This window comes from Phyllobates terribilis, unplaced genomic scaffold (genome assembly GCF_046119375.1).
Source record: "Phyllobates terribilis strain yellow unplaced genomic scaffold, ASM4611937v1 Scaffold_86__1_contigs__length_6382490, whole genome shotgun sequence".
Classification (NCBI taxonomy): Eukaryota; Metazoa; Chordata; class Amphibia; order Anura; family Dendrobatidae; genus Phyllobates; species Phyllobates terribilis.
Genome location: NW_027362846.1, coordinates 6,029,791 through 6,095,286, shown reverse-complemented (window position 1 = coordinate 6,095,286; position 65,496 = coordinate 6,029,791). Strand labels below are relative to the sequence as shown.

The 65,496-nt window shown below is 47.4% G+C and overlaps 4 protein-coding genes across 4 annotated transcripts; all 4 read right to left on the bottom strand.

Moving 5' to 3' along the window:
* Positions 1-20,156: 20,156 nt before the first annotated feature.
* LOC141197723 (uncharacterized) lies at positions 20,157-52,574 on the bottom strand. Its single transcript, XM_073662807.1, has 3 exons — positions 52,571-52,574; positions 51,104-52,118; positions 20,157-23,620 (listed from the first exon to the last, which is right to left on the bottom strand). Exons 1-3 carry the CDS (start codon positions 52,572-52,574, stop codon positions 22,252-22,254), a joined length of 2,388 nt encoding a protein of 795 aa, XP_073518908.1. The 3' UTR covers positions 20,157-22,251.
* LOC141197771 (oocyte zinc finger protein XlCOF29-like) lies at positions 35,093-35,668 on the bottom strand. The gene is made up of 2 exons (XM_073662861.1): positions 35,506-35,668; positions 35,093-35,376 (listed from the first exon to the last, which is right to left on the bottom strand). Exons 1-2 carry the CDS (start codon positions 35,581-35,583, stop codon positions 35,104-35,106), a joined length of 351 nt encoding a protein of 116 aa, XP_073518962.1. The 5' UTR covers positions 35,584-35,668; the 3' UTR covers positions 35,093-35,103.
* An 18-nt stretch (positions 52,575-52,592) lies between the features above and the next one.
* LOC141197770 (fucolectin-1-like) lies at positions 52,593-53,042 on the bottom strand. Its single transcript, XM_073662860.1, has one exon. The coding sequence runs from the start codon at positions 53,040-53,042 to the stop codon at positions 52,593-52,595; it is 450 nt and encodes a 149-aa protein (XP_073518961.1).
* A 94-nt stretch (positions 53,043-53,136) lies between these two features.
* On the bottom strand, positions 53,137-55,775 carry LOC141197722 (oocyte zinc finger protein XlCOF8.4-like). Its single transcript, XM_073662806.1, has 5 exons — positions 55,690-55,775; positions 55,491-55,626; positions 55,182-55,361; positions 54,976-55,099; positions 53,137-53,231 (listed from the first exon to the last, which is right to left on the bottom strand). Exons 1-5 carry the CDS (start codon positions 55,773-55,775, stop codon positions 53,137-53,139), a joined length of 621 nt encoding a protein of 206 aa, XP_073518907.1.
* Between the last annotated feature and the right edge of the window lie 9,721 nt (positions 55,776-65,496).

Below are 65,496 nucleotides of genomic sequence, written 5' to 3'. Positions count from 1 at the left end.
CTTGAGTCTGAATAAATGTTAACACGTTGTCCTTCTGCTAGCTGGCATGCTTTTGTGAGTGCAATTAGTTCTGCTCCTTGTGCTGAGTGTGGTGTTCCTAATGCTTCAGCATGGACCACATGGTGGTCATCCACTACTGCAAACCCAGAATTCAATTCTCCTGTGTCTGTTTTTGCCTGTGGCAACTTCCATCAACGTAAAACACCACATCTGGGTTTTGCAGCGGTTCTTCTTGTAAATCTGCCCTAGGCAGTGTCAATGTTTGCGTGTGAAGTACACAATCATGTTCATCTGGGCATGCCATTCTGTCAAACTCACTGTCTGTGTCAAATTCACCAGTCTCGCCATTCACTCCCTCTCTCTGAGACAAGAGTGTCTCATATGGTAGTAAAGTTCAACTGGGAACATCTGCGTAAAGTGATGTTACTTGGCCTGGGTGACATGCTTGGTCCTCTGGCAGTTGAGCAGTGCATACACAGAGTTGGGGGACCCATACAATCAAGGAGTCTAGTCCAACTCTGTTTATCTTCTTCCTGCTTTTGTTGTTTCTTTGGTTTCTTGCAATACCTGGCAATGTGACCCTTCCCATTGCAATTGAAACACCTAAAATCCCTTCTTTTCGAGTTGTCATCCTTGTTAGCAGTGCCTGTGGTTTTCAGAGTCCTCTCTGCAGCAGATATTTGTAACTGCATTAATCTTTCTTTTGTGCCCCCTCTAGATTTTTCTCGTGATGATATAAATCCGCTAACACACTATCCATAGTTAAAAGTTTTCCAATGAGTGGTTAATCTGCTTTTTAACACCTTAGTTAACCCATCAACAAATGTTTGGATAAGAATTATAGCTACTTCAGGAACTTCAAATAGACTTTTTTTCACCAACTGACTGAATCTGTGTGAATACTCTCTTACTGATTCAGTTGACCCTTGCTGTATATTGCTTATAGTATTCCAATCAGGGGTTTGCTTAAACATTTCCTTATAATTGTGACGAATTTTATCCCACTGATTTTGTACCTCATCAATTTTGAACTCTGGATTAGGTCCAGTATATTGAGTATTCTTAAGTAATTCTACAACCTCTGCAGGTGTAAATACAGTATGCAAGATTTGTAGACTATCTTGACCATATAGTTGATGTGTATGAAAGATCTTATCTAACATTTCCCAAGATCTTCTGGGATTTTTCCTATATTCACCCACTTGCTTATTTATCTCAAACAAATCAGTGCAAGTGTAAGGTTTTCTCATCTTCCATGACTGGTTACCTGGGCCTGTGATTTCTTGCATGGGGTACATTTGAGCAGGGGGGATTGTTTTGTAGGCGCCTTCTACCTTCAGTTATAATGTTATCTGTGCTTACATTGGTATAATTTTTATCTATTATTGGTGTTTTGTCAGAATATTCTTCCAATTCCCTATTTGGGTATAATTCTTCTCATACTACAGTGGTCCTAGCAAGTGTTCCTTCCTGCACCTTCTCATCTATACTAGCACCAGATGATGATGATGGGCTCGTTTTTATAAAACCAGTATCTGTGATCATGGATAAAGGTGCATCGGGACCTATCGGGGCAGAAGCTTGCAATGGGGAAGGTGTGGTTACGGATGCATAAGGCTGAGCTGCTTGTGCAACTCTGGCAGCCCGGGCTTGGTCTATCAGGCTCTGGGCCACGCAGGCTATCATTTGTTCATCATCACAATCCATCATATTTAATAATTTTGGTTTACTAGAATAATATGATGGTGGGGCACGAGGCATAAGAGGAGTCACGGATACTGGATTAGTGGTAGATGCAGCTACTTCTAACCAAGAACAGTACATTTTCTGTTCTTCCTCACTGATACAGCAAGGTGATATAGTCTTTAATAGAGTAACATCTAATGTGCCTTCGATTGGTAGATCAGGCAAAACAGATCTCCATCTAGTCCATATATTGAATGCTGGTTGCCCATATGTATCAATCATATAAATCATCGGAACTCCCTTCTGAGTATTGTACACATTTAATTTCCTTCTGTGGGGTTTTGCCGGGTTTAGCACAATTGCTATGGACATTCCCCATTTCCTCTTTGGAGTTATTTTATTACAGGAAATAAATGTGGGTCTCGTCAGACCAACTTATGAGTTAACAATATTCAGTGTAACTGTATATATATGAATGATGCTAAGTTTCTTATCACTTTTCAAACTTATTTTTCTAAACTAAGTTATTAGTTCAAACAATTAATGACAATAACCGTATTTTTATCTGGTTATTCCAATATGTTTGCTCAGAGTGCTGTGCAATATTAATACCACTGTCACCTGCAGCGCGCTTTTGTAGTAGTGATCCACCTGTCCAGCCAGCATACAGCTTGCAATTCTCCCGTCCAAAGTAGCGGCGTGAGGTCCCGGTTTTCGGCACCAACTGCTGGTATAAATAGGGTATGTACATAACACTACATGAACTGTTCGCCAGCCAGTACGTATACATTACAGACTATTAAGTGCATGGATGGTATGAACATGAATTTGAAGAAAATTTTAATATGGGCTAAACTAGGACAGTTAGATAAGTATATTGAGGTGATAGGCCAGTCTAAAGAAATGGGTTTTTAGGGCACGCTTAAAACTGTGGGTATTGGGAATTAATCGAATTGTCCTGGGTAGTGCATTCCAAAGAATTGGTGCAGCACATGAGAAATCTTGGAGACGAGAGTGGGAAGTTCGGATTATGGAGGATTTTAGTTTAAAGTCATTGGCAGAATTGAGGGCCCAGGTAGGGTGGTAGACTGCGACGAGGGAGGAGATGTAGGACGATGCTGAAGCATGGAACGCTTTGTGAGTAAGCGTGATAAGTTTATATTGAACTCTGTAGTGGATGGGTAACCAGTGCAATGACTGGCATAGGGAAGAGGCATCGGTGTAGCGGTTGGCGAGGAATATGATCCTGGCTGCTGCATTCAGGAAGGATTGGAGAGGGGAAAGTTTAGTAAAAGGGAGACCGATTAGTAATGAGTTGCAGTAGTCCAGACGAGAATGAATAAGAACTACAGTAAGAGTTTTTGCCGAGTCAAAGGTAAGAAAAGTCCTGATTCTAGAGATGTTTTTGAGGTGTAGATGACATGAACGAGCGAGCAAGTGATTTGATATGAGGAGTGAAAGAAAGATCTGAATCAAGGATGACCCCAAGACAGCGGGCTTGTTGCTAGAAAGTAATGGTGGAGCCACAAACGGAAATAGCAATATCTGGCACAGGTAGGTTAGTGGAGGGAGAAAATAGGAGTAGTTTAGTTTTTAACAGATTCAGTTTTAGATAGAGGGAGGACATAATGTTAGAGACAGCGGAATGACAATCACTGGTATTTTGTAATAATGCAGAGGTGATGTCTGGAGCAGAGGTGTATAATTGGGTGTCATCAGCATAGAGATGGTACTGAAACCCAAATCTGCTGATTGTTTGTCCAACAGGAGCAGTGTATAAGGAGAAAAGAAGGGCCTCTAGGACTGATCCTTGAGGAACCCCGACAGTAAGGGGAAGGAGAGAGGAGGAGGAGCAGGCAAAAGATACAGAGAAGGAGCGGTCAGAGAGATAGGAGGAGAACCAGGAGAGAACAGTGTCCTTGAGGTCAATAGTGCGGAGCATAGTGAGGAGGAACTGGTGATCCACAGTGTCGAATGCTGCAGAGAGATCCAGGAGAATCAGCAGGGAGTAGTGACCATTAGATTTAGCTGTTAGTAGATCATTAGAGACTTTAGTGAGTGCAGTTTCAGTAGAATGTAAAGAGCGGAAACCAGATTGTAAAGGTTCTAGAAAAGAGTTATCTGAGAGATAGCGGATTAGATGGGAGAGGACCAGGCATTCCAGGAGTTTAAAGATAAAGGGAAGATTGGAAACACGTCTGTAGATAGTAGCGCTGTTCTGGTCAAGGAATAGTATTTTTAACTAATGGATGTATGCTGGCATGTTTAAAAGAGGAGGGAAAAATACCAGATGACAGGGAGAGGTTGAATATTTTAGTTAGGTGAGTGGTGACAGCTGGAGAAAGGGACTGAAGGAGATGTGAGGGAATAGGGTCACTGGTGCAGGTGGTAGGGTGAGAAGATGCAAGAAGCCTGGTCACTTTTTCTTCCGTGACTGGTTTGAAGTCAGAAAGTGCGCAAGATGCACTGTGGGAGGGAGCAGCATGCATAACATTTGGGGATTGGGAGAAAATTTCCTATCGGATATGATCAAATTTTTCATTGAAATAATTGACCAGATCGTTAGCGCTGAGGTCGGTGGTCGGGCCTGTGCTGTTTGAGTAAGGAGAGAGTGAAAAGTGTCAAAGAGGCGTTTAGGATTATTGGACCATGAGATGATGAGGTTGTTAAAGTAGGTTTGTTTGGAGAGGTGAAGCGCAGAGTTATATGTTTTAAGCATAAATTTATACTAGATGAAATCTTCGGCCAGATTAGATATTCTTCACAGCTGTTCGGCACACCTGGAGCACCGCTGGAGAAAACGTGTTTGCGGTGTGTGCCAGGGTTGTCCTCATCTGCGCCGAGTTGTTCTATATGTAGGAGGTGCGGCTCCATTCAGGGCGCATTGCAATATTTCCTTATAATGCTTCAATGCAGAGTCAGGACATGAGAGGAAGGAGATTGTGGCCAATGATGATTGCAACGTTTTCATAAATCTCTGGCGCCAAGCAAATGTGGTACCAATATTCAAAAAGGGGTCTAAAAGTGACCCTGGGAACTATAGACCAGTCAGCTTAACGTCTGTTGTGGGTAAATTGTTTGAAGGATTTCTTAGAGATGTTATTGTAGAATATCTTAATGATAATAACTGTCTAACTCCATATCAACATGGATTCATGAGGGATCGCTCCTGATGGCCTTCTACGAGGAGGTGAGCTCACAGCTGGACCGGGGAGAGTCAGTGGATGTTGTAGACCTGGACTTCTCCAAAGAGTTTGATACCGTGCCACACAAAAGGTTGGTATATAAAATGAGAATGCTTGGTCTGGGGGATAATGTGTGCAAGTGGGTAAATAGCTGGCTGAGTGATAGAAAGCAGAGGGTGGTTATCAATGGAGTAAGCTCAGGGTGTGTCAGGGTTACTAGCGGGGTGCCTCAAGGGTCTGTCTTGGGCGCTATATTATTTAATATATTTATTAATGATCTAGTGGAAGGGTTGCATAGTAAAATAGCAATATTTGCAGATGATACTAAACTTTGTAAAGTAGTTAATACAGATGAGGATAGGGCACAGCTACAGGAGGATTTAGATAAATTGGGGAGTTGGGCCAAAAATGGCAAATGGGGTTCAATGCTGATAAATGTAAGGTCATGCACATGGGAAAGAAAAACAGCAGTCACCCATACATATTAAATGGGAAACAATTGGGGAAATCTGACATGGAGAAGGACCTGGGCGTCTTGGTTAACAGCAAATTAAATTGGAGTGCCCAGTGTCAGGCAGCAGCTGCGAAGGCAAATAGAGTCATGGCATGCATCAGAAGAGGAATAGGGGCATATGATGAGAACATTGTTCTTCCTCTGTATAAAGCGCTGGTAAGGCCGCACTTAGAATATTGTGCACAGTTCTGGGAGCCGGTGCTCAGGAAAGACATATTGGAGCTAGAGAGGGTACAAAGGAGGGCGACTAAGGTAATAAAGGGAATGGAGGGACTAGAATACCCAGAGAGGTTGTCAAATTTAGGCCTATTTACGTTGGAAAAGAGAAGGCTTAGGGGAGACCTCATAAACATGTATAAATACATCAGGGGGCAGTACAGAGATCTCTCCCATGACCTGTTTATACCAAGGATGGTGACAAAGACGAGGGGGCACACTATGCGTCTGGAGGAAAGGAGGTTCCTGCACCAGCATAGAAGGGGATTCTTTACGGTCAGAGCCGTGAGACTCTGGAACTCTCTGGGAGGGGAAGTGGTGATGTTCTCAAGAGAGGCCTGGACGCTTTTCTTGAGAACAATAAAATTACATCTTATGCTTAGTGACAGTTAATTAATCCAGGGATTTAATCTGACTGCCAGATTGGATTCGGGAAGTGAATTTTTCCTCAATGATGTAAATTGGCCTATACCGCATGGTTTTTTTTTGCCTTCCCCTGGATCAACGCTGCGGAAATGCTGCAGTGCACAAGAAATAGGCTGAACTGGATGGACGCTTGTCTTTTTTCGGCCTTATAAACTATGTAACTATGTTAATGGCACGTATATTTCTATAAGTGTGGAAAGTGGGGGTGTCATGAGTAGGGTTACAATTCTTGACAGAGAACGAAAGAAGGTTGTGGTCAGAGGGCGGAAGAGGAGAGTTAGTAAAGTCATGTACTGAGCAGAGGCGGGAGAAGATCAGGTCCAGTGTGTTCCCGTCTACATGTGTAGGAGTATTAGTAAGTTGTGAAAGGCCGAAGGAGGAGGTTAGTGATAAAAGGTGAGCGGCAGATGGGGAAAGGGGATCGCCAGTTGGGATGTTAAAGTCCCCCATAATGAGAGTGGGGATGTTGCAAGATCGGTAGAGTCGAACTGGCAGCACAGGGACTGATCATTGTAGATATTGACAAACATGAGAGTCACCCAAAAATAACTCTAGGAACTAATGTAATTGAAAATTGTCTTGCAGAGGTGATTTTCCTTTTACAGCAGGTTGCCAAGAACGCCAGCTCCGGCGAGCAGCGGGTGCTCCAGAAAGAGATCCGGGCACTGATGCGACGGCAACAGGTGGAACTCTCCGGCGGTGAGATTGGTAGCGTAAGAATGTGTGACCCTTTTCCTATTGCCATGCCCCCAAAAAGTGAAATGATGATTTGGTGCCGGGCAGCTATTGGTCTGAGAGGTAGAGATTACCAGGCAATGGTAGAACCAGTTTACTCAGACAGTAGGCCCACCATCTTGACAGCACGGGGGGTGGTTAATGTACGCCATGGGAGGGTGCCCGTTCGCATAATCAATATCGGGAAGAGGGAAGTGTACCTGCCCCGGTATGCCACGCTAGCCAAATTATATACCATTAACCAAAATGCTATACAATCTGTGGAACCCTTGCCTCCATCTCACCCGGAGGAAGGTAACGGCTCTAAGAAAACAATGGAGGACTGGTGTCAGCAACTACATTTGGGTACTGACTCCACTCCCTCACATCAGAAACAGGGAGTCTATCGGGTGGTTCAAGAGTACGAGAGAGTGTTTAGTAAACACCCGTTAGACTTCGGGCGAGTCAAGGGGGTAGAACACCACATCCCCACGGGAGACCATCCTCCCATAAAAGAGAGGTATCGACCCGTACCCCCTGCACACTACCAACACGCCAAGGGGATGCTTAGAGACATGAAGGAGGCTGGGGTGATCAGGGATAGCTGTAGCCCCTGGGCAGCTCCACTAGTCTTAGTCAGAAAAAAAGACAACACCATGAGGATGTGTGTAGATTACCGGAAAATCAACCGTATCACACACAAGGATGCGTACCCCTTACCAAGGATAGAGTCATTGGCTGCTTTAAGATCTGCTAACTTCTTCTCTACCTTGGATCTCACTAGCGGGTACTGGCAGGTTCCTGTAGCAGAGGCGGACCGGGAGAAGACCGCATTCACCACCCCGATGGGACTTAGCGAGTTCACCTGCATGCCGTTCGGACTCTGCAACGCACCAGGAACCTTCCAACGACTAAGGGAGTGTTGTCTGGGCCACAGAAACTTCGAGACGGTCCTGTTGTACCTGGACGATGTCATCGTATATTCCAAGACGTATGAGGACCACCTGAAACACCTGGCGGAAGTGTTCGAAGCTCTGGCGAGTTACGGCCTAAAGGTGAAACCCTCCAAGTGTCACCTCCTGAAACCAAAGGTGCAGTACCTGGGACACGTGGTGAGCGCTGACGGAGTGGCTCCCGACCCTGATAAGATCACCGCAATTAAGGAATGGCCAAGCCCCTCCAGCGTAAAAGAAGTGCGGCAGTTCCTCGGGTTGGTAGGCTACTACCGAAGGTTTATTCCCGGTTTCACCAAAAAGGCAGCACCTATGCAGGACCTCCTGATAGGCCAGTCCCGGAAGGCCAAGAACCAGAAGCCGCCCTTCAAATGGGAGGAGCTGGAAGAAGAGTCCTTCCGCCAGCTGAAGATGGCCCTCACGGGGGACGAAATCCTGGCGTACCCGGATTATAGCCAGCCCTTTATCCTCTACACCGACGCCAGTAACATCGGGCTAGGAGCCGTACTGTCCCAGATCCAGCAGGGGAAGGAACGAGTAATCGCCTACGCCAGCCGAAAGCTGCGACCCACCGAAAGGAACCCCGAGAATTACAGCTCATTTAAGCTAGAGTTCCTGGCCGTAGTATGGGCAGTCACCGAGCGCTTTAAGCATTACCTCGCTTCTTCCCGGTTCACCGTGTACACGGATAACAACCCGTTGACACACCTGGACACGGCAAGACTCGGTGCCCTGGAGCAGAGGTGGATGGCCCGTCTGTCCAACTACGAGTTCACAATCAAATACCGGGCCGGACGCTCCAATACCAACGCGGACGCCCTGTCCAGGATGCCCAACCTGCCGGACGAAGGAGAAGATCCGGAGGGACTGGAAGAAGTTGAACTCCCTGCGTTCCACCGTCATGGGACTATCCAGTACTCCCACCGGGTAAGGAGTAAGCAGGCTGCTACGTTGAACCCCTTACCTCACTACAACTGGGCGGAAACGCAAGACAGCGACCCTGCCGTCCGACTGGTGAAGGAGATGCTGACTCGCCCGGAGGCTTGCCTTGAACCAGACGCTCCGGAGGAAGCCAAACAACTATGGGCAGAGAGGAGTCGACTGTTCCTTTACAAGGGGAAGTTGTGCCGCAGAATGGTTAACTCCCGGACGCATGAACTACTCTGGCAAGTAGTGGTGCCACGAAGAGACGCAGCCATGGTGATGGAGGCATACCACGACGGAGCTGGACACTTCGGGTGGAAGAAGCTGGAGTTCCTGCTGCGCGAGCGATTCCACTGGGTAGGCATGAGGGGAACCATTGAGAAGTGGTGCAGAGACTGTGGCCCGTGCAACCTAAGAAGGAAGGACCGTGCCAGCCAGAAGACTCCCCTGCAGTCCATCGTCACCCGGCAGCCGTTGGAACTGGTAGCCTTGGATCATGTAAAACTGACCCCAAGCAGAAGTGGCTACGTCTACGCACTAACCATCGTGGATCACTACTCCCGGTTCTTGGTTGTCGTCCCCGTCAAGGACTTAACAGCTCGAACAGCAGCGAGAGCCTTCCAGCAGCATTTCTGCCGTCCACACGGGTACCCGGACCAAGTGTTGACAGACCAGGGACCTGCCTTTGAAGCGGAGGTCTTCCAAGAATTCTGCACTCTGTATGGCTGCCGGAAGATAAGGACGACACCCTATCATCCGCAAACTAATGGACTTTGTGAGAAAATGAACCAGGTGGTAATGGATCTTCTGAAAACGTTGCCCCTGGAAGAACGCAGTCTGTGGCCTGAGAAGCTGCCCGATCTGGTGGACCTATACAACCACATCCCGGTAGGTTCCACCAACTGTACCCCGGCTTACCTAATGAGGGCAAGACCTGGTAAGTTACCTGTTGACCTGGAAATGGGAGTCCTGACACCCGAGGACACTTCACCAGAAGCAGACTGGGACACAGAGAGGCAGCAGCAGTACCGGAGAGTACAGGAGAGCGTGGAGCGAAGTCTCTGTCAGGCTAGGGAAAGACAAGAGAAAACTTACAACCAGTATGCTCCCGCTGTTCCCCTGGTACCCGGAGAGCAGGTCTTGAAGAGGAAGAGACGGCTCCACAAGTTGGACGACCAGTGGGAGAAGGACCCGTACACCGTACTGCCCTCAAGCCACGAGAACCCGAAGGTTTGTACCATCAGTAAAGACGGAGGGGAAACTACAGCCATTGTATCCCGGGACCACCTGAAGAAGTGTCCCGAACAACTGAGGAACCCTGAAGAGGAACAAGAAGACCATCGACCCGTAGAGGAAAGGGAAGATATGGTTAGTACTGTGCTCGGGGACTTCCCTCGGTCTTGGACTCAAGTCGATGGTGCAGTTGTGGTACCCGTACTCACCTTCCTCCAACCAGCATCCCAAGCACCTACGGAGCAACAGGTAGAGCTGGAAGAACAGCCGGTCCAGGAGGCAGAAGACCCCACACCCGCAGACCAGGAGGATCAACCCTCTGCTTGCAGTGAGCCTGCCATATCCCTAGTGAGCCAAAGAGCCGGTAGACAGCTGCCCAGTTTACCCTTGACAGTAGTTCAGGGCTAGACAGTCAGCTCCGTAGGTCCACTAGGGCCACTAGAGGCCAGTTACCCGCACGCTGGAGGATTTAAAGTGTATAAATTGTTTTATTTATGTTTACCTGTGTATTGTTGCTTGTGTATAATTTTGTGTTTCTAGTTATTTTTAGGAATCCTTGGTGGATCTACCGGGAATCCTTGTACAATTAGTTGGAGCGTAACCCAGGATGGACTAGAGACTGTTAAGGACTCGGGGTAGGACAGACCCCTACCTGGTTACGTCTCCCTGTTTTGGTGAAATGGACACCTTTGTTTCTTCAAAGACTGCACCCGGTTACGGACATGCCGTGACCACCTTTATGTGTTTCTTTATTGTATTGTTATTGTTATATCTTGTTATGTTTTTCTAAAATATGTTTAGTCCCGGAGTACTAAATTTCACTAGGGGGGAATGTGGCACCCCAGGGGTCTGGTTTCCACAGTAACAAGCAATGTTATGTCTGAGAGCAGGTGGGAGGTCTCTTGGCCAGGGATCCTGTGCATGCCACACCTCCTGCCCAGTCTTGGGAGGGGAAGACCTTCCCCTATATAAACCCGGGGCTGAAGCAGGGTTAGTGAGTCAAGGAGAGTAGAGACAAGAAACAGTCACAGGAAGAAACAGCAGAAGCTCAGTGGGAGCAATACTACTACAAGTCAGGGGCTGGCAGCTGCAGAGCTCGCCCTGACTGAGAAGCTTTCTTACCGGACCCGGCGTCCGAGGCTGTGGGGACTAACTCTTACCCAGCAGCAGAAGCCGACCGGCAGGGGATTTCAGGTCCTCAGGCCCAGAAACCCGAAGGCACGGTCACACGCGTGGGACCAGCGCCGCCATCGTGGAGCGGAAGCCATTAGAAGGCCGCGAGTCACCGGCCATACGGGTGAGCACCACACGGTACACTCAGGGACGTGGGCTACTTATATCCGCTTCTAGCAAGGTAGCCAGAAGAGTACAGTCAGTTTGGGAGGCCAACAACTCCGCCTGGCCAGGGGAGATCCCATCTGCTCAAGGACTGACCAGGCCCCGTTCGCTAGCAAGTACTCCGGGAGGGTCTATCGTTGTTACCAGTAAAGACCCTGAATTACACCGCACCGTCTCTGAGTGGTTCCTGCTACCCTCATCTTCCACGTTGGCTGCCCTGAGGCCATACCCCTCCCGTTGGGGGTTATACCATCATGCTGCACAATTCTACACCGGCCTCAGCGGTCTGCCCTGCAGCGGCAGCTCCATAGCTGCAAATCAACGGGTGGCGTAGTCGACACTCAAATAACATCTATCAAGACTGCCACACACTGAGTTGACTCCCTGGGCACGGACCGAGTCCCCGCCACTCGGAGACTACAACCCACATCTGATCCGGTTCCGGGTAAGCCCCCGTGCGCGAGACGCTGCGCGACACAGCAGGCCCAGGGGCGCGTCAGCTGCACCTCGTGACAGGACAAAGTGACTTGTGGTTGCTGTAGATGTACACTCTGGGCAATGTCTTTTAGTTGTTTTTGCAAGCGTAAGACGTAGTCCACATTCAAGGTATTCTGAGCAGCCTGGGCAGTTTCTGGGGGTGAAAGTGGGTGATTAGGTATCTTGCCATACAGAATCTCAAAAGGTGATAACTGTAAAAGACCTCGTGGTGTTATTCTGATATCCATTAATACCAAAGGTAGGGCATCTGGCCACTTCATACCTGTTTCTTTACAACATTTTGCTAGTTTCTCTTTTATGGTTCGGTTATACCTTTCCACTTTCCCACTAGCTTGTGGGTGATAAGGAGTATGCAATTGTTGTTTTACTCCTATCATTGAACATACTTTTTGGAACACTTTACCTGTAAATGCAGGACCTTGATCACTAGATATTATCTGTGGAATACCATATCTACACACAAATTCCTTACATATCTTTGAAGCAGTTACTTCTGCTGTCTGTGAGGCTGTTGGATAAGCCTCCACCCACCCTGAGAATTGATCAACACATACCAAGACATATTGCAATCTACCGACTTTAGGTAGTTGAATGTAATCAATCTGCAGAATTTGGAAAGGACCCGTGGTGGATGGGAGGTGAGAAGGTGGGGCTTTCACAGCTCCTCCAGCATTTTGCTGGAGACATGTTTGACAAGACAAACATTTTCTTTTTGCAATAACTGTGAAACCTGGTGCACACCAGTACGTATATACCAAATTTCGCATCGCGGTTTTACCTCCATGGGTTAAACCATGTGCAGCATCTGCTAACGCTGTCAGCAGAGATTTTGGGGCCACTGGTTTACCTTCACCGTTTCTCCAGAGGCCTTCTGAATCCTGGGTGCATCCTATTTTCCTTCCATCGGGCCTTTTCCTGAGGAGAACAATTATTTTGCATTGTTTGCAGTTTTTCCCAATTTGGGATTTCAATCAGATTCATCATATGGGTGTTTAAAGTTTTGCTTGCTGCCGTTTTTGCAGCTGCATCAGCTCGGTTGTTTCCTTTTGCTACTGGATCTTGTCCAGTGGTATGAGCTTGACACTTGATGACAGCAATCTCCTTTGGGAGATTCACTGCATCAAGTAACTGAGCAATTTCTCCTGAGTGGCTTATTGGAGAACCACTAGTAGTGAGAAAATTTCTCATTTTCCATATAGTACCAAAATCATGTATTACACCAAATGCGTACCTTGGGTCTGAATAAATGTTAACACGTTGTCCTTCTGCTAGCTGGCATGCTTTTGTGAGTGCAATTAGTTCTGCTCCTTGTGCTGAGTGTGGTGTTCCTAATGCTTCAGCATGGACCACATTGTGGTCATCCACTACTGCAAACCCAGAATTCAATTCTCCTGTGTCTGTTTTTGCCTGTGGCAACTTCCATCAACGTAAAACACCAGATCTGGGTTTTGCAGCGGTTCTTCTTGTAAATCTGCCCTAGGCAGTGTCAATGTTTGCGTGTGAAGTACACAATCATGTTCATCCGGGCATGCCATCTTGTCAAACTCACTGTCTGTGTCAAATTCACCAGTCTCGCCATTCACTCCCTCTCTCTGAGACAAGAGTGTCTCATATGGTAGTAAAGTAGCAGGGTTCAACTGGGAACATCTGCGTAAAGTGATGGGACTTGGCTGTAAGAGTGTCACTTCCCATCTGGTAAGTCTGGCCTGGGTGACATGCTTGGTCCTCTGGCAGTTGAGCAGTGCATACACAGAGTTGGGGGACCCATACAATCAAGGAGTCTAGTCCAACTCTGTTTATCTTCTTCCTGCTTTTGTTGTTTCTTTGGTTTCTTGCAATACCTGGCAATGTGACCCTTCCCATTGCAATTGAAACACCTAAAAATCCCTTCCTTTCGAGTTGTCATCCTTGTTAGCAGTGCCTGTGGTTTTCAGAGTCCTCTTTCTTCCTTTTTCTTTTGTGCCCCCTCTAGATTTTTCTCGTGATGATATAAATCCGCTAACACACTATCCATAGTTAAAAGTTTTCCAATGAGTGGTTAATCTGCTTTTTAACACCTTAGTTAACCCATCAACAAATGTTTGGATAAGAATTATAGCTACTTCAGGAACTTCAAATAGACTTTTTTTCACCAACTGACTGAATCTGTGTGAATACTCTCTTACTGATTCAGTTGACCCTTGCTGTATATTGCTTATAGTATTCCAATCAGGGGTTTGCTTAAACATTTCCTTATAATTGTGACGAATTTTATCCCACTGATTTTGTACCTCATCAATTTTGAACTCTGGATTAGGTCCAGTATATTGAGTATTCTTAAGTAATTCTACAACCTCTGCAGGTGTAAATACAGTATGCAAGATTTGTAGACTATCTTGACCATATAGTTGATGTGTATGAAAGATCTTATCGAACATTTCCCAAGATCTTCTGGGATTTTTCCTATATTCACCCACTTGCTTATTTATCTCAAACAAATCAGTGCAAGTGTAAGGTTTTCTCATCTTCCATGACTGGTTACCTGGGCCTGTGATTTCTTGCATGGGGTACATTTGAGCAGGGGGGATTGTTTTGTAGGCGCCTTCTACCTTCAGTTATAATGTTATCTGTGCTTACATTGGTATAATTTTTATCTATTATTGGTGTTTTGTCAGAATATTCTTCCAATTCCCTATTTGGGTATAATTCTTCTCTTACTACAGTGGTCCTAGCGAGTGTTCCTTCATGCACCTTCTCATCTATACTAGCACCAGATGATGATGATGGGCTTGTTTTTATAAAACCAGTATCTGTGATCATGGATAAAGGTGCATCGGGACCTATCGGGGCAGAAGCTTGCAATGGGGAAGGTGTGGTTACGGATGCATAAGGCTGAGCTGCTTGTGCAACTCTGGCAGCCCGGGCTTGGTCTATCAGGCTCTGGGCCACGCAGGCTATCATTTGTTCATCATCACAATCCATCATATTTAATAATTTTGGTTTACTAGAATAATATGATGGTGGGGCACGAGGCATAAGAGGAGTCACGGATACTGGATTAGTGGTAGATGCAGCTACTTCTAACCAAGAACAGTACATTTTCTGTTCTTCCTCACTGATACAGCAAGGTGATATAGTCTTTAATAGAGTAACATCTAATGTGCCTTCGATTGGTAGATCAGGCAAAACAGATCTCCATCTAGTCCATATATTGAATGCTGGTTGCCCATATGTATCAATCATATAAATCATCGGAACTCCCTTCTGAGTATTGTACACATTTAATTTCCTTCTGTGGGGTTTTGCCGGGTTTAGCACAATTGCTATGGACATTCCCCATTTCCTCTTTGGAGTTATTTTATTACAGGAAATAAATGTGGGTCTCGTCAGACCAACTTATGAGTTAACAATATTCAGTGTAACTGTATATATATGAATGATACTAAGTTTCTTATCACTTTTCAAACTTATTTTTCTAAACTAAGTTATTAGTTCAAACAATTAATGACAATAACCGTATTTTTATCTGGTTATTCCAATATGTTTGCTCAGAGTGCTGTGCAATATTAATACCACTGTCACCTGCAGCGCGCTTTTGTAGTAGTGATCCACCTGTCCAGCCAGCATACAGCTTGCAATTCTCCCGTCCAAAGTAGCGGCGTGAGGTCCCGGTTTTCGGCACCAACTGCTGGTATAAATAGGGTATGTACATAACACTACATGAACTGTTCGCCAGCCAGTACGTATACATTACAGACTATTAAGTGCATGGATGGTATGAACATGAATTTGAAGAAAATTTTAATATGGGCTAAACTAGGACAGTTAGATAAGTATATTGAGGTGATAGGCCAGTCTAAAGAAATGGGTTTTTAGGGCACGCTTAAAACTGTGGGTATTGGGAATTAATCGAATTGTCCTGGGTAGTGCATTCCAAAGAATTGGTGCAGCACATGAGAAATCTTGGAGACGAGAGTGGGAAGTTCGGATTATGGAGGATTTTAGTTTAAAGTCATTGGCAGAATTGAGGGCCCAGGTAGGGTGGTAGACTGCGACGAGGGAGGAGATGTAGGACGATGCTGAAGCATGGAACGCTTTGTGAGTAAGCGTGATAAGTTTATATTGAACTCTGTAGTGGATGGGTAACCAGTGCAATGACTGGCATAGGGAAGAGGCATCGGTGTAGCGGTTGGCGAGGAATATGATCCTGGCTGCTGCATTCAGGAAGGATTGGAGAGGGGAAAGTTTAGTAAAAGGGAGACCGATTAGTAATGAGTTGCAGTAGTCCAGACGAGAATGAATAAGAACTACAGTAAGAGTTTTTGCCGAGTCAAAGGTAAGAAAAGTCCTGATTCTAGAGATGTTTTTGAGGTGTAGATGACATGAACGAGCGAGCAAGTGATTTGATATGAGGAGTGAAAGAAAGATCTGAATCAAGGATGACCCCAAGACAGCGGGCTTGTTGCTAGAAAGTAATGGTGGAGCCACAAACGGAAATAGCAATATCTGGCACAGGTAGGTTAGTGGAGGGAGAAAATAGGAGTAGTTTAGTTTTTAACAGATTCAGTTTTAGATAGAGGGAGGACATAATGTTAGAGACAGCGGAATGACAATCACTGGTATTTTGTAATAATGCAGAGGTGATGTCTGGAGAAGAGGTGTATAATTGGGTGTCATCAGCATAGAGATGGTACTGAAACCCAAATCTGCTGATTGTTTGTCCAACAGGAGCAGTGTATAAGGAGAAAAGAAGGGCCTCTAGGACTGATCCTTGAGGAACCCCGACAGTAAGGGGAAGGAGAGAGGAGGAGGAGCAGGCAAAAGATACAGAGAAGGAGCGGTCAGAGAGATAGGAGGAGAACCAGGAGAGAACAGTGTCCTTGAGGTCAATAGTGCGGAGCATAGTGAGGAGGAACTGGTGATCCACAGTGTCGAATGCTGCAGAGAGATCCAGGAGAATCAGCAGGGAGTAGTGACCATTAGATTTAGCTGTTAGTAGATCATTAGAGACTTTAGTGAGTGCAGTTTCAGTAGAATGTAAAGAGCGGAAACCAGATTGTAAAGGTTCTAGAAAAGAGTTATCTGAGAGATAGCGGATTAGATGGGAGAGGACCAGGCATTCCAGGAGTTTAAAGATAAAGGGAAGATTGGAAACACGTCTGTAGATAGTAGCGCTGTTCTGGTCAAGGAATAGTATTTTTAACTAATGGATGTATGCTGGCATGTTTAAAAGAGGAGGGAAAAATACCAGATGACAGGGAGAGGTTGAATATTTTAGTTAGGTGAGTGGTGACAGCTGGAGAAAGGGACTGAAGGAGATGTGAGGGAATAGGGTCACTGGTGCAGGTGGTAGGGTGAGAAGATGCAAGAAGCCTGGTCACTTTTTCTTCCGTGACTGGTTTGAAGTCAGAAAGTGCGCAAGATGCACTGTGGGAGGGAGCAGCATGCATAACATTTGGGGATTGGGAGAAAATTTCCTATCGGATATGATCAAATTTTTCATTGAAATAATTGACCAGATCGTTAGCGCTGAGGTCGGTGGTCGGGCCTGTGCTGTTTGAGTAAGGAGAGAGTGAAAAGTGTCAAAGAGGCGTTTAGGATTATTGGACCATGAGATGATGAGGTTGTTAAAGTAGGTTTGTTTGGAGAGGTGAAGCGCAGAGTTATATGTTTTAAGCATAAATTTATACTAGATGAAATCTTCGGCCAGATTAGATATTCTTCACAGCTGTTCGGCACACCTGGAGCACCGCTGGAGAAAACGTGTTTGCGGTGTGTGCCAGGGTTGTCCTCATCTGCGCCGAGTTGTTCTATATGTAGGAGGTGCGGCTCCATTCAGGGCGCATTGCAATATTTCCTTATAATGCTTCAATGCAGAGTCAGGACATGAGAGGAAGGAGATTGTGGCCAATGATGATTGCAACGTTTTCATAAATCTCTGGCGCCAAGCAAATGTGGTACCAATATTCAAAAAGGGGTCTAAAAGTGACCCTGGGAACTATAGACCAGTCAGCTTAACGTCTGTTGTGGGTAAATTGTTTGAAGGATTTCTTAGAGATGTTATTGTAGAATATCTTAATGATAATAACTGTCTAACTCCATATCAACATGGATTCATGAGGGATCGCTCCTGATGGCCTTCTACGAGGAGGTGAGCTCACAGCTGGACCGGGGAGAGTCAGTGGATGTTGTAGACCTGGACTTCTCCAAAGAGTTTGATACCGTGCCACACAAAAGGTTGGTATATAAAATGAGAATGCTTGGTCTGGGGGATAATGTGTGCAAGTGGGTAAATAGCTGGCTGAGTGATAGAAAGCAGAGGGTGGTTATCAATGGAGTAAGCTCAGGGTGTGTCAGGGTTACTAGCGGGGTGCCTCAAGGGTCTGTCTTGGGCGCTATATTATTTAATATATTTATTAATGATCTAGTGGAAGGGTTGCATAGTAAAATAGCAATATTTGCAGATGATACTAAACTTTGTAAAGTAGTTAATACAGATGAGGATAGGGCACAGCTACAGGAGGATTTAGATAAATTGGGGAGTTGGGCCAAAAATGGCAAATGGGGTTCAATGCTGATAAATGTAAGGTCATGCACATGGGAAAGAAAAACAGCAGTCACCCATACATATTAAATGGGAAACAATTGGGGAAATCTGACATGGAGAAGGACCTGGGCGTCTTGGTTAACAGCAAATTAAATTGGAGTGCCCAGTGTCAGGCAGCAGCTGCGAAGGCAAATAGAGTCATGGCATGCATCAGAAGAGGAATAGGGGCATATGATGAGAACATTGTTCTTCCTCTGTATAAAGCGCTGGTAAGGCCGCACTTAGAATATTGTGCACAGTTCTGGGAGCCGGTGCTCAGGAAAGACATATTGGAGCTAGAGAGGGTACAAAGGAGGGCGACTAAGGTAATAAAGGGAATGGAGGGACTAGAATACCCAGAGAGGTTGTCAAATTTAGGCCTATTTACGTTGGAAAAGAGAAGGCTTAGGGGAGACCTCATAAACATGTATAAATACATCAGGGGGCAGTACAGAGATCTCTCCCATGACCTGTTTATACCAAGGATGGTGACAAAGACGAGGGGGCACACTATGCGTCTGGAGGAAAGGAGGTTCCTGCACCAGCATAGAAGGGGATTCTTTACGGTCAGAGCCGTGAGACTCTGGAACTCTCTGGGAGGGGAAGTGGTGATGTTCTCAAGAGAGGCCTGGACGCTTTTCTTGAGAACAATAAAATTACATCTTATGCTTAGTGACAGTTAATTAATCCAGGGATTTAATCTGACTGCCAGATTGGATTCGGGAAGTGAATTTTTCCTCAATGATGTAAATTGGCCTATACCGCATGGTTTTTTTTTGCCTTCCCCTGGATCAACGCTGCGGAAATGCTGCAGTGCACAAGAAATAGGCTGAACTGGATGGACGCTTGTCTTTTTTCGGCCTTATAAACTATGTAACTATGTTAATGGCACGTATATTTCTATAAGTGTGGAAAGTGGGGGTGTCATGAGTAGGGTTACAATTCTTGACAGAGAACGAAAGAAGGTTGTGGTCAGAGGGCGGAAGAGGAGAGTTAGTAAAGTCATGTACTGAGCAGAGGCGGGAGAAGATCAGGTCCAGTGTGTTCCCGTCTACATGTGTAGGAGTATTAGTAAGTTGTGAAAGGCCGAAGGAGGAGGTTAGTGATAAAAGGTGAGCGGCAGATGGGGAAAGGGGATCGCCAGTTGGGATGTTAAAGTCCCCCATAATGAGAGTGGGGATGTTGCAAGATAGAAAATTTGGAAGCAAAGTGATCCAGAAACTGACTGGAGGTGCCCGGAGGGTGATAAGCAACCGCCACTCGCAGGGAGAAAGGCCGGTAGAGTCTGACAGTCTGGACCTCAAAAGAAGGGAAGATAAGGGAGGGTACTGGGGGAATAACCTGAAAAGTACATTTTGTTGAAAGGAGCAGACCAACACCTCCGCCTGATCTGTTGTCAGTTCTCGGGGTATGAGAGAAGTGTAGGCCACCATAGGAGAGAGAGCAGCAGCAGCGGTGGTGTCCGACTGCTGGATCCATGTTTCAGTGAGAACATAAAGGTTGAGGGAATTGAGAGGAAAAAGTCCTAGATGTAGGAGAGTTTATTACATGCTGCCTGCATGTTTCAAAGGGCACAATTGAAAGAGACAGAAGGCATGCAAGGAATATTAATGAGGTGAGCAAGGTTTCTGAATGTAGCAGTGAAAGGGTTCTACTAAGTACTCAAGATGCAGCTCATGAAGGGATGGAATCACTCTTGGATGGCAGGAGTCATTAAACGTGCAATTTTGTGGTGAATTTAGAGAAACCACATGTTATATTAGTTGTGTTGAGCTTTTTATATTGTTCTTGTTTCATTAGTTTATTAAAACGTTTGTAAATTTTGGAAATAAACGGAATTTGGAAAGGAAGTTGAATAATTTTTATTGCAACTATATGTATAATAATTACTTTTATATTTGGCAGCACTTTACAATTCACAGGGTACTTGTACAAATAAGACTTTTCCATAGAATAAGCTTGGTTATTATTCAAGGCAGCTCATAAAATGGTAGAGACAGAATCTAAAAATAAAAAACAGAAAATCCCATTGTATGATTTTTGCATAATTAATTTGCATGATATAAGTATTTGATCACCTACCAACCAGAAAGAATTCTGCTGTTTTTTTGGTTTAAGAAGCCCTCCTACTGTGCATTCATTACCTGTATTAATTACACCTGTTTGAACTCGTTACCTGTATAAAAGACGCCTGTCCACTCAATCATACTCCAACCTCTCCTCCATGGCCAAGACCAAAGAGTTGTGTAAGGACACCAGGGACAAAATTGTAGAACTGCACAAGGCTGGATTGGGCTACAGGACAATAGGCAAGCAGCTTGGTGAGAAGGCAACAATTTTTGGCACAATTATTAGAAAATGGAAGAAACACAAGATGACCTCAATCTTCCTCGGTCTGGGACTCACCTCGTGGAGTAAGTATTATTCTGAGAGAGGTCAGTAATCAGCGCAGAAATACACGGGAGGATCTGGTCAATGACCTGAAGAGAGTTGGGACCACAGTCTCAAACATTACCGTTAGTAACACACTACGCCGTCATGGATTAAAATTAAAATCCTGCAGGGCACCCAAGATCCCCCTGGTCACGTCAGCACATGTTCAGGCCTGTTTGAAGTTCACAAATGACCGTATGGATGATCCAGAGGAGGCATGGGAGAAGGTCATGTGGTCAGATGAGACCAAAATAGAACTTTTTGGTATCAACTCCACTCGCCATGTTTGGAGGAAGAAGGACGAGTACAACCCCAAGAACACCGTCCCAACCGGGAAGTATGGTGGGGGAAACACCATACTTTGGGGGTACTCTTCTGCAAAGTGGACAGCACGACTGCACTGTATTGAAGGGACGATGGATGGGGTCATGTATTGTGAAATTTTGGCCAAAAACCTCCTTCCCTCCTCTTTCTGCATGATGACATGAAACACATAGCCAGGGCAACTAAGGAGTGGCTCCGTAAGAAGCATTTCAAGGTCCTGGAGTGGCCTATCCAGTCTCCAGACCTGAATCCAATAGAAAATCTTTGGAGGGAGCTGAAACTCAATGTTGCCCACCGACAGCCCCAAAACCTGAAAGATCTGGAGAAGATCTGTATGGAGGAGTGGGCCAAAATCCTAGCTTCAGTGTGTGCAAACTTGGTCAAGATCTACAGGAAACGTCTGACCTCTGTAATTGTAACAAAGGTTTCTGGACCAAACATTAAGTTCTGCTTTCTATTGTATCAAATACTTATTTCATGCAGTAAAAGGCAAATTAATTATGTAAACATCATACAATGTGATTTTCTGGTTTTTATTTTTAGATTCTGTCTCTCACAGATGAAGTGACCTACGATAAAAATTATAGACCTCTCCATGCATTGTAGGTGGGAAAACTTGCAAAATCGGAAATGTATCAAATACTTATTTTCCCCATGGTACACACATACAGCACATTCCAGCCAATCTCCTCTTCAGTTCCTATAGACTCCTGCTGTTAAAGGACCTTTGGTGACATTATGGTAAAATGACCGTGATGTCACCAAAGGTCTTTAGCAGTCTTAACCTCAGACTAGAAATACTGAGGGCCCCTAAAAGAGTGAGAGCCTTGAGAAATTGCCCAGTTTGCCCTCCCCCTTCCCTCCAATACCAGCCCTGCATACCAGCCTGTCTCCTCTTCAGTTCCTCTAGACTCCTGCAGTTAAAGAACCTTTTTGGCATATGCTGGTAACTATTGTATTTTTTGTATGATCTGTCAAATAAGTACGTTTAAAAAAATAAAAATGATTATTTCCCCATGTGAGCAGTTTGAATACTATGAAGTTGTGTGGGTAAAAATTTCCAACATACTAAAAATAATTATGATTTTAATGTGAGTTTTTAAGATGGTCTAGAAGACTTGATCTCCTACTAAAACATTTCTCACAATCTGGGCATTAAAATAGCTTTTCCCTTGTGTGGCTTCTTTGATGTCTAACGAGATCTACTTTACACCTGTAACATTTCCCACATTCTGAACATTACTATGGCTTCTCCCCTGTGTGAGTTTTCACATGCTCAATAAGATTTGATCTCTGATAAAAACATTTCCCACATTCTGAACATGAAAAAGGCTTCTCCTCTGTGTGGGTTCTCTGGTGTCGATCAAGATCCGCTTTCCGAATAAAACATTTCCCACATTCTGAACATGAAAAAGGCTTCTCTCCTGTGTGGGTTTTCTGGTGGTTATCAAGATGCTGTTTCTGAATAAAACATTTCCCACATTCTGAACATGAAAAAGGCTTCTCCCCTGTGTGGGTTTTCTGGTGGTAATCAAGATGCGCTTTCCGAATAAAACATTTCCCACATTCTGAACATGAAAAAGGCTTCATCCCTGTGTGGGTTCTCTGGTGGAAATCAAGATGCGCTTTCCAATTAAAACATTTTCCACATTCTGAACATGAAAAAGGCTTCATCCCTGTGTGGGTTTTCTGGTGGCTATCAAGATACTCTTTCCGAATAAAACATTTCCCACATTCTGAACATGAAAAAGGCTTCTCCCCGGTGTGGGTTCTCTGATGTTTGAGAAGATTTGATTTGTCTATAAAACATTTCCCACATTCTGAACATGAAAAAGGCTTCTCCCTTGTGTGGGTTTTCTGGTGGTTACTAAGATGCGCTTTCCGCATAAAACATTTCCCACATTCTGAACATGAATATGGCTTCTCCCCTGTGTGAATTCTCTGATGCATAACAAGATCTGATTTACAATTAAAACGTTTACAGCATTCTGAACATGATAACGGCTTCTCCCCTGTGTGGCTTTTCTGGTGTCGATCAAGATCCGCTTTCCGAATAAAACATTTCCCACATTCTGAACATGAAAAAGGCTTCTCCCCTGTGTGGATTTTCTGGTGGTTATCAAGATGCTCTTTCTGAATAAAACATTTCCCACATTCTGAACATGAAAAAGGCTTCTCCCCTGTGTGGGTTTTCTGGTGGTTATCAAGGTGCTCTTTCCGAATAAAACATTTCCCACATTCTGAACATGAAAAAGGCTTCATCCCTGTGTGGGTTCTCTGGTGGATATAAAGATGCGCTTTCCAATTAAAACATTTCCCACATTCTGAACATGAAAAAGGCCCCTTCCCTGTGTGGGTTCTCTGGTGTCGATCAAGATCCGCTTTCCAAATAAAACATTTCCCACATTCTGAACATGAAAAAGGCTTCTCCCCGGTGTGGGTTCTCTGATGTTTAAGAAGATTTGATTTGTCTGTAAAACATTTCCCACATTCTGAACATGAATATGGCTTCTCCCCTGTGTGAATTCTGTGATGTATAACAAGATCTGATTTATGATTAAAACATTTACAACATTCTGAACATGATAGTGGCTTCACCCCTGAGTGAGCTCTCCGCTTCTTAGCTCCCTTTCTGTGATTTTTACTTTGCTCAGCATTCTGTAACGAATCAGAAGACAGGACCTGTTGATCATAAAATAGATCTTTTCTGTGAAGGGCTGAGGTTGTATCTGAAGCAATGGCATGCTCTTCACATGTATCTGGTGTGATACCATGATCATCTGCTTTCAAACCTGAGGATATCATATGTCTCTCTGAGTTCCCGGTAAAGACGTCTGCCAAGAATAAAACAAATATATTTGTAATAATGTAACTGTATCTTTATATTGTTAATGTTATATTTATTAGGATTTCTATATGAAATAGCAAAATTCAGTCATTAACCAACTAAAAGTGTGATGTCAAAATAGATCTCAATTATCGATAGAGAAAGATAATGATATTAGGACACTACACAGTTTTTCAGCAGTTTTCTGATTTCAGTGTTGACCGTTAAATGCACTTTAGCAGAGAGCAGGGCAGCGCGGTGGAGCAGGGCAGCGCGATGGGGCAGGGCAGCGCGATGGGGCAGGGCAGCGCGATGGGGCAGGGCAGCGCGATGGGGCAGGGCAGCGCGATGGGGCAGAGCAGCGCGGTGGAGCAGGGCAGCGCGATGGGGCAGGGCAGCGCGATGGGGCAGGGCAGCGCGATGGGGCAGGGCAGCGCGGTGGAGCAGTACGGTAATGAACGGTGAAGCCCTGCCAATAAACCAGATGCAAGCCTGAATTTATTAATCTATGTGCAATGACATAATCTAAAATTATGTCATGCGGTCGAGGCGCAGTAGGAATTTTGTTACACAGGCTGCATCTGCCTTTAGCAGCAGTGGCTGAGTGGCATTTAAATAGTTAGGTACACATCGCTTCCCCCCCATGAGTTATTATTGCAGCTGTGGGTCTGCTAAAGTCCCCCGTGGCTGCCATGTTGGTCCCCAGTGGCTCCCAATGCGCGGACGGTGTACAGAAGACACTGGCTGTATGATGTCAGCCAGGTACGTTTCATTCTGAAACTCTGCGGCGTTTTAGAGGAATTCATACTTTAATAGACTAGTCGGACAGGCGGGTTCCTGGCGGCTTCTCTCCGCCCGCTGTCTTAGATTGACAGGCCTCTGCCTACGTGATCTATTATTTCTATATGGGGAATTATTTTTGCATAACGAGCTGTGTTTTTTAATGGTGTATTTTTTGTGTTTTGGTCACTTTTTGATTTTTTTTTATTATGTAGAATAATTCATGTCTGTAATTCAGACATAGTTTCTCAACTTTTTTTTAAGTCTGTTCATCGTGCTACATAAATATTGAAATAGTTTTATACATACAACTTGTTATGGAAATGGTGATACCAAATATTCCAGGTTTGTTTTTTTTCTTTCAAATTAAGCTATTTTTTATTGGCAGCATTGGCCATTTGGGGATTTTTTTCTTGCATTGTTTAACACTTATTTTTAGACTTTATTTACAGAATAATATAATTAATTATTGAGATAATACAGTGCGGAACCAGAAAATTTCACCCGGCATTTCAATTTTTGTTCTCATATTTTTCATTATAAAGTCTTACCGATAACAGGATTATGACCGCACCATGAGAGAGGGGATCCGCCCTTCAAGGACAGGAAACCTACAGGCTTAAAAGGTTGGCACCTCTCCTCCGCATCAGTTGGATTACAGAGCACGATAGGACCTCCATTGGTTGTTGCCAAAACACAAATCACAACTAAAACTGTGAACTTATAACACTAGTGAAAGAAGTGCTCACACACACGTGACGGGAGGGATTATAAGGATGCTGTCATGGGTTCCGAAAAAACTCATAAGACTCACCCATGACAGCACCATGACAGAATTATAGAGAAAATTAAGAATTTAGGGAGGGATCACAGCCTGGAGAACCCTTCTTTCAAAGGTGAGGCCACGCCATCAAATGAAGATTGGCTACTTGTGGATGGTGAATTGGCCCCAGAGAGGAGATTTGGAATCTGCGGGAGGACCCACGAGTCAGTGACAGACATTGTCACTCTGTAGGAACACAAGGAGTCTTCTTACTGCCAACTCAACTGCAAGTAATTCCTTCAAGTTTGAGGAAAAAACTCTCTCGTCCCCTGTCCAAAAGCCCTGGTTTACTACGTCTTCTGGATGAGCCCCCCAATACCTGTGATTCACATCCGTGGTGAACAACGGTGTGACTTTCCAGGGAGCCCACCTGGACAGATTAGTGACATCCAGCCACCAAAGGAGGGACTGCATTGACGTTGGGGATAGCGTCAACCTTCCTTCCAGGTGTCCTCTAAAGGAAATGTCATTTCTTAACACATCCCACTGCAAGGCTCTTGTTATGATCTGCTACAAGCACTAAGGAAAGACAGGAGATCTGTCCCTACAATAGAACTAAGCTAGATCCCTACGATGTAACGGGGAACCTGATCCTGCGATCAGACCCGCTAAAGTCCTCGGCTAGTCTGAACGAAGACCTATAGATGTGAGGGAGGGATCCCTACAAGAACTAGGACTGGGAGAAAGATGGACACCTCCTAGCAGAAATTGTAGCAGTAAAAAGACAAACAAACAACATAGAACATAGAGGTCCAAAGACCTAGCTAAACAGACTGAGAAAGGAAACAAAGCACCTGGCTAGCTTAAGAGTAGAAATTACAATGAGGTCCAGCATGGCCAGGAGGGCGGAGCAGGATTAAATAGGCAAAAAAGGTCATGTGACCAGCAAGATAGAAGAAACCTAACAGGAGAGTTCTAACAGCTCTAGTATGGAACTGGGCTCACAAGACTGCTGAAATGCACGAAGTTAGAAACCTAGAAGGGACATAGCGCTTCTAAGGGACAGGATGAGGAATTTCAGGGCCCTTAACATCTGGCCTCAGATCTTTTCTTTTCTATTGCTTGGGAAATGATACTCCTGCACCTCTGAGTCCAGCAGAAGCCCAAAATAGTCCTGTATTTTTAGGGGCTCTATCTTTGACTTTTTAAGGTTCAATAGCCAACCTAAACATTCTTAGGTGGATATCACCTCCTGTAACTGACTAGTGCAATGCCGGGTCGAATTGCCTACAACCAGAAAATTATACAAATACAGGATAATCAATACATTCTTCTCCCGGAGACGGGCCATCACCTCTTCTGGGAAGAGTAACTTTATTGCAGATTTTACACATTCCATTTTGAATGAAAGGATTCTCAGGAATTTAATAAAGCCCTTCAAATTTATTATCATCCTGATGAGCAGTCTGGTTTCTTGATTAGAAAGAGAGGGGCTTAAAACCCCTTCCCTCTTTCTGACACTGAAACTTCTAATAGGACAGCCTTCTGTACCAGCTGAGACTTCGGCCTCTGGGGTCCGTTGCCCTGCTGACAAAGACCTAGAGGGTATTACCACGAATGTTCCATGCGGGATTGAGCAGAACTCCATTTCTAGACCGGATTTTATCAGGCCGAGAATCCAACTGTTTCCCGATATTTTTTCCCAGGCTGGGAAGAAGGACGAAAGTCTCCCCCCACCTGGGCTGGAAATCACTGACTTTTTTGGAATCCTGGGAAGAGGTTCCGAACATGAAGCTGCTACCTTTTCTTCTTTGATCTTTCCATTTGTCTTGATCTGTGGAGGTCTTCCTTTGAATGAACCTTCTTTTCTGGAAGGATCGCTTGTAGGCTGGGATGGACAAGTTAGGATATCCCTTTTTAGCATCGCCAGCCTTTTCCAAAGCTGGGCCAAACAGGTGTTCCCCCTCACACGAAATGGCACACAGTCTCAATCTAGCCTGGAGTTTCCCTGGCCAACATTTTAACCATAAGTGTTAGAAATGGCTGCTGACCTTGCCGCTAAACAAACTTGAATCAGCCGAAGCGAAGATAGAAAAGCTGCAGCCCCTCGCATAAGTGGGACAGTGGCCAAGATATTGTGTCTTGACATTGTCTTGACATAGTTTCTTTTAACTGTTTCCAGATGATCCAACCAGATGATTAAGGATCTGGCTGCACATGTAGCAGCCATTGTTGGCTTTAAAGCACCAGTCAACATCTCCCATGTACATCTAAGCCGCCTTTCCTATGGCCGCATCCAGTTTTGGGGCTTTGTCCCCCTTTGACAAGGAAGGCTCATCCAAGGGATATCTCCTCTTAATTGATAGGGGAAGGGAGCCTCTCTTTTCAGATCTTTTCCATTCCCTCTAAATTAGGGGGCTGATTTTTTCATTCACAGGAAATGACCTCTGCTTTTTTTGGTCCCATAATGTCCTGAACTGATTTCTCGAGTTTGGACTCGACTATCCCCATTGTGGTCCAAACTGCCTTTACGAGTTTGTCCATCTCATCTATAGGAAAACAAAGAATGCCAGCGCTACAGTCTGAGGAGGATTCGTCATCATTATTTGAAACGCTAGACACATGTAACCCCGGGACCACTGGCTAGCCCTTTTGGCTCTTCTTACCTCTATGAACCTCTTCCTGGGAAAGGGATTTAAGGGACTTTCGCCATGATAATTGATCTTAAATCGGTGGCAGAGTTAGTGGTCTCCTCCGCTACTGTCTGCTCTATACAAGACTGGCAAAGTTTTTTTTTGGTTGGAGTCAGGCAATAGATTTCTGCAAAGCGCACACTCCTTGTGTTTAGACTTTGCTGTACACTTCTTTCCCTGGCAATAACTGACAAAAAAGGGAAAGGCTACATCACTGAGTGAACTTTCACAAAGATCACTTACCAGTGTGAGGCAATCAAATAGTACGAGATTTAGAGGGGAACCCACCTCAGTCAAAAGACCATCTCTAGAGGCCGAAAACTCGTCTACTTTCCTGGAGCTCCTCTGTCTGGATTCGCCAATGCCCGCAGACCTCTGTCTCTCACAGACACTGCCACCAAAACTACTGCTACGGGGTCGACGGTGTTCCGCCTGCTTCTGGGGCTTCTTATCAGGCTGCTGCTGCTCAGTGATATCCATTATTCTGGAGGGAACAATGAGCAAGGAAGCACCGATTGATGCTCCTGCCGTTATTTAGATGCCGGAGAAACGCTATTCCCCACCTCTCCAGGCCCTTCCGGAACGCCCGGTTCCCTCACACTTCCGGTCAAGCGGCTCACGCTTCATCCAGGCATGCCCCAGTTGCACTATCTGGGCACGCCCCGGCCGCTGCTAAAATGGTGTTCAGGCGCATCCTGGCATCGAACACGCCTTCTTCGCATCAGAGAGGCGCACCTTCAGACCGGAAAACGCCAGCTGGCCTGAATTCCAAGGAAGCACTGCACATGCTGCTGCCCTGTATCTCGCTTCCAGGCATGTGCCAACACCCGATGAGCCACGCTATCCTCGCCCAGGATGCTGCTCACCTGCACCCGCACACAACCGTTAAAGTCCTCCTGGACCCACTGTGGCGCTTCTAGGGACCCTGCACTGGCCAAGGCAGGGAAAATACCGCTGCCTGAACCGTCCGTCTGGGCCTGGGAAAATGATCTTCCAGTACAAAGATTCACTCATCAAGGACAGGAAAACAACTGATCTGTGGGAGAGGTGCTGCCCTGTTAAGTCTGTGGGTATCCTGTCCTTGAAGGACGAATCCCCTCTCTCGTAGTGCTGTCATGGGTGATCGATACAATTCATTTTATATAATTCATCAATTATATTTTACATAATGCATCTGTGGCGCCCCTGCGGGTTCAGTCGCCACAGAGGTACTGCATCTCACGCTCAGGTAAGGAAGGAGTACTGCCCGGGACCCTAACACCTGCATCCAACACTACACTACTCCAGACCGGCAGGAGGGGCAAGATGCATCGCTTCCTGCTGAGCCCTGTCCCTGGCTGGAGGGGGGGGGACCAAAGTGATCGGGAACCATGTAGTGGGTGTGGGTGGAGGAAGAAGTTCAGGGGAGCACTTGTTAGGGATAGTATATAGAGAGAAGCCATCTTGAAGAGATCAGCTCAGTCAGAGGAGGACAGTGAGAGGAGCAGGAGCTCTGTAGGAGCTCTGCTCTGGAGGAGGGCCTAGCCAGAGAGGCCCAAGGCTGGAGAGAGAGAGAGAGAGAGGAGCAGGAAAGGCTCCAGGAATGTGGAAGGGACCCCAGGGGTACAGATAGTGCTGGAGGCCACCCATACGCCCGAATCTGCCAGCAGGTGGAGGGGTCAGGTCCCTAAATTAGCAGAGTTCTTTAAGCCTCAACTAGGAAACCAGAGGCTGCAGTATTTCAGGTACTGTAGCCACAAGCCACATCTAATCACCAGAAAGGTGGCCATAGAGGACCCAGGGGACAGAGAAGACGTCGCCCGGCAAGGTCCGCAGCCACTGGCCTGAGACACTGGGTGCGAGGTGCAGGGAGACGGCCAGAAGGAAGACACAGAAGGGGGTCCCGTTACGTACTCCGGAGAGACCTGGGAGTTTGCTGAACCCCTCCTTGAGTAAGCACAGAACGCCGTGGGAAGTTACTCTAGTACTGGTAACTGGAAGTCTAAGAAACCGTGAGTAAACCCTGAAGGACTGCACCTTACTGTCTCTGTGATCATTATCTGCGCCATCCTCTGCACTACACCATAACAGCAACATCTACACTGCACTGGAGCTACGCTCTACCTGTGGAGAGCTGAACCAACTCTGCTGCATTACCAACACCTCCAGAGGACCTGCTCCGCAGCGGCGGCTCCCTTTAGCCGCATACCACAGGTGGCGTCACGAACTGTATCTAAGAACTATAAATCCCCTGTAAATAAATATTCCCCTTTTGATTGACCGCCCTGGGTCACGGACCGGGTCACCGCCACTGTGACATCTCCCCTAGCAACGACCAGCCCGACACCGTGTACCCCACGGCCCAGGGGGTGCGTCACATCTAGTAGTTCGGGCCTAGGTAAAATAGGAGGCAGGTCAGTGAAGGCACAGTGAGCTGTCATAAGAGCATACAGATGAATATGTAAGCAGCGCACCAGATAGAGCACCCCCCATAGACTGCCCCAAAGCATAGCATTATCTCCAAACTGAAAGTAAAGATTACACAAGAACCACAAGATTTCATCAACCAAGGTATTGTATTAACCAGTGTAATGTCACCCACCAGACAGTGTATGTAGTTTACGGAGCACAATCCTGCTGACAGGTGCGCTTTAAGTTTACCAAGTCATTCCAGATATTTTTGACCTGCAGCACTTGCCACAAGAACAGTATCCATGTCGGTGTAACATAAAAGTCATTTAAGTGGCAGTATTCTTTAACCCCTTTACACCCGAGGGTGGTTTCTACGTTAATAACGGGCAAATTTTTACAGTTCTGACCACTGTCACTTTATGAGGTAATAACTCTGGGACTCTTCAACGGATCCCACTGATTCCAAGACTGTTTTTTCATGACATATTGTACTTCATGATAGTGGCAACATTTATTCGATATGACTTGCGTTTATTTGTGGAAAAAAAATCTGAAAATTTGTCAGAAAATTTAGAAAATTTTGCAATTTTCTAAATTTGAATTTTCATGCCCTTAAATCAGAGAAATATGTTACACAAAATAGTTAATAAATAACATTTCCCACATGTCAGCTTTACATCAGCACAATTTTGGAATCAAAATTTTTTTTTGTTAGGGAGCTATAAGGGTTAAAAGTTGACCAGCGATTTCTCATTTTTCCAACAAAATTTACAAAACCATTTTTTTTTTTTTTTAGGGACCACATCACATTTGAAGTGATTTTGAGGGGCCTTTATGACAGAAAATACCTAAAAGTGACACCATTCTAAAAACAGCACCCCTCAAGGTGCTCAAAACCACATTCAAAAAGTTTATTAACCCTTCAGGTGCTTCACAGGAATTTTTGGAATGTGGAAGAAAACAATGAACATTTAACTTTTTTTCACAAAAATGTTAATTTAGACCCAAATTTATTTATTTTCGCAAGGATGACTGGAAAAAAATTGACCGCAAAAATTGTTGTGCAATTTTTCCTGAGCACGCCGATACCACATATGTGGGGGAAAACCACTGTTTGGGCGCACTGCAGGGTTCGGAAGGGAAGATGCGCCATTTGACTTCTTGAATGTAAAATTTGCTTAAATAATTAGAAGATGCCATGTCGCGTTTGGAGAGCCCCTGATGTGCCTAAACAGTGGAAACCGTCCACAACGGACCACATTTTTTAAACTAGACCCCTCAAGGAACTTCTCTAGATGTGTGGTGAGCACCCTGAACCCCCAGGTGCTTCACAGAAGTTTATAACGTAGAGCTGTGAAAATAAAAAAAAATTAACTTTTTCCACAAAAATTATCTTTTAGCTCCAATTTTTTTATTTTCACAGGGGTAAGAGGAGAAAATTGACCCCAAAAACTGTTGTGCAATTTCTTCTGAGTACGCAGATACCCCATATATGGAGAAAATACGCTGGGCGCACGGCAGGGTTCAGAAGGCGAGGAGCACTGTGTGACTTTTTGAACTCAAAATTGGCTGGAATCAAGAGGGGACGCCATGTAGCGTTTGGGGAGCCCCTGATGCGCCTATATAGTGGAAACCCCCCAAGTGACCCCATTTTGAAAACTAGACCCCTTAATGATTTTATCAAGGGGTATGGTGAACATTTTGAACCCAGAGGTACGACACAGAATTTGATAACATTAGGTCATCATATTGAATAAGTTGTCATTACTCTTGAGTGCAAGTGCTCGCTACTTGAGTTTGCATCGGGTACTCGGGTATGCACCATGTATCGCGGGTGCTTGAGTGACATGTGCGAGTCCCCGCCCCGCATGTTTCACGGTTGTTAGACACCCAAAAAAAACATGTGGGGATCGCTCGTACATGGCAAGCAATCCCCGCAAGGTTTTTTTGGCCGCAAAGCATATGGGGCAGAAACTCGAGCATGTCACTAAAGCACCCGCTATACTTGGTGCATACCCGAGCACCCGATGCAAGCTCAAGTAGCGAGCACTTGTGCTCAACACTAGTCATCATTTTTTTCTTTACTTTTAAAAAAATCATAACCCCAACACAACCCTAACCCCAACCCTAACACAATCCTAACCCCAGCACAACCCTAAGCCTAGCACAGTCCTAGCACAACCCTAACCCTAGCACAACCCCAACCCTAACACAATCCTAACCCTAACACAACCCTAACCCTAGCACAACTCTAACCCTAGCACAACCCTAACAGTAACACAAACCTAACCCTAGCACAACCCTAACCCTAACACAACCCTAACGCTAACACAAACCTAACCCTAGCACAACCCTAACCCTAGCACAACCCTAACACAAACCTAACCCTAGCACAATCCTATCCCTAGCACAACCCTAACCCTAACACAAACCTAACCCTAGCACAACCTTAACCCTAACACAACCTTAACCCTAACCCTAGCACAATCCTAACCCTAGCACAACCCTAACAGTAACACAAACCTAACGCTAGCACAACCCTAACCCAAACCTAACCCTAGCACAACCCTAACACAATCCTAACCCTAGCACAACCCTAACCCTAACACAAACCTAACCCTAGCACAACCTTAACCCTAGCACAAGCCTAACTCTAGAGTTTATTTTTTACACCGTTCCTCGTGCGGTATAAGTGATTAGACAACTTTATTCTTCAGGTCGGTGCGAGTACAGCGATACCAGATTCATATCGGGTTTCTATATTTGGCAGCTGTCACACCCTAAAGGGCAGAAAAATAATTTTTCCATATTTCGGCTGAAGAGTCATACAAGGGCTTGTTTTTTTGCGGCACAAGTTGACGCTTTTCTTGGTACCGTTTTCGGGCACATGACATTTTCTGATCGCTTTCTATTCTGATTTTTGGGAGGCAGAATAAACAAAAACCAACAATTCAGAAATTGCTTTTTGTTTTTTATGCCATTCCGCGTGTGGTAAAATTTATTCTTCGGGTCAGTACGTTTACAGCGGTACCACATTTATATAGTTTTTTATGGTTTGGGGCTTTTATACAATAAAAACTATTTTATAGAAAAAAATATTTTTTTGTATCGCTTTATTTTGAGGGCTATAACTTTTATTTTTCGGCTGATGGAGCTGTATGGCGGCTTGTTTTTTGCAGGACAAGATGACGTTTTCAGCGGTACTATTTTTAATTACATTCGTCTTTTTTATCGCGTTTTATTTCATTTTTTGTTTGGCGGTATGATGATGAAGCATCATTTTTTTCTTCGTTTTTTTATTTTTTTACCGTGTTCACTATAGGGGTTAACTAGTTGGACAGTTTTATAGGTCTGGTCGTTCCGGATGTGGCGATACCAAATGTGTGTACTTTTAATGTTTTTTTTTTTTTATAATAATATTTATTTATGGGTACACTATTTTTATTTTTTCATTATTTTTCATTTTTTTAATATTTTTGCAATTTTTATTTTAATTTTACCCACTTTCTAGCACTTTTTTAATTACTTTTACACTTTGTCCCACTATGGGACTTTCACTTTTTGCAGCCTGATCACTTGCATAGCATAGAGGTGCAGGAGCATCTCTGTGCTATGCGGGCTGTCAGTCCTGCACTGGCACAAGTTAGTTAGAACGTGCACTGAGAACGATCTAACTAACTTGCTGATGCCTGGTGACCCGGATGTCGTCATGATGACATCAGGTCACCATGGCAACTACCAGACCCAGCAGAGAGAGCGCGGGATCCTGGATACAAGGTAAGAGGGGTTACCTTCCCTTGCTCCCGGAATGCTGCAATCGACTTCGATCGCAGCATTTTGGGGATTAATGTGCCACTGTGGGACCGCTCCTGGCACATATTACCGGGTGTTAGCCATAAGGCCCAGGGCACAGGGACGTACTATTACTGACATTGTCAGTAAGGGGTTAATAAACAATTAATATAAAGATTACAAATCCGGACAGGACACAGATTATTACATGTAACACAATTTTTTTTAATCTGTGACTTCACTGCATTTAGTGGCAGTACTCACCTGGGTGGTCATATGTAGGAATCTCCTCTTTACACCGCTCATCACCCCTCACATATGTCTCTGTAGTATTAATATGGGTCAGATCTTCACCCTGAAACAAATATGATAAAAGTCACAGACAGATGGAGAAGTCACATCTATGATCAGCTCTAATCCTGCCATCTCCACCGTTCTCATTACACAAGTAGAAAACATATAATACTGGAGGATAAAACAAGACTGAGCACAAGATCTTCACAGCCGTCTACACATCATAGGGGAGATCTCATGACACCTTCTCTCCATCTACCTGATGATCCTGAGGAACATTGGGGTCTTCTTGTTTACAGTCCTGTGGAAGAAGAGGACGGGGACATCTCTCTGGTGTTGTCCTCTTACTGGATAGATCTGGAGGAAACACATACAGGGGCTGAATTCATTCTTTACATACAGATAATTATAGGCCGTGTGTATTTAGTCCTGTCTATTACCTGGTGATGTGAGGGGCTGGGGAAGCTCCATCATGACGTCCTTGTACAGATCTTTGTGTCCTTCTAAATACTCCCACTCCTCCATGGAGAAATATACGGCGACATCCTGACACCTTATAGGAACCTGACACATACAATGATACCGTCATCCCCCCGATCCCTCCATAGCGTTACTGTATAATGTCCCAGCATTCCCAGCAGTGTCACCTCTCCAGTCAGCAGCTCAATCATCTTGTAGGTGAGTTCTAGGATCTTCTGGTCATTGATGTCCTCATGTATCAGGGGGTGAGGTGGGGGCCTCGTGATTGGGCTCAGGGGTCTTCCCCATCCCTCAGACACAGGGTCCTGACAGCGCCCACTAGAGGTCTTCTTCACTACTGTGTAATCCTGGTTATGGAGAGACACGTTAATAAATCTCCCTCCAGACATTTCCAGAGTCCTCACCTCTCCAGTTCTGTCCATCTGTTATTCCCATAGATAAGAATGATGTAATGTGACGTCATCAGAATCTCTCACCTCTCCAGTAAGCCGGAAGAGGATCTCTAGGGTGAGGTGGAATATCCTCTCCACCATCTTCTTCTTCTCCTTCTCCATCCACTAAGGTTTAAGGTAAATTTTCTAGAAGATGGAAGATAATGATGAGAACGACTGAATCTACAGGATCCTAAATGGAAGGAAGATGGCTGCTCTGTGCGCCCAGGAGCTGTGATGAGGTCACAGGAGGGGAGGAGTCAGGGGTCACATGATCAGGGGCCTCAGTGGATGCAGGACTCTGCTGTGCTGGTTGTCATGGTGCTGGATGAGCTGAAGTTTATGTGTGGGGTCAGGAGGGGTTTACAGTGTGGATGTAGCGGAGCCGCGTGTGTACGAGGTGTACGGAGCGGAGCCGCGTGTGTACGAGGTGTACGGAGCGGAGCCGCGTGTGTACGAGGTGTACGGAGCAGAGCCGCGTGTGTACGAGGTGTACGGAGCGGAGCCGTGTGTGTACGAGGTGTACGGAGCAGAGCCGCGTGTGTACGAGGTGTACGGAGCGGAGCCGCGCGTGTACGAGGTGTACGGAGCGGAGCCGCGCGTGTACGAGGTGTACGGAGCGGAGCCGCGCGTGTACGAGGTGTACGGAGCGGAGCCGCGCGTGTACGAGGTGTACGGAGCGGAGCCGCGCGTGTACGAGGTGTACGGAGCGGAGCCGCGCGTGTACGAGGTGTACGGAGCGGAGCCGCGCGTGTACGAGGTGTACGGAGCGGAGCCGCGCGTGTACGAGGTGTACGGAGCGGAGCCGCGCGTGTACGAGGTGTACGGAGCGGAGCCGCGCGTGTACGAGGTGTACGGAGCGGAGCCGCGCGTGTACGAGGTGTACGGAGCGGAGCCGCGCGTGTACGAGGTGTACGGAGCGGAGCCGTGCGTGTACGAGGTGTACGGAGCGGAGCCGCGCGTGTACGAGGTGTACGGAGCGGAGCCGCGCGTGTACGGAGCGGAGCCGCGCGTGTACGAGGTGTACGGAGCGGAGCCGCGCGTGTACGAGGTGTACGGAGCGGAGCCGCGCGTGTACGAGGTGTACGGAGCGGAGCCGCGCGTGTACGAGGTGTACGGAGCGGAGCCGCGCGTGTACGAGGTGTACGGAGCGGAGCCGCGCATGTACGAGGTGTACGGAGCGGAGCCGCGCGTGTACGAGGTGTACGGAGCGGAGCCGCGCGTGTACGAGGTGTACGGAGCGGAGCCGCGCGTGTACGGAGCGGAGCCGCGCGTGTATGAGGTGTACGGAGCGGAGCCGCGCGTGTACGAGGTGTACGGAGCGGAGCCGCGCATGTACGAGGTGTACGGAGCGGAGCCGCGCGTGTACGAGGTGTGCGGAGCCGCGCGTGTACGAGGTGTACGGAGCGGAGCCGCGCGTGTACGAGGTGTACGGAGCGGAGCCTCGCGTGTACGAGGTGTACGGAGCGGAGCCGCGTGTGTACGAGGTGTACGGAGAGGAGTATCCCGATTTATCTATCTGCACCCTCTGAATAGAGCGAGTTCTGGTCACTAAGACGAATGATGATGGGAGTGTACGTGCATGAAGGAAGCTGTCAGTTTCTATGCACCTTCACTTACCTCACTATGGCTGTATACATGTTTGTATGTATTTCAGCCATTAACTCCTTGTTCGGTCTAAGATGATGTAAGGTGGCTTTCGGACACATAGTTGATGGGAATTATGTATCACAGAGGTGGTTGTCCTAGACCAGGGGTCTCAAACTCAGCTGGGTATAAGGGCCGCACACGGAAAAACATTTAATTTGGGGGGCCGCATTGTTTGCATGACAAAGTGACATTTTTAGTGATACCATTTTATTTTCTATACACCTTTTGAACTGGTCCTCATCTTGCAGACATGGTCTCCCCTCCAGGTCCCCCATATTGCAGACATGGTCTCCCCTCCAGCTCCCCCATATTGCAGACATGGTCTCCCATGCAGGTCCCCCATATTGCAGACATGGTCTCCCATCAAGGTCCCCCATATTGCAGACATGGTCTCCCATCCAGGTCCTCCATATTGCAGACATGGTCTCCCATCCAGGTCCTCCATATTGCAGACATGGTCCCACATATTGCCGACATGGTCCCCCATTCAGATCCCCCATATTGCAGACATGGCCTTCATATTGCAGACATGGTCCCCATATTGCAGACATGGTCCCCCATATTGCAGACATGGTCCCCCATATTGCAGACATGGCCTTCATATTGCAGACATGGTCCCCATATTGCCGACATGGTCCCCCATCCAGGTCCCCCAATATTGCAGACATGGTCACCCATCCAGGTCCCCCATATTGCAGACATGGTTCCCCATATTGCAGACATGGTCCCCCATCCTGGTCCTTATGTTGCAGACATGTCCCCCATCCAGGTACCCATGTTGCAGACATGTCCCCCATCCAGGTGTCCCCCTATACTGCGCACAGGGCCGCCCCCCCATACTGCGCACAGGGTCCCCGCCCCCTCCCCCATACAGCGCTCAGGGTCCCAGCCCACCCCATACAGCGCTCAGGATCCCCCCCCCCATACAGCGCTCAGGGTCCCCCCCCATATAGCGCTCATGGTCCCCGTCCCCATCCCCCCATACTGCGCTCAGGGTCCCCCCCCCATACTGTGCTCATGGTCCCCGTCCCCCCATACTGCACTCAGGGTCACCGCCCCCCCATACTGCGCTCAGGGTCCCCGTCCCCCCATACTGCGCATGGTGCCCCCCCCCTATACTGAGCACAGGTCCCCTGTGCTGTATCTCGCATGACAGAGAAAAAACTAAAAAAAGATTCTCACCTGTCCTCCGTTCCCTCAGCGTCCTTTCTGCACCTGTGGCCGCAGGCACAGACCCCGTAACGATCGCGGCTTTCTCCAGCAGCCGCCGATATCAGCGCTGTAGTGCAGTGTATTGCCGCGCGGAGGCCAGCAGCTGACATCTGCCCATGTCAGTGACGTCATACGCCGCCGCGCTGGGACGCAGATGTCAGCTGCTGGCCTCTGATAGGCTGGCACTGATATTGCTGTGCACAGAGCCGGTCTCTGCACGGCCATATACTGCACTACAGCGCTGATATCGGCGGCTGCTGGAGAGAGCCGCAATCATTACGGAGTCTATTTGCCTGCGGGCCGCAAGAAGCAGCCGGAGGGGCCACATTTGGCCGCGTGTTTGAGACCCCTGTCCTAGACTGTCTCTAAAGTGTCATTGTTGGAACGGTTTACTTTGCTTTGCCTCCATTGAAAGGCCGTTTATTTTCCTATGCTTGTGATGTGGTTTATGAAGAACCAATAACCCAGCAAGGACATATAAATGGAAACAGTTCCCGTGTTACCTCACCACGCACCCAAGTGAGTAGCATTCCCACAATTGGTGTTAGAATTGCGGGCAGCGTTCCTAGGGAACATGTGTAACTACTACAGAGGTACTGCATGCCCCCAGTGAAGGCGGCCATAAGCCAGTAAATAACGTCAGATAGCATGGAGAACCTAGTGAAACACCTGGTACAAGCCCAGCTGTAGCAGCAGTACCGACAACAGCTGGCGCAACAGAAGACAAATAAGCTGCTTATGCAACAGAGGTTCGTGGCATGGCGGCAGCTTCGACTCCAAGGTCAGCTGATTTCTCCATCCAGAAGGCAGTAAGGAGAGCTCTGCAGAAAATGACCAAGGGTGATGACACAGAGGCCATTTTTGAAAGATTCGCCGAGAGGGAGAAACTCTCGCCAGAGCAATGTGCTGATGCAATACTTAATGGGGGAGCTCCAGAAGGCCTACTCTGACTTAGCCTTAAAAGATGCGCTTAGGAGTGACAATGACTGCCAGGGTACAACGTGTCCACCGCTGGGCATATCACTGTGACAAACCCCCTCCCTACCAAGTGTTTGATTTGCTGAACCACGTCCAAAAATGGTTGCAGGCAAAGACCTCTACCCCTGTGCAGATGGTAGAGCGAGTGGTAATGTACCGGTTTGTGCACTCCTTTCCGAGGCCAATACAGACTTGGGTTGCCCAGGGGGATCCCCGGAATGCAGATGACCTGGTCAGACTGTTCGAAAGATATCACGGGGTCGATGGTTCCTTGGGGACCCTCAAAAAGGGGTGGGGCGTCCAAGGTCAAAAGGCTCAGGGGAGGTTATACCAAAGGTCCCAGCTGGCAATATATGCTGGAAATATCACGGCCCAGGCCATATAGCCCCCCATTGTCCCCTGACTTCCGAGCAGATGGACTGTAGCCTGGGTTGCCACTGTTCATACTATGTGTATCCAGTTTGCAGTTCGATCTTTCCACGCAACAAGGGGCCACAAGCTTGTCCCGTAATCGGGAATGGCCGGCAAGTGACTGGACTGCTAGGCTTAGAAAGTTTGTTGACCCTCGTGAGGGCCACATTTCCTCTCCAGCTGATCCCTGGAAAGAAGGTTGACGTCAATTGCTTTCACGAGGATGCTAAAGGCTATCCAGTGGCGAGAGTGGACATTGGAATGGGCCAAGGTACTGAGTCCCACGAGATTGGCGTGGTCTAGGACTTACTGCACCCCATTATTATAGGCCAGGACTTTTGTTTGTTTTGGGACTTTTGGGGGAGGGTGACAGTGCTCGATTAAGAGACGGGTCGCCCCTAAAGAACTGTCACCACACTCAGAGTCTGACGGGTTTCCCTTCTGTGTCCTTGTGGGGGATGACAAGGTAGTGTCCCTTGGGGCCAACATACCTGATGTAGGGGTGACTAGTGAAAATGTTAGGTCCGCCCTTGATAGGGAGCTAATGCTAAAGGAGGCATTCAATAATGTAACCGTCTTAAACAGTATAGCGCAAGAGCCAGGGGCTGACACCAGGTTTACCTATTTTATGTTGAGTGGGGAGTTATTGTACAGCGTTATTAAGGTCAGAGAGGAAATAGTGGAGCAATTGTTGGTACCCTGACCATGTAGACGAAGGATGATGGACATGGTCCATTCACATGTCTTGACCATTTGGATGTGGATAAAAGTGGATAAAACTTTAGAACAGGTTGTGCGGAGGTTCCATTGGCCTGGTTGTCACCAGGAAATCTTAAAGTATTGCAGGTCCTGTCCCACCTGCCAGATAATCGCCCCCTCCTCTCACTTTCGACATCCCCTCGTACCATTACCCATCATAGAAGTGCCGTTTGAGCGAATTGCCATGGACTTGGTCCATCACCTGGTTAAATCTGCTTGTGGGCATCAATACATATTGTTCATCCTTGACTATGCTACGTGGTGCCCTGAAGCGGTTCCCCTGAGAAACTCCTCGGTGGTAAGTAAAGCCCACGAGTTGGTACACATTTTATCCTGGACCGGATTACCGGGGGAGATACTTACCGACCAAGGAAAACCCTTTATGAGTAAGGTGATGAGGGAACTGTGTAAGGCCCACAAATTACACAACTGAAGACATCCATGTACCATCCCAGATGGACGGCCTTGTGGAAAGGTTAAATAAAACATTGAAGAGTATGCTTAAGAAGGTCATATAGGACGGTCAAGACTGGGACTGTCTCCTCCCGTATCTGTTGTTTTCTATCCGGGAGGTTCCACAAGCCTCGACCGGATTCTCTCCATTTTAACTACTATATGGTCGACATGCAAGGGGTCTCCTTGATATAGCAAAGGATTCCTGGGAAGCCGAGGTTACGCCCCATCGGAGCATCATTGAGGATGTCACCAAAATGTAGGAGATGATTGCGAAGGTGATGCCCATAATAAAAGGACATTTCCTCCAGGCACAAGGGGCTCAATCTAGGGTCTACAACTGGGCAGCCAGGGTGAGGCAGTTCAGGCCCGGGGACAGAGTCCTTGTACTAATTCCCACAGTGGAGAGTAAGTTTTGGGCCAAATGGTAAGACCCCTATGAGGTGGTAGAGAAGCTTGGTGAAGTGAACTGCAAGGTTCATCACAGATCTACCTCTCTGTACTCGATATCAACTCCTTACTAACCAGAATACCACAATGTCTGTCTGCTATTTCATCTTTCTTCTCTGCTAGATTCCTAAAACTTAATATGGATAAAACCAAATTCATCATATTTCCACCATCTCACTCAACCCCCCTCCTGACCTATCTATCAAAGTCAATGGCCACCCACTCTCCCCAGTCTCGCAAGCTCGCTGCCTCTGGGTAACCCTTGACTCTAATTTCTCCTTCAAACCTCATATCCAAGGCCTTTCCACTTCATGCTGACTCCAATTCAAAAATATTTCCCGGATCCGCACATTCCTCAACCATGAATCTGCAAAAACACTAGTGCGTGCCCTCATCATCTCTCTCCTCGACTACTGCAACCTCCTGCTCTGTGGTCTCTCTTCTAACTCTCTCGCACCCCGGCAATCTATCCTAAACTCTGCTGCCCGACTAATGCACCTGTCCCCCCGCTATTCTCCTGTCTCTTCCCGCTGCCAATCCCTGCACTGGCTCCCCATTGCCCAGAGACTCAAGTTCAAGACCCTAACCTTGGCATACAAAACCATCCATAGCCTATCTCCTCCATATATCTATGACCTAGTCTCCCGGTACCTACTTGCATGCAACCTCCGATCCTCACAGGACCACCTTCACTACTCTGCTCCTTTCTCCTCTTCCCACAATTGCATACAAGATTTCTCCCATGCATCCCCCCTACTCTGGAACTCTCTACTCCAACACGTCAGACTCTCGCCTACCGTGGAAACCTTCAAAAGGAACCTGAAGACCGACCTCTTCCGACAAGCCTACAACCTGCAGTAACCCTCACTGCATGACCAGCTGTACCCTCACCTACGGTATCCTCACCCACCCCTTCTACACTGTGAGCCCTCACGGGCAGGGTCCTCTCGCCTCCTGTGCCAGTCGGTGACTTGTTTTTGTTTAAACTATTGTACTTGTTGTCTGCTATGTATACCCCTTTTTCACATGTAAAGCGCCATGGAATTAATGGCACTATATTAATTAATAATAATAACCAGGAAGACTAAAACTGTACCAAGTGTACGTAGGTGGCAAGATAGGGAGCCAGTTGAAACTCCGTGTTTTCTGGACAAGCCTGAAGCAGATGTTGAAAGAGTCATAATAGCAAAGATGCCATTGAAGGCTCAAAAATAGCAGTGCGGGAGTTGTTGCAGCAGAACAGGGACCTGTTCTTAGATTTGCTTTTTTGTACAAAGGTCATAGAACATGAGGTTCTGATTTAATCCCATGTGCGGGTGAACTTGAAGCCCTATCTAATTCCTGAGGCCTGGCGAGAGCTATTCTCCAAGGAATCTCTGAGTCACTGAGGAATCAGAGAGGGTGGTCTAGCCCTATTGTCCTGGTTCCAAAACCTGATGGCGAATGGAGGTTCTGTAACGATTATAGGAAGCTGAATGAAGTCCAAGTTCAACGCATATCAGATGCCGTGTGTCGATGACCTGATCGTGAGACGTGGGCTGGCAAGGTATACAACTGTGTGACCCACTACTACTCAGGTAGCGTTAGCCCTCCCTGGGAAAGGTGTACTCGGACTGCGGGCCGGTGGCAGAGGGGGATGCAGTCGTGGCCTTGGCCCGGTCCGTGGCCAGGGAGCACACATTAAAAATATAGGGTAGTGGATGAGTGGTTATTTGTCTGCAACGCCTCCTGTGGTTTCTGCTGAGGACCACCAGCGCTGCGACAGTCCTCTGAGGCCGGTGTTCTAGCAGCTTGGGATGGAATAGCTCCCCGCAGGTGGAGCTAGGCCTCAGGGCAGAGTAGAAGTGCAGTGCAGAGGAATGGTGGGTGCGGTGCCGCGCAGAAATGAGAGAGAAGAGGCGATGTATGAAGTCATCCAGGTTTTACTCACGGTAGACTTGTTTTCAGCCACAAAGCATCTCTTTGTTCCTCACGGCGCGCTGCGGCCACCAGGATGGGGTTCAGCTCACTCCGGGTAGCTCGGGTGCACCAGACAAAACCCCAGCACCAGTGTGTTCCTCTCACTTGCTGTACTAGAACCGCCTCGTGCCCCTACTAAGTCCCGTACGGGCACCGCAATGTCCGCTGAAGGTGGCTTGTAGCCCCCGGACCGCCTAGGTCCCTTATTGGTGACTGGGGTGTAAACGTGGCGTAATGCTGGGGTCCCTCTGGATAGACGCAGATTAAGGGGATACAGGTGACGACTCTGCTCCATCCGTATTCCCCCTGGGATCCACTTCAGCCTCCGGACTTTTCTGACAGAGACCTGGAGTACAAAGTCAGATAATCGGGGACCGGTACCCCCTCTTGCGGCAGGAGTCTCTCTGGCGGGGCCAGAATAAGGGTAGCAGGTGGCGACTCCGCTCCGTCCACATCCCCTGAGATCCTTTCGCCTGTGGAGCTCTTCTCCTCTGCTCCCCTCCTAGGCCTTCTGGTGTGAACTAAGACATAGGACACAGCCAGCTGTAACTCAACTCTGCCCCAGCCCCCAATCTCAAGGCCTGAGACCGGGAATAGCAGCATCTTGAGGCAGCTGCAGCTTGTACTAACTGTCACCTCCAGGGAACTGCGACAAAAGACCCGGTATTAAAGATGGCATCCATATTTATATGGATGTATTAGTGTAACCGTAAAGTGCTTCCTCCACCCTACTCACTACAAGGTTCCCCCTACTTTTGGTTCCCCCCTTACTCCTCCATTCAGGACCGGGGCAGCACATTGTGCTCTAAACCCCCTTCAGAATGGGAGTGTGTAGTGTTGGATGTGTGGTGGGGTCCTGTGTGGTGCTCCATCCTTACCTCGGAGAGGAGATACCACACCTCGTTCCATGAAGTGCAGTACCCCTGTGGCGACTGAACTCTCAGGGGCGCCACATAACCACCTTGGATTTAACTAAGAAATATTGGCAAATCCCCATGTCACAAGAAGCCAAGAAGAAGACTGCCTTCTCTATGCCCGACGGATGTTTCCAATATGTCCGGATGCTGTTTGGTCTGCAGGGAGCCCTGGCCACCTTCCAGAGTGCCATGGACTGGATCCTCGCAATCCGTAAGAATTACACTGCATCATACTTTATATATCGTAATCTTCAGCCCAGATTGGAGATGTCACCTGCAAAAGGTCCAGGCGGCGTTTGATCCTCTCAGGAAGGCAGGGTTTTCTATAAATCTGAAAACATTTTGCCATGGGAAATAAAGAGGCCAAATAACTAGGATATGTAGTAGGTAGAGGCGAGATCAAACCCCAGATCAGTAAAGTAGATGCAATCCAAAACTGGCCAAGACCACTCTTAAAGAAGCAAGTTAGAGCCTTTCTGAAAATGAAAATAACGGACAGTGAGTCATGTAATGTGTGGTCTCTAAGTAAAGGTAATGTGACGGGAGCTAGTTACCCCATCCGCAGATGTCCAATCTTCTTCTGCCGGCCCCTGACATGGAAAGGCTTTTCTTACACTGGGATATATAAAATATGACTATCGCACTGTGTCTCCAAGATGGACTAAAACTTTTATTCTTACAAGCAGGTTTTATAGAGAATCACACAGACTATTTTTTAGCACCCATTGTTCTCACCAGATAATACCCACAGTAGGCTCCCAGACAGCAGTTATGCAACAACCCATTAATCAGCACATTGTCTGTTGGCCCCTGCTAAGTGAGCACAGGAAGGTGGGGGTCAGGAGTGCTTCGGTCACATCACAGCATGTCCAACAATATGCGATCCACAATATTCACCCCACTTTGTAACATTATGTCCCATTAGCTGCATAGGCGCTACGACAACCCCCATGTGGCAAAATCTTGGAGTACGGGGTTGATCCGTCACAATCCTCCCCCTTCTCGGACATGATCGGCCTACCCAGTCTGCTCCCCGACGGATCAGCTGGAGGAGGTCCACGATTTATGAGGTTGGTAGCAGGTCAGTTTGTCGGCTTAGTCCATCGGCGTTACCATTTTGCTTGCCGGGTCTATAGTGGATGGTGAAGTCTAACGGTTGTAGCGCCAAACTCCACCGTAGTAGTCTGGCATTGTCCCCGGAGACCCGATTAAGCCATACCAGGGGGTTATGATCCGTTATGAGGGAATACTATCTTCCATACAAATATATTTACAAATACTACTGCCAGGCATTCCTTTTCGATGGCCACATAGCTGACTTCTCGAGGCAGTAATTTCCGACTCAGATAAGCTATTGGGTGTTCTTGGCCGTCCGGCCCAACTTGGCTCAGTACTGCCCCTAACCCAAACATAGATGCGTCCGTGTGAACAAGGAAACATTTAGTTGGATCGGGTGCGGCCAATATCGGGGTATTTGTGAGAGCGTCCTTTAGCTGGCGGAAGGCTTCCTCACACTCGGGGGTCCAAGTTAACTGGCGGGGGAGGTTCTTACGTGTCAGATCAGTGAGGGGCTTGGCAATGCTGCTGTAATTAGGGACAAATTTCCTATAATACCCTGCTGTCCCTAGAAAGGCCATGACTTGGGTTTTAGCATGTGGGGTGGGCCACTTGGCTATGGCCTCAATCTTGGCGGGTTCCGGTCGTTGTTTTCCACCCCCCACCCAATGTCCTAAATACTGCACCTCTGCTTTGCCTACGTGACACTTGTTGGGATTCAGGGTGAGTCCGGCTTTGTGGATCCTATCCAATACTGTCTCTAGATGATTTAGATGCTCATCCCATGTCGCGCTGTAGACGGCGATGTCATCCAGGTAGGCACAAGCATAGTCCTGGAGACCATCCAGAAGCCGGTCAGCCAGCCTCTGGAAGGTCGCGGGGGCATTCTTCATCCCAAATGGCATAACCCAAAACTGGAATAAGCCAAACGGGGTGACAAATGCAGACTTGGGAATAGCATCAGGACTTAGGGGAATCTGCCAATAGCCTTTGCATAGATCGATGGTGGTCAAATACTTTGCCCCAGCCAGCCGGTCTAACAACTCGTCCACACGCGGCATGGGATACGCATCTGTCACAGTTTTCTCATTTAGCTTGCGATAGTCTACCCAAAACCGGGTAGTCCCATCTTTCTTAGGCACTAACACTACAGGGGACACCCAGGGACTATCTGACTCCTCAATGACCCCTAAACGCAACATCTCCTGTATCTCTTGTCGCATCCCTTCTCATACAGACTCCGGGACGCGGAAGGGGGGTTGTCTCAGGGGGGTCTGATCTTGTGTCTCAACCTTGTGTTGTGCAAGTCGGGTGAACCCCGGTCTCTCTGAGAACATCCTCTGACGCTGCCTCAGCAATGTCTCGGCCTGCTCTCTCTCCCGGGTCCCTAGGTTTTCTCCTAAGTGTACCTGGTCCCAGGTTTTCGACTGAGTCCTCTCACCTAAGACATCAGGTAAGGGGAGTTCGGCTAAATCCTCTGCTTCGGGTGCGCAGATGGAAGCTACCTCTTCAGGGCGCTCCCGGTAGGGCTTCAGCATATTCACGTGGAACATGCGGATAACCCTGGGGTCGTCACAATCGGCGACATTGAAGGTGGTGTCGGCTATTTTCCCCACTACCCGGTAAGGCCCCTGCCATGCGGCCTGGAATTTGTTCTGCCTAACTGGTTCTAGTACCAGGACCTTCTGTCCTATCTCGAAGGTGCATTCTCTAGTCCTCTGATCGTACCATACGCGCTGGAGCCGTTGGGCCGCCTGCATGTTCACGCACACAGCCTGAGTCAACTCCTGCAGGCGGTCCCGGAGTTCCAGCACGAAGGGCACGATAGGGGTTCCTGCTATGGTTTCCTCCCCTTCCCAGAGTTCTCGTACTAAGTCTAGGGGCCCCCTCACCCGCCTCCCATATAACAGTTCAAATGGGGAGAACCCCGTAGATTCTTGGGGCACCTCCCGATAGGCGAACAGGAGGTGCGGCAAGAATTTCTCCCAGTCCCTGTAGGTCCGGGTGAACGTCCCAATGAGTTGTTTTAACATTCCGTTAAAGCGCTCACACAACCCATTGGTTTGCGGGTGGTATGGGGCGCTTCTAATGGACTTTACACCACACAGTCTCCACAGTTGGCTGGTCACCTCTGCCGTAAATTGGGTGCCCTGGTCCGAGATAATCTCCCGGGGAAATCTAACCCGTGAGAAAACCTGGAGCAGAGCAGCCCCCACCGTCTCTGCCAGTATGTTAGGTAAGGCAACCGCCTCTGGATACCGCGTGGTGTAATCTATCACTGTCAATATATACCTTTTCCCTGATGGACTGGGTTTGGCTAACGGCCCTATCAGATCGACCGCTACTCGGCTAAATGGCTCCTCCACAATGGGAAGGGGGTGTAATTTGGCCTTGCAGCGATCTCCCCTCTTGCCAATGCGCTGGCAACTGTCACAGGTCTGGCAGTACTGACGAACATCATGGAATAACCCTGGCCAAAAGAAGTTTTGTGTCAGATGATGCCTGGTGGGGCTGACTCCGAGGTGCCCCGCCAAGGGTATGTCATGAGAGATTCGCAGCAACTCCTGCCTATACTTTTTGGGAACTACCAGCTGTCGTTTTACAGTGGGGCTCGTCCCTGAGTGAGTTTGCCCGGTAACCCTAGCAAAAAAGAAGCAAGACAAAAATATATCTCATACCCTACCATAATTATATATAAATGTAAAGCAAAGTTGCATAATAAATATAGGGTACTTAGTGAACTATTTTTGATCAAAAAAAGTATACAAGCCGTCCCACCAGCGGCAAGGTGACCCTAAATTGGGACGGTACCTATACTGCCTATATTAAAAACCTTACTGTATATCAAAGTTGAAGTAATGCATATAAAAGGGTAGACAAATAGGACCGGGTCCCAACTTTTTTTGATCAAAAATAGTTCACTAAGTACCCTATATTTATTATGCAACTTTGCTTTACATTTATATACATTTATATATAATTATGGTAGGGTATGAGATATATTTTTGTCTTGCTTCTTTTTTGCTAGTGTGAACATGCCTCTGTTTCTTGTATGTCTGCCATCTTAGACCTCAGTTCACATTGTCTGGTTTTTTGACTTGTTTGCATTCTGTGCAATTTAAGGGTGTGGCATGCCCTTTGTTGAGCTGATTGGTATATATGTAGCTTACCACGGGCCTAGGTGGTCTGGAGTTGGGACCCGGTCCTATTTGTCTACCCTTTTATATGCATTACTTCAACTTTGATATACAGTAAGGTTTTTAATATAGGCAGTATAGGTACCGTCCCAATTTAGGGTCACCTTGCCGCTGGTGGGACGGCTTGTATACTTTTTTTGATCAAAAATAGTTCACTAAGTACCCTATATTTATTATGCAACTTTGCTTTACATTTATATATAATTATGGTAGGGTATGAGATATATTTTTGTCTTGCTTCTTTTTTGCTAGTGTGAACATGCCTCTGTTTCTTGTATGTCTGCCATCTTAGACCTCAGTTCACATTGTCTGGTTTTTTGCCCGGTAACCCTGTAGAGGAGTCCCTGATGCCATATAAACTGTTCACCTTCCAGTACCCCTCTTCCCTCCTGTGCCTTCCCGCGATACCCCTGCAATGAGGGATCCTCTAGTACCTCCTTCCTAAATTCTGCTGGGGTGTCCCATGAAATGTGTCTGGCTATGGGAATACGAGAAGAGCTGTAGTGTCTTACCTGGGCCTCCTCCGAGTGTGATTCCGCCTCCGCAGCTCGAGCTTGTCTCCGGGTAGTGACAGGATATGTTTCAGCCATAGCCACCGATGCCGGGTCGGCTTCGTCTTGGTAGCAGTGTACAGCGGCCCGGTTGAAGGTAGTCGTTTCCGGTTTTGGCCACTGGGTGCGCTGGGTCCGGTTGGGACAGTGTCTCTGCAGGTGACCCAGTTGATGGCAGGTGTGGCATCGCACCCCAGGAGGACTCTGGTAGGCCGGGGTATTGGTGGGTCCCCCGCCAAGCTTCTGTGGTTTAGGGGCCTCCAGACCCATGGGAGGGCCCCTTGAGACAGTTTTGGACCCTGACAATTGGGCCCTCCTGGCATCATAATGTTCATCGGTCAGTCCCGAAGCCATTCTTGCGTCTCGGGAGTTAACCCAGTAAAAGAATCGTTCTAACATGATGAGCTGTAGGACGTCCTCCTTCGTGTCTGCTTTGCTACCTTGTACCCACTGTAAGCGTGACTGCCATAGTTTACAGGCCCATTCAGCGTGGGTATCCGTTTCCCGTTTTGTGGTTTTGCGGAACTTTTGACGGTATGCCTCTGGTGTTAGAGCATACCGGGCCAAGATCACTTCTTTGACTCGCTTATAGTCCATACAGTCCTGATCCGATACAGTGCGATAGGCATCCGCTGCCCGGCCTGTCAGCTTGTTGGCCAGAATCTGGACCCAATCCTCCGGCTCCACTTTATGAAGTGTACACTGCCGCTCAAAGTCCTGCAGAAAGCCATCAATGTCTTCCTCTGCCTCCCCCAACTGTCGGAAGGCATTGTATTGGATCATTTTGTGGCTTACCCCTGCTGGTACCGGGGAGGAAGCCAGGGCTTCCCCAGCTCGCTGTATCTCCTGTCTCCGCTCCGCCATCTCCATCTTGGCTAGCTCTATCTTGGTCCGCTCTGCCATCTCCATCCTGGCTAGCTCCATCCGCTCTGTCCTCTCCATCTCCATCTTTTTATCCAGATCAGTACGCACATCAGCCATCACCTTATCTATGATCTGTACTGCCGGGTTGGGAGCATAAAGTGCCAGTCTGCTCTTTACCTCCCTCTGGAATTCAGTCTCTTCCACGTTCCCGTTGGAGGTTGTTGCATTGTCGAGCTCCATAATGGCTGCTATCAAATCCGCTTTTGTTTTGTTGCTGGCGGTTAACCCTCGAGCTTCCACAAGGTTCTTCAAAGTATTCCTCTTTAGCTTCCGGTAGATATCTTCCATTCAGTCCTTGGTTCCTGAAGAAGATGGACCGCATCCCACCGCTGCCACCAGTGTGACGGGAGCTAGTTACCCCATCCGCAGATGTCCAATCTTCTTCTGCCGGCCCCGGACATGGAAAGGCTTTTCTTACACTGGGATATATAAAATATGACTATCGCACTGTGTCTCCAAGATGAACTAAAACTTTTATTCTTACAAGCAGGTTTTATAGAGAATCACACAGGCTATATTTAGCACCCATTGTTCTCACCAGATAATACCCACAGTAGGCTCCCAGACAGCAGTTAGGCAACAACCCATTAATCAGCACATTGTCTGTTTGCCACTGCTAAGTGAGCACAGGAAGGTGGGGGCCAGGAGTGCTTTGGTCACATCACAAAATGTCCAACAATATGTGATCCACAATATTCACCCCACTTTGTAACATTATGTCCCATTAGCTGCATAGGCGCTACGACAACCCCCATGTGGCAAAATCTTGGAGTACGGGGTTGATCCGTCACAGGTAAATTTGCAATAAAAAAGATGGCATCACTTGCTAACTTCTGCGATCAACCAGTGAGGAGTTATCGCAGAAAATTAGAGATTTAATAAAACCAAGAAGGGCGGAGACCAGCCCACGTGAGGTCATCACAGGGGAGTGTGTGGGCAGTGCCCCTGTCGGCATAAAAGATCAGGCCGAATATTGATCTATACTCATGCCGGGTTATACATATTTGTGTAAGCGGGGGTCCTGTTCCATAACGGTTCGTTTGACTGCTTCCCTCCAGCTAAACTGAATCGTCTCTGCGATCGGCCTAGTAAGTCCTTCTATTAATCCCTTTTTATTTTGTGTAACTGTATATGCTGTATTAAACATGAACCCTGCGTGAAACATTTCCCACATTCTGGACATGAATATAGCTTTTCTCCAGTGTGAATTCTTTGATGTTTTTGAAGATCTGGTTTCCGGATAAAACATTTCCCACATTCTGAACATGAATATGGCTTCTCTCCTGTGTGAATTCTGTAATGTTTATGAAGATCTGGTTTCTGGATAAAACATTTCCCACATTCTGAACATGAATATGGCTTTTCTCCAGTGTGAATTCTTTGATGTTTTTGAAGATCTGGTTTCCGGATAAAACATTTCCCACATTCTGAACATGAATATGGCTTCTCTCCTGTGTGAATTCTTTGATGTTTATGAAGATCTGATTTCTGGATAAAACATTTCCCACATTCTGAACATGAATATGGCTTCTCTCCTGTATGACTTCTGTAATGTTTAAGCAAATTTGACTTATTGCTGAAACATTTCGCACATTCTGAACATGAAAATGGCTTTTCTCCTGTGTGACTTCTTTGATGCATAAGCAATTTAGATTTATGTTCAAAACATTTCCCACATTCTGGACATGAATATGCCTTCTCTCCTGTGTGAATTCTTTGATGTTTATGAAGATCTGATTTCTGGATAAAACATTTCCCACATTCTGAACATGAATATGCCTTCTCTCCTGTGTGAAATTTTTCATGTTTATGAAGATCTGGTTTCTGGATAAAACATTTCCCACATTCTGAACATGAATATGGCTTCTCTCCTGTGTGAAATCTTTGATGTTTAAGCAATTTATATTTAGTTTTAAAACATTTCCCACATTCTGAACAGGAAAATGGTTTCTTCCCTGTGGGAATTATTTGATGTTCGACATCCCTTCTCTGGCTTTCATTTTGCTTAACAGTCTGTGATGAATCCAAGTAGATGACGGATTGAAAAGGCTCAGATGATTGATTTTTGCTCTGAAGGGCTGGAGGTATAGCTGGAATAATGGCACGCTTTTCATGGGTATCTGGTTTGACACCACAGTCATCTGCCAAGAATAAATCTGATTTTATTATTTTTTTATATCAATTCCTTATATTTTATAACATTTCTCTATACATACATACAGGCAGAAACGTTTCAGGCAATAAAAGGAGGATTAAAAATAAGCTTTATTACATTACAATCTACAGCAACAGATAAAAATACACGCCATAAAAACATGTAAGATGGGGTATTCACATCTCCGAGAAACTATACCAATATGTAGGAGGTGTAATAAAAATAAGATTAGCAAATATCTCCAATTAGAAATGTAGTATAGTTCTTCTGATTCGCTATGTCACTTACCCCATGTTCAGGGCATTGCAAGTTAGTTGCTAGTGGTCATAACTATGGATACCTAAGCTACTGCAATGCTCTGCACATGGGGTAAGTGACAAAGAATCAGGAGAACTATACCACATTTCTAATTGGAGTCTGAATAAACCTCGACCTCACACATCGACAGGTACTCCGAGTGTCATGGGATCACCATGCTGACGTAGCGACCCTCCATCCCCTTACAGCAGAAGGACAAGGTGGCAGAGACCACATTCGTGACTGTGCCGCGTACTGGAATGTTATTGTCGGGGGAGTTCCCGATTCGGACCTCGGCCCCCATCAGTCGCTCAGGGCAACAGTCCATCCTGTTGGTTATGGCGACGCTGGATATCTTGTAGCTCTTGCCCAGGTCCAGCTTCCACCAGGGATCCTTCTCCAGGTTGGTGTGGGTGCAGAAGTCACTATTGAAGTCGGTGTCTTTGTTCCCATCAATGGCGTTCTTAGCCAATATGCTCCTGGTGGCATACGGATAGTCCGACACCTGGGAGGCCACTCCGGTCCTTGCTATGTTTGTGGCTCCAGGTGCAGGAGCAAATCCCAGAGCCAGAACCACAGATCCCAGTAGAATCAGAGAAGATACAAGATTCATCCTGCAGGAGATGTAAGTGAAGGTCCTGTGTAATCTCCACATCTGATAAATGCTGGTTCCCTGGTAATCAGTGACTATTCCCTGCAGTCTGTACTCACAGGAGCTGCTCCTGCACAATCTGGATGAATCTTGTATCTTCTCTGATTCTACTGGGATCTGTGGTTCTGGCTCTGGGATTTGCTCCTGCACCTGGACCACAAACATAGCAAGGACCGGAGTGGCCTCCCAGGTGTCGGACTATCCGTATGCCACCAGGAGCATATTGGCTAAGAACGCCATCGATGAGAACAAAGACACCGACTTCAATAGTGACTTCTGCACCCACACCAACCTGGAGAAGGATCCCTGGTGGAAGCTGGACCTGGGCAAGAGCTACAAGACATCCAGCGTCGCCATAACCAACAGGATGGACTGTTGCCCTGAGCCACTCATGGGGGCCGAGGTCCGAATTGGCAACTCCCCCGACAATAACATTCCAGTGTGCGGCACAGTCACGAATGTTATCTCTGCCACCTTGTGCTTCTGCTGTAAGGGGATGGAGGTCGGTACGTCAGCGTGGTGATCCCAGGACACTCGGAGTACATTTCTAATTGGAGGTATTTTCTGTTATTATTATCACACCTACTATATTTTGGGATAGGATTTTGGAGATGGGAATACCCCTTCAAGGCTGTATGCTTAGGACTTATCCAGGACTCATCCAGATGCCTCATTCCATTGTTTTTTGTGATTACATTGATCCCTCTTAAATGGCTTTTTGTATTTTTATGTGTTTTCAACTGCGATCTAATAAATTGTATTTTTAATCTCTATATTGTCTCACATTTCTCTGTACACAGTCATGGTTGAAATAGTTGGCGCCATTAAAATTGTTCCAGAAAATGAAGTATTTCTCCTAGGACATTATTGCAATTACACCTGTTTTGTTATAGACACGTTTATTTCCTTTGTGTGTATTGTCACTGATCTTTTCTAGTGAAATGTTCAATGGAGAATCAAAACTGGGCTTTGACCAGATAATTACCTGACCCTACTTCTCAACCCTTTCCTGATCTGCCTACATACTTCTTGTTGACCGCAGAACGGTTTGGCTTCTCACTTGACTGCTCTTCCGGGACGTGTACTGCTGCTAGATATTGACCTTGGCTTCTCCATCTTAGATGTCCACCTGCCTGACTTCTGTGTGTGACCCGGCTCTCTTCTTGACATTCAGCTGTAATCTGGCAACTCACAATTACATTACAATTGGAGACATGGCGCCTTTCTGCAGCAAATAAAACTCTGAGCATTAAAGATTTGCTGCCAAAACGCGTTAATCAAAAAAAGTGAAAAAAAAGCTTTTGTTTTATTACGCATCAAATCTATCTGCAAGTAAAATGCACGTCACTTACTTGTGTGATCAAACTCATAATATAATGACCACAGGATCTGTGACTTCTCTGCATTTAGTGGTCACTACTCACCTGGGTGGTCATATGTAGGAATCTCCTCTTTACACCGCTCATCACCCCTCACATATGTCTCTGTAGTATTAATATGGGTCAGATCTTCACCCTGAAACAAATATTGTAAAAGTCACAGACAGATGGAGAAGTCCCATCTATGATCAGCTCTAATCCTGCCATCTCCACCGTTCTCATTACACAAGTATAAAACATATAATACTGGTGGATAAAACAAGACTGAACACAAGACCTTCACAGCCGTCTACACATCATAGGGGAGATCTCATGACACCTTCTCTCCATCTACCTGATGATCCTGAGGAACATTGGGGTCTTCTTGTTTACAGTCCTGTGGAAGAAGAGGACGGGGACATCTCTCTGGTGTTGTCCTCTTACTGGATAGATCTGGAGGAAACACATACAGGGGCTGAATTCATTCTTTACATACAGATAATTATAGGCCGTGTGTATTTAGTCCTGTCTATTACCTGGTGATGTGAGGGGCTGGGGAACCTCCATCATGATGTCCTTGTACAGATCTTTGTGTCCTTCTAAATACTCCCACTCCTCCATGGAGAAATAGACAGCGACATCCTGACACCTTATAGGAACCTGACACATACAATGATACAGTCATCCCCCGATCCCTCCATAGCGTTACTGTATAATGTCCCAGCATTCCCAGCAGTGTCACCTCTCCAGTCAGCAGCTCAATCATCTTGTAGGTGAGTTCTAGGATCTTCTGGTCATTGATGTCCTCATGTATCAGGGGGTGAGGTGGAGGCCCCATGATTGGGCTCAGGGGTCTTCCCCATCCCTCAGACACAGGGTCCTGACAGCGCTCACTAGAGGTCTTCTTCACTACTGTGTAATCCTGGTTATGGAGAGACACATTAATAAATCTCCCTCCAGACATTTCCAGAGTCCTCACCTCTCCAGTTCTGTCCATCTGTTATTCCCATAGATAAGAATGATGTAATGTGACGTCATCAGAATCTCTCACCTCTCCAGTAAGCCGGAAGAGGATCTCTAGGGTGAGGTGGAATATCCTCTCCACCATCTTGTCTCTGTCCCTATCCGTCGAGGAGACTTCTCTTCTATAGAAGATCTTCACTGAGAGGATCCGATATTGTAGAGACCTGAATGAGAAGAAGATGAGAAGATGTAACGTCATCAATAATTCTATGTAATAATACAATCACTGATTCTGGTATAAAGCAGTAATCTGTGGATCTGATCCTGGATGATGTCGGAAGAAGAAGAAGAAGTGGATTTTTATGGCGGCCATTAATGAGCTTCGCTTTGAGGACCAGAGGAGGTTTGGCCTGAACGCTGCACTCGTGGTGTGAACACGGACATATTAAAAGTAAAAGGCAGATAGTTCCTAACAGCCTGTCTCAATGTCTGCGAGAACAGATCGGTGATGGACTGCTCCTGCGGCTCCTGATGAGTCACGTAGACAGAGCAGCGGCTTCTCTTTGGCTCTGCTTCTTGATGGGACGTGACTGACGACATCACACTGATTGTCAGCAGCCTCCCTGCGAGCAGCCAGCTGTCAATCAGAGGGATGATTTATGTCACCATGCAAGAAAAGCAGACACAAAATAGACGCACGAGTGTGAATAACGGCTAATCCTGATTGCGAGTAATGGAGACTCCACATACCTCCACCTGCAGAGCCGCCACCACATATATGGCTGCTCTGTGCGCACAGGACCTGTGATGAGGTCACAGGAGGGGAGGAGTCAGGGGTCACATGATCAGGGGCCTCAGTGGATGCAGGACTCTGCTGTGCTGGTTGTCATGGTGCTGGATGAGCTGAAGTTTATGTGTGGGGTCAGGAGGGGTTTACAGTGTGGATGTAGCAGAGCCGCGTGTGTACGAGGGGTACGGAGCGGAGCCGCGTGTGTACGAGGTGTACGGAGCAGAGCCATGTGTACGAGGTGTACGGAGCAGAGCCGCGCGTGTACGAGGTGTACGGAGCAGAGCCGCGTGTGTACGAGGTGTACGGAGCAGAGCCGCGTGTGTATGAGGTGTACGGAGCAGAACCAAGTGTGTACTAGGTGTACGGATCGGAGCCGCCCGTGTACGATGTGTACGGAGCAGAGCCGCGTGTGTACGAGGTGTGTGGAGCCGCGCGTGTACGAGGTGTGTGGAGCCGCGCGTGTACGAGGCGTGCGGATCGGCGCGTGTACGAGGCGTACGGAGCGGCGCGTGTACGAGGCGTACGGAGCGGAGCGGCGCGTGTACGAGGCGTACGGAGCGGAGCCGCGCATGTACGAGGTGAACGGAGAGGAGCCGTGTGTGTGCGGAGCAGAGTTGCGTGTGTACGAGGTGTGCGGAGCGGAGCCATTGTGGCGCCCCTGAGGGTTCAGTCACCACAGGAGTACTGCACCTCAGACCGAGGTGTGGTATCTCCTCTCCGAGGTAAGGAAGGAGCACCTCTCAGGACTCAGCCATCCATCCAACACTACACCTCTCCCACCTGAGGGGGGGCTTATATGCACCTGGGTGCTGCCCCAGCCGGGATAAGAGGAGATGGGGGGAACCAAAAGATAGGGGGAACCATGTAGTGGAGGACGCACTTTAGGTTACACCACAAAATTCATATTTAATAAACGGCCATCTTAAGTTCATGGTCTTTGACTGTGATCTTCATCACTGAACGTGGCTTTCTGTGTGAACCTGCAGCCTATTGAAGATAAACGGTCCTCGTTCTCTGGCCTTGAGACGAGGAGCGGGCTAGAGTTAAAGGCTGTCTCTACCCGGTCAAGGTCCCTACCTAAGAAGGCCTGGAGGGGAGCAGAGGAGACAAGCTCCACAGGCAAAAGGATCCCAGGGGGATGCAGACATTTCGGCATACGCCACCTGTCCTCACTATTCTGGCCTAGTCAGAGGGATTCCTGCTGCAAAAGGGGTACCGCCCCCCGAAATCTGGCTTTGCTACTTCATGTCCTAGTCAGAAAAGCCCGGAGGCTTAGAGGATCCCGCTGGGTAACGGATGGAGCGGAGTCGCTACCCGTACCCTTGTTCTGTGTATAGCCAGAGGGAGACCCAGCCTTACAACACGCACCACATACGGACAGGAGAGGACCTAGTGGGAAAGTCTAGGAACACTCTGGTGCAGGGGGTACTGATTGATGCACCCGAACTACCCGGAGTGTGCTGAACCCCTTCCTGGTGGCTGCAGCGCGCCGCGAGGAGCAAGGAGAAGCCTTGCAGCTGACATCTAACAACGTGAGTAAAGCTTGGAAGACAGCCTCCGGTCCCTTATTTCAGCGCAACACCGCACCACCCACTACGACTCCCTCTGATCCGTCCTCTCTGCCCTCAGGCCCTGCTCCGCCTGTGGGGAGTAGTACCATCTTCTGCTGCCACTACATCCCCACCTCAGAGGACTGCTGCAGCGCTGGTGGCGAATCACCGGACTCCACAGGTGGAGTAGTCAATACATCCACTCGATTACCACCGTCCCTCCTGGCCCTTATTTTGATGTGACAACCCTGGGCACGGGCCGGGCCTAGGCCACGACTGCATCCACCCTCTACCTGGAGGCCCGGTTCCGAGTACCCCCGTCTCTCAGGGTGGGCTAGCGAGTGAGTAGGCGTCACACATGTGTGTACGAGGTGTATGGAGAGGAGCCGTGTGTGTACGAGGCGTACGGAGAGGAGCCACGTGTGTACGAGGTGTACAGAGCAGAGCCGTGTGTGTACGAGGCGTACGGAGAGGAGCCGCGTGTGTACGAGGTGTACGGAGAGGAGCCGCGTGTGTACGAGGTGTACGGAGCAGAGCCGTGTGTGTACGAGATGTACTGAGCGGAGCCGCGTGTGTACGAGCTGTACGGAGCCGTGTGTGTACGAGGTGTATGGAGCGGAGCCGTGTGTGTACGGGGTGTACGGAGCGGAGCCGTGTGTGTACGAGGTGTATGGAGCGGAGCCACGTGTGTTTATATTCTGTCTGTCAAAAACATGGATAGAACATGAACGTGAACAGCAGAGGTGTGAACGAGCCCTAGGCCTGACACTGCGCCTCCTTTATTTCATCCATGCTGAGCTCTTCATTGAGGCAGTGGAGACGATGGGGCAGATTTATCGCAGGTTCATGCTGTTTGATCAATGTGCACGTGTTTAGGCTAAGTTTACACAAACCACTAGGTGGCGCTTCCTTTGTGCCAGGAATGTGTGCTTCCGTTTTGCAGCATCTTTCAGTGCGCGGTGCCTCGCTCTAGACCACGCCCCTTTCCAGTAAGGCGACGCCCAGTTGTTGCAGAATGTCCTGAATAAGGTATAAATGATGAAACGAATTGACCACATAGGCGGCTTCTGTTGAATGAAATGAGAGAGTCGTAGCTGTGGAATATTGTACAATGGATAATACAAAAAAAATAGGACCCGCACACCTTTAGTATTTAATTAATCCTCTATGTGGCCAATATACCAACATACTAATACTCGATGTGTCAGCGCACTGCGACTACTGATTACATGAACTCCAATATTTCTGTAAACATTAGGTGCTTAGTTAGTGGTTTTTGATCAACAAGCACAAAGCTTCCAACCACGTCAAGGTGACCTTTTAATATGGATGGTCCCTAACGACTATATGTCCTACCTCTCTATGTGCCAAACCTTGTGTTGGAAAGATGGGTCGATAAGGGTGTTGAGCCCTGGAGGGGGCCGTAGTGTGCTGACTAGTGATGAGCGAGTATGTTCAGTTAACCCTTTCGGCGAGTATGCTCGGGCGAGTACCGAGTATTTTCAGCGTATCACTCCCGTGTGCATGATTTGCGACTGTTTGACAGCTTTAATACATGTAAGGAATGCTTGTTTCTTAAGCATTAGTGCGCTTCTGGTCGGGTCTTCTGTTTACTTGCCCCTGTATCATCAAATGATGCACAACGCACTTACGGTAGTCTATTGTCGCCCCAATCATTTTGATGATGGCTCCTCCGCAATTTAGTGCAACCTCTTGAAGTGAGCTGGGTGTAAGTTAACTTTAGGAGCGCGGTCTGGTCATTTTACACACTTTCGTGGATTAAACACTTTTGACTGTGCCAGGAAAGTTCTGGTGTTACTTATCAATTACTTTTGTAAAGCAGCCTCTTCAGAGAGGAAGAGGACTAGAGCTCTAGCTCCACAATTTCCCAGAGGAGCATGCATGGCTTATAAGTCTCCTCACTCTGACATGCCAACCCCATGTGGGGCTATTATTTCTATGGAGGACTAGGTGGGACCCATCATACTGTATATTGGTTGACCCGTGACTTTGTCCAAGTTTTTCATTTTGACCCTCTGTGTGTTGGAGCTTGACATCCCTGCCTTATGTTCTCAGGATTATATACACTGCTCAAAAAAATAAAGGGAACACTCAAGTAACCCATCCTAGATCTGAATGAATAAAATCTTCTCATTGAACACTTTGTTCTGTACAAAGTTGAATGTGCTGACAACAAAATCACACAAAAATCATCAATGGAAATCACATTTATTAACCAATGGAGGCCTGGATTTGGAGTCACCCCCAAAATTAAAGTGGAAAAACTCACTACAGGCCGATCCAACTGTGATGTAATGTTCTTAAAACAAGTCACAATGAGGCTGAGTATTGTGTGTGGCCTCCACGTGCCTGTATGACCTCCCTACAACGCCTAGGCATGCTCCTGATGAGGCTGAGTATTGTGTGTGGCCTCTACGTGCCTGTATGACCTCCCTACAACGCCTGGGCATGCTCCTGATGAGGCTGAGTATTGTGTGTGGCCTCCACGTGTCTGAATGACCTCCCTACAACGCCTGGGCATGCTCCTGATGAGGCTGAGTATTATGTGTGGCCTCCACGTGCCTGTATGACCTCCCTACAACGCCTGGGCATGCTCCTGATGAGGCTGAGTATTGTGTGTGGCCTCCACGTGCCTGTATGACCTCCCTACAACGTCTGGGCATGCTCCTGATGAGGCTGAGTATTGTGTGTGGCCTCCACGTGCCTGTATGACCTCCCTACAACGCCTGGGCATGCTCCTGATGAGGCTGAGTATTGTGTGTGGCCTCCACGTGCCTGTATGACCTCCCTACAACGCCTAGGCATGCTCCTGATGAGGCTGAGTATTGTGTGTGGCCTCCACGTGCCTGTATGACCTCCCTACAACGCCTGGGCATGCTCCTGATGAGGCTGAGTATTGTGTGTGGCCTCTACGTGCCTGTATGACCTCCCTACAATGCCTGGGCATGCTACTGATGAGGCTCAGTATTGTGTGTGGCCTCCACGTGCCCGTATGACCTCCCTACAATGCCTGGGCATGCTCCTGATGAGGCTGAGCATTGTGTGTGGCCTCCACGTGCCTGTATGACCTCCCTACAACGCCTGGGCATGCTCCTGATGAGGCTGAGTATTGTGTGTGGCCTCTACGTGCCTGTATGACCTCCCTGCAACGCCTAGGCATGCTCCTGATGAGGCTGAGTATTGTGTGTGGCCTCCACGTGCCTGTATGACCTCCCTACAATGCCTGGGCATGCTCCTGATGAGGTTGCGGATGGTCTCCTGTGGGATCTCCTCCCAGACCTGGACTAAAGCATCCGCCAACTCCTGGACAGTCTGTGGTGCAACGTGACGTTGGTGGATGGAGCGAGACATGATATCCCAGATGTGCTCAATCGGATTCAGGTCTGGGGAACGGGCGGGCCAGTCCATAGCTTCAATGCCTTCATCTTGCAGGAACTCCTGACACACTCCAGCCACATGAGGTCTGGCATTGTCCTGCATTAGGAGGAACCCAGGGCCAACCGCACCAGCATATGGTCTCACAAGGGGTCTGAGGATCTCATCTCGGTACCTAATGGCAGTCAGGCTACCTCTGGTGAGCACATGGAGGGCTGTGCGGCCCTCCAAAGAAATGCCACCCCACACCATTACTGACCCACTGCCAGACCGGTCATGCTGAAGGATGTTGCAGGCAGCAGATTGCTCTCCACGGCGTCTCCAGACTCTGTCACGTCTGTCACATGTGCTCAGTGTGAACCTGCTTTCATCTGTGAAGAGCACAGGGCGCCAGTGGCGACTTTGCCAATCCTGGTGTTCTGTGGCAAATGTCAAGCGTCCTGCACGGTGTTGGGCTGTGAGCACAACCTCCATCTGTGGACGTCGGGCCCTCATACCACGCTCATGGAGTCGGTTTCTAACCGTTTGTGCAGACACATGCACATTTATGGCCTGCTGGAGGTCATTTTGCAGAGCTCTGGCAGTGCTCCTCCTGTTCCTCCTTGCACAAAGGAGGAGGTAGTGGTCCTGCTCCTGGGTTGTTGCCCTCCTATGGCTCCCTCCACATCTCCTGGTATCTGCTCCATGATCTGGACACTGTGCTGACAGACACAGCTAACCTTCTTTCCACAGCTAGAACTGATGTGCCATCCTGGATGAACTGCACTACCTGAGCAACTTCTGTGGGTTGTACTGTAGACACCGTCTCATGCTACTGTACCTCTAGAGGTGAGAGCAATGGCAAAATGAAAAAGTGATCAAAACAACATCTAAAAAGGATGAGAACAGAGAAATGGTCTGTGGTCACCACCTGCAGAACTGCTCCTTTATCTAGCTAATTGCCGATCATTTCTACCGGTTGTCTGTTCCATTTGCACAACAGCAGGAGAAATTGATTCACAATCAGTCGCTTCATAACTGGACAGGTAGATTTCACAGAAGTGTTATTGACTTGAAGTTACATTGTGTTAAGTGTTCCCTTTATTTTTTTGAGCAGTGTACTTTGCCAAACTGTCTTTATCTGGTAATGCACATCACAAGAAGGGGTTAAACAATAGAGTCCCAGTTTATTTTCTTGTACCATATACCCCCCATAATAAAACCTTCAGATAAGCTTTAGTGGTTCCTGAAATGACCCCGATAGAGGACTCAAACCTGCACAATGGCTACAAGACTGAAGAATGTTCAAGTTACCTCTGTGTCAAAAGAACTGGGGTGAATATGGAGACTGTGAGGACCCCAAACCAAACCCCGACGCTCAGCCCCCCTACCGCTCTCCCCCCTTTAACAATACAATAATGTAACTCTTACAACTGGATGGGTGAGGATCGGTCACAGCTTTATTAATTCTTTATACTCATTCCATTAGAAAGGCATTTTATTCCACAATAATTCGGCTTGTTGCAGCATGCCCTGTGTCTCCACACCGGCAAGTTGGCCAACAAGTGTAACTCTCCAACATGTCCTTTCTATTTCCAGGCCACAGAGGATCCAGCGTACTCGTATGCAGGACTCTGACCCCCATCCATCACTCTTAACGCTTGTTCCACTCCGTCCTGGAGTCCTGACAGGAATATGTCCAGTCCAATATCTGTTAAGTGAACACCGTCGGGCCGTATGAGGCCTGCTTTATCTCCTTCCAGTTGTCGGTGTCTTATCACTACACCACCTCTTTCTTTTACAAATTTTGCCATCCGAATATTTATTACCCGCCTTGTCCGTTCGATGGCCGTGATGTCTCGCGCACCTCACCATACCGCTCTCGGCACCATCTCAGACCATACTATCGTTAGTTTTCTAAAAAATTATTTGAAGCGCTCAGTGTCTAGCTTCATTATTGCCATTAGTTCTGCGCTCTTGTGATGACCTAGGTCGTTTCCCCCGGCATGTATCACTAATATGACCGGACCTGTCGCTTCTCTCCCTATCTCGATCACCTCCATTAGCACCTGTGGCCATAGCAGGCCTCTAATACCTCTCCAGTTGAAATATGTGTTATGAAACCCCATATTCCTCCCGCCTGGGCGGACTCGCCCTTTTTTCTGCCCAGTATATATACGAATGGCCTATCACCCAAACTGTTGGCTTTGTGTGACCTGTAAAAGAAACAAATGACGTTAGGACAACAAGTCCGGTCTTATGTATCTCGCAAAACACGCGGATTGCCATCTCCCTATCCTCTGCACTTCCGTTTCTGACAGTCCTGCTCTTGCTGCATCCGTGGCTGCGCCTATGCGAAATGAGTGTGTCCCGTAATCTTTGGGGTGGTTCCCTGCTGATGTTAGGCATTTATTAAATATAGATTGGAACTGGTATCTTGATAATGGAGTTCCGTCAATGTGTGATAGGAAGAAATTACTTTGTGGCCTGATGGCTGTATATGTTTTTTACTATTGTTACCCGACTCAGCGTACCGTTTGTGGGTTGTAGAAGTACCCAAGTGCCCCTGCCCGCTGGGTCCGTTTTGGATTTGCGCATGCGTATGCATATTGCATTATTGGCTATGACTACGTCCTGGTGTAATAAGCCTCCACTGGTGGTGATTTTGGATTGAAGGACTAATTCGTTTATGCGTAGCGCCCCGAAGAAGGCGATCGCAATTGCAGTAGACAGTAGTGTTGCTTCAAATTGTGAGTGTCATGTTAATGGTGTTAGGGATATGATGTGAGAAATCAGTTTTAGTGACACGGGACGGGACGTCTACACTCCTGACTTGGCTGACCCCTTTTCCACCCTTTTATGGATTGTCTAATGATGAATCTCTTTGTCACATCTCCCCAATTCAGTAGTTGAAAGTGAAATGCTACTCCGGTCAGACTCCGCTGCGCTGACGCCCCTGATATGCCCCTCATCACTAACTGGTGGAGAAATTCTATGGTGACTTGTGATCTGGCTTGTTCACATTGGTCAACCCGTCTGCATGCTACTAGTCGTGTCCACTCTTCCCATGCCTTACCGTATGCTTGCCACATCGACGGGGCAACTGACGCTCTTATTAATGGCATCAGCTGTTCGCCACTAAATCCCAGAGGGATTGGGGGCAAGTGGTGCCCGACGGATGTGCGTTGGGGAGGAGCTCTCTGAAAACCTGCCAATTGAATTGTGATAAAGCGTTAGCAGCAGCGTTAGACCCCTCAGCATCGTGGCTAGCGCGGACCCATACATTGTGTTTTAGGCACAGGAATGCTAGCCGGTGTAGTAGGCCTAGCACTGGGAGAGACGATGATGCCATATTAATAATGAAGTGCGCTAGGCTGGTGTTTCTTGTTATGAAGCGTATATTTTTGTTCGCCAGGTGCGTACTCCATATTTCTATTGTTACCACTATTGAGAAGAGTTCTAGTAGTGTGTGGTTACTTCTAAACCCTTGTTCAGACCAATACGGAGGCCATAAGCCTGTGCTCCATTGGTTTTCTAGTATCGCTGCATATCCGCCTGATTCTGCCGTCCCGGTGAATAATCTTAATTCAATGTTGGACTGCTCCTCTGACATAAATAACATGTGCCAGTTGAATGATTGTAAGAAGGTTTTCCACACCTCTAAGTCCGCCCGAAGCTGCCTGGTGATTCTGATTCTATGACTCGGTTTTAATGCACGTTTTGTTGCGAGGGATAAGCGACGAGAAAAAACCCTTCCAACTGGCATCACCCGGCTCGCGAACACGAGGAGGCCTAGTAACACTTGCATCTGTTGTAGTGTTACTTTCCGTACCGCGCAAAATCCCTCGATGAGGTGCAGCGTTTTTTGAATTTTTTCTGTTGGGAGGTGGAACAACCTTTCCGTTGTGTCGATTTCGATGCCTAAGAACGAAAGCTTTGTTGTGGGGCCTATGGTTTTTGTTGGGCATAAAGGGACTCCGAACCTTCACGAGATGTTTGTGAATTAGTTCAGTAGTGATTGGCATTGATTTGAGTCTTTGGGTCCGACGAATAGGAAGTCATCTAGGTAATGTGTGATGGACCTATTGCCGGTTTCATACCTCAGCACCCATTCCAGGATGGAACTGAATAACTCGAAGTAATAGCAAGATATTGAACAACCCATTGGGAGGCAAGTGTCGTAGAAGTAGTCGTTGTCCACTTGGCATCCTAACAGGTGGTAGCAATCTGGGTGCACCGGAAGTAGGCGAAAGGCGGATTCTATGTCGGATTTAGCGAGCAGCGCTCCGGGCCCCGCATCGCGTACTAACATTACTGCTCTGTCGAACGACGCGTAGGAGACCGAGGCGTCTTCAGACGAAATACCGTCATTTATAGAC

Bases quoted from the DNA above. Each gene is read 5' to 3' on its own strand.
- LOC141197771 (XM_073662861.1), bottom strand. From the start codon at position 35,583: ATGGAGAAGGAGAAGAAGAAGATGGTGGAGAGGATATTCCACCTCACC. The intron at 35,377-35,505 runs GTGAGAGATTCT...CTCCATAACCAG, and splicing joins TCTTCCGGCTTACTGGAGAG to GATTACACAGTAGTGAAGAA.
- LOC141197723 (XM_073662807.1), bottom strand. The intron at 23,621-51,103 runs GTTACACAAAAT...TAAGAAGCGGAG, and splicing joins TGTTTAATACAGCATATACA to AGCTCACTCAGGGGTGAAGC.
- LOC141197770 (XM_073662860.1), bottom strand. From the start codon at position 53,042: ATGAATCTTGTATCTTCTCTGATTCTACTGGGATCTGTGGTTCTGGCT.
- LOC141197722 (XM_073662806.1), bottom strand. From the start codon at position 55,775: ATGGCCGCCATAAAAATCCACTTCTTCTTCTTCTTCCGACATCATCCA. The intron at 55,627-55,689 runs GTGATTGTATTA...CTTCTCATTCAG, and splicing joins ACTGCTTTATACCAGAATCA to GTCTCTACAATATCGGATCC. The intron at 53,232-54,975 runs GTAATAGACAGG...TTTGTGGTCCAG, and splicing joins CCAGCCCCTCACATCACCAG to GTGCAGGAGCAAATCCCAGA.